The following is a 72089-nucleotide window of genomic DNA, read 5'->3' as shown; positions in this document are numbered from 1 at the left end:
TCAGCTCCTCTGAAATTCTTGGCTATGTTGCTTCAGAATCATGACATGTACAGGCAAGCTGACTTCTGGGCACCCGTCTTTCAGTTGCATGTATGTGTATATGTCAGAAACAAAATTGGAAGAGGAAGGCGCGCGCACACACACACAAACACACACACACACACACTGCAGTCCAGTCAGAAGCAAGATTCCATGACATCCAGAGTGGATAGAGTCTTGCACTTGAATTTTGCAAGATTGCTTTGGCCACAGACTCCATATCCTCCATGGACCAAAACTGGAACATTTTAAAAGGATCTTAAAAATGGTATGATAGATGATTGATCAGGACTGTCCTTTCCAAATTGGGACATTTGGAAGGTACCTATTTGGTAGGCTTCAACATCTCCTTAAAAACAATGGAGAACCACTGCATATCTAAACTGCAAAAATTGTCTTGGTTTAATCCTACTTTAACTATCATGGTGCCATCTCACTGAATCCTGGGATTTACAGTTTGATTAGATACACTGAATTTTCTGTTAGGGAGGCTTTAGACCAGACTCTGAACTACAAATCCCACAGAATTCTATGTTCCTCCCAAACTACAAATACCAGGTTTCATTGGATGGAGTCAGGGAATTTAATTTGGGATTGAAGTGCTATTATATAGTGCAGACATAATATGTGAACCCACTCCTCTTTTTCATTCTTTTTAGGAAACCCCTGGGTGGGCAGGGGATACAGAAACATGTTTTTTTTCAAATGTGGCACCTTTCTGTTTTACTTCAGTATAGTGCTGAAATGTCACACAGATTGCCGGCATCTAGACCCATGGTTGTCTCATTTCCTTTCATTGGATCTCTTCTTCTATGCCCCCATTGCCTTGAGCTGTAGCAAGTAGAAAGGTCCATATGAAAAGGTCCATATAAAAAGACCAGAACTTGAAAAAAGTCGATCTATTGTGACTTTTTAAGTAATGACAAAAACTGGGGACAGAGTTCAATGGTCTTGAGACTAGGCAAGTGGAAGGAAGAGCAGAAAAGAGCCTCGGCCAGGCCTGACTGCTTCTGCGCCGCCTCTGTTGTTGGAGAGCCGATGGTGAAGAAGGCAGCAATGGAGTCCCGCCTTGGCCTCCGCTTCAGTTGCGTCGCTCTGGCAACCAGGCAGGTGGAAGGAGGGGCGGAAGAGAGCCTCGCCCAGGCCATGTCAGCTAGGGAATTCTGGGCCCTGTAGTCTGGTTATGGCATATAATAATAAATTAATAATTTAATTTATTTCTATACCGCTATTCCAGGGATCACAGCGGTGTACAACAGCAAGTAAAACATACATCATATCATAAAAATACAACAATTAACAATTAAAAACAATAAAAACGCTACAAAACAACCCCATACAAATGGCTGGATAGATGGAATCTGCCAATTACATTGCCAGGGGAGAAAAGATGACAACAGGCTCATGGGGGAAAAGCCTGGTGAAATAAAAAGGTCTTCAGGTTCTTCTTAAAACCATCAAGGGTGGTGACTGTACGGAGCTCATGGGGGAGAGAGTTCCAGAGCTGAGGGGCCGAAACTGAAAATGCCCTCCGAGATGAACTAAATCGAGCATCTGGAACTCTCAAAAGATGTTTCCCACCCGACCTGAGAGTGCAGGGCGGACTGTATGGGGAGAGGCAGTCCTCCAAGTACCCTGGGCCCAAGCCATTTAGGGCTTTATAGGTAATAACCAACACCTTGTATTCAGCCCGGAAGCGAATAGGCAGCCAATGGAGATCTTTCAATACTGGTGTTATATGGCTGGAACATCCAGTAACCAGCCTAGCAGCCATATTCTGCACTAATTGAAGCTTCCGAGTTTGGTACAAGGGTTGCCCCATGTAAAGCGCATTACAGAAATCCAACCGAGAGGTTACCAGAGCATGTAGCATATAGCACGGATCAAAGGTGTAGCTATAATGTGGGCATCAGCTCAACCAGGGAAATTTTTACAGGAGGAACCAGGGAAAGATGTCAAATTCCCACATACTTAAGAAAGTCTACCTTTGGTTTCATTAGGACTAAAAATGTAGGCTGCATGAGGGCCTGGGCTAAATTTCAGTCTTGCATGGAAGCCAGGTACTGAGATTCTAGGAGTGGCTTTGACTGTAATACACACCAAAGCTGAGCCTGTGGATTGTTGCCAGTACACCTGGTGAGGTATAAGTAATGAATTAAAAAAAAAAAAGACTTGGCAAATGTTGCAAGCCGCAATTCAAGCTGAGATGTTTGCATTCCTTCCCTGATAGGCCAAGCGCTCAGTCAGAGAAGCAAGAGATGGCCTTATAAGGCCAAGAGCAAAGCTCCCTTTACCTACCATGCCCCAGCAAGCAACTGGATTTCTCTGGAAAGATGCTAATTGTTTCCCCAGTTGGGTAGAACTGCTTTCTCCACTTCTTCTGAAAGAATCTTCCTTCCTTCCTTCCTTCCTTCCTTCCTTCCTTCCTTCCTTCCTTCCTTCCTTCCTGTTAGTAGAGGAAAGCAATATCATGGGCAGTTAGGTAAAAGCAGCCAATGTCTCACTTACCAGAGAAATGTTAAATATGTGCCTGCCCCCAAGGCCTCATCTGCACTGCAGAATTAATGCACTTTGACACCACTTTAACTGCCATTGCTTAATGGTATGGAGTTCTGAGATTTTTTAATATTTTTTTTTTAGTTTTGGGAGGTATTTAACCTTCTCTGTCAGAGAACTCTAGTGCCTCACCAAACTACAAATCCTATGAGTCTATAGCACTGAGCAGTGACATTTAAAGTGGTGTCAAACTGCACTGGAGCAGGAAGACCTTGAAACAGTGGCACATGCACTGGTAATCTCTCGGCTCAACTTTTGTAATGCACTCTACATGGGGCTACCCTTGTGTCAAGTTTGGAAACTTCAACTGGTAAAGAATATGGCAGCCAGGTTGGTTACTGGCACACCTAGACCTGCCTACATCACACCAGTTTTAAAATCCCATTCACTGGCTGCCTATTAGCTTCCGGGCAAGATACAAGGTGTTGGTTTTAACCATTAAAGCCCTACATGGCTTGGGTCCTGATTTCTTGCGGGAGCACTTTCTCCCATATAGTCCACTGGGAAGAATCTGCTCCAACTTAAGAGGACTAGACTTACTGCAGTGACCCAGAGATCCTTTTCATCAGCCACTACTAGACTCTGGAATGACTTGCCAGACGAGATCCATCAGATTACCACCTTGGATACCTTCAAGAAGGCTATTAAGATTGATCTCTTCCAGCAGGACTTTCCAGACTAGAATACCCTTGCTGACCTGCCTCCCCTCTCTCTCCCTTCATCCTCCATCTTTTATCTTTTACTCTACCCGGACTCTGCCTGAAAACATTTATCTCATTTTAGTGTATTGTATACTAATGTTTTAACTCTTTTTTTAGTTTAATTCTCTTTTTAGGACTTGATTACGTTTTTATGTGAAGGTGGAGGGTGGGGGATTTTGGAATTTTTAATCTATCTCTTTTAATTGTACAGTATTTTACAGCTGTAATCTGCTTGGATTCCCTGAGATTAAGCGGAATAATAATAATAATAATAATAATAATTTCTCCAGTGCTGATGCCACCCAAAACATCCAGCTCCTTCATGCTCTCAGCACAAAATGTGTCCCTATGTCAAAAAAAACATTGGTTTCAAAGAGCAGCCAAGAGTGAAAACAGTCTGATAGCATCTTGGTGGCTTTAGAGCAAACGTAATCCAGTTCACGGTAGTACTTCATTAGTGTGCCCACACTGTAGAATTAAAACAGTTTAACATTCCTTTAATTGCCATGGCTCTATCCTACAGAATCCTGAGATTTGTGGTTTGGTGTGGCACCACAGATTTCTGACAGAGCAGGCTGAATACATCACCATATTACAAATCCTAGGATTCCATAGGATAGAATCATGGCACATAATAATAATAATAATAATAATAATAATAATAATAATAATAATAATAGTAGTAGTAGTAGTAGTAATAGATTTATTTCTAGCCCGCCCAATCACGAAGAATCCAGGCGGGTTACAACAATAACATACAACAAATTACAATAGAGTTAAAAAATCAAACCCTAGACCTACCCCCCTCCCCCCATTCCCAGTGCTAAAACAGAATTAAACAGTAATAATATTAAAACATTAAAAACATTAAAAATATTGAACAAACAAAAAATAGGCAGAAACATTGGAGGGGGAAACAGACAGATGAGGGGACAAATATCTCTATATCTGGGGAGGGTAACTAAGTTGGAAAGGCCTGCCGGAAGAGAGCTATCTTGAGTGCTTTCTTGAAAGCTGCCAGAGTGGAAATGTGACGGTTCTCCTCTGGCAGGTCGTTCCATAGTTTAGGAGCAGTAGTAGAGAAGGCCCTCTGGGAGACAGATGTTAGCCTAGATTTTTTTGGCTGTAGTAGATTTCTTCCAGAGGACCTTAGTGTGCGGGACGGACAATAGGGAAGAAGGCGTTCCCTCAAGTACTCTGGGCCCAAGCCATGTAGGGCTTTAAAGATAATCACCAACACCTTGTACTTTGCCAAGAAACTAATAGGCAGCCAGTGCAGGGACTTCAAGACTGGTGTTATATGGTCGTTCCTAGAAGTTCCCGTGATTAATCTGGCTGCCATATTTTGTACCAGCTGAAGTTTCCGAACTTGGCACAAGGGTAGCCCCAAGTAGAGCGCATTACAGAAGTCCAATCGAGAGGTTACCAGTGCATGTACTACTGTTTCCAGGTCCCTCGGCTCCAGGAAGGGGCGCAGTTGGAGTATCAGACAAAGGTGATAGCAGGCGCTCTTGACTGTCGCATCCACCTGAGCTGTCAGTTGGAGTGACGAGTCAAGAAGCACCCCCAAGCTGCGAACAGAATCCTTCAGGGGAAGTGTGATTCCATCCAGAACTGGCTGACACAACTCCATTCCTGGATTTGGGGTTCCTATAGCAAGTACCTCCGTCTTACCTGGATTCAGCCTGAGTCAAACTGTTTTAATTCTGCGGTATTGTTATATTCCAGGTCTCTCTTCTCCCCCTTTTAGTGCTATAAAAAGCAATACAAGACAAACCAAAACTCAGCATTACAGTACCATTTCCCCACAGCAAGCATGTAAAATGTAGAAGTGATATATGTGCATACACCTGTCAGTACAGATTTTCTAGATGTGTTTGAAAAGGGAACGAGTTGAAATGATAAATGCACAGGCCTGGATTTGTTCAAGGCTTTAGTTAGTAAAGTTTAGGATTGTTGCAGGGAAGGCCTGTGTGAACTTTCCCACTCATTGATACACAATCTCTACTTTTGAGCTGAATTACCTTTGTTCTCAAGCTGCACAGAAGCTGTCAAACTGTTTCTGACCAACTTGGAAATTATTATCCATTTTTTCTCTCCTTCCTTCTTTAAAGTTGAATAATATAATAACATTTAGTAATAATATGTATGTGTGTGTAGGTGGTGAAAACACAAACAAGCTGTAATCTGAATCCTATGGATAATCACAACTAGAGTAGATCCATTGACTCAATGGGGTTTATCTAGGTGTTTGCTCACCATTCAACAGTTGATTGTTTTATTCTAGTTGGGATTACCCATAGGAATCAGGCCATTATTTCACTCATTTATCCATCAATCCCACCAGGTTTGTCTGTGTTTTTTTCCCTGTTTTACAAATGGTTCTGAGGCTGGGAAAGGCTATCTTAAAGAGTTTACGGACTAAGGTTTGAAACCAAAGGCTTCCCCGTACACAAATTACCCATTTAGACACTAAAGTGCACTAACGACACTTTTCACTGAAGGGAAAAGGAAGGGACAAATCAACCCTTTAAATTGTTGTTGTGTGGATTCAAGTCATTTCCAGTTGCTGGTGACCATTAGGTCATATAATGGGCTTTTCTTGGTAAGTTTCTTCAGGTGGGGGGGGGGGGGGGAGGGATTGCCTTTGCCTTCTTTTGAGGCTGAGAGTGTGTCACTTGCCCAATGTCACTCACTTGGTTTCCATGGCCTAGCGTGGATTTGAACCCTGATCTCAGAGTCATAGTCCAGCACTCACACCACTACACCTTCAGATACACAGCAGTTTATTGCTAAGTCTAAAGAGTATTGCAAATCCACCTTTCAGACTGTGTTGTATCGTATGCCTTCAGGTAATTTCCAACCCTAAGGTGAAACTTTCATGAGGTTTTCTTAGCAAGATTTGTTCAGAGGTTTGCCTTTGCATTTCTCTGAGGCTGAGAGAGTGTGAATTGCCAAAGGTCACCCAGTGGGGTTCCATAGCTATAGAGAACCTCTATTGTAAAAGATTTCTGCAGCAGTTCAACCCCCAATTTTCCCAAGCCTTTTTATTTCAGCTCCACAGGTGTGACTGAAGTGGATTCCTCTAAAACTACACTGCTCTCCGCAAACATGTTTAGATCACTCACCGAGGGCTTTGCCAAACCCGAAGGAGAGGAAAAGCTCATTAACTGACTCATTCATGTTGCCAGTGGAATCCGATCAAATGCCAACAACAAAGCTCCCCTAGTCACCATGGGGCAGTTTATCCATCTAGCCTCAAAGCTTTTCATGGAATGTACTTCCCCTTCCAGCGTACATGTGTGCTGCACATTTGAATACACTCCCCCCTACAAACATATATATTAAAACATGTTCCAAACTCCTCATTTGGAACATTAGCATGCAAGGAAGAAGAGTAAGTTAGAACTTGTCTCCCTGGCATGCTGTTCATCTCAAAAATATGGATCTTTGCACACACCTAGAGTCTGAGGTGCAACACATGTGGCGTGGCTTCTGTCTTTCTGAATTTCATTTCTGAGCCCATTCATAAATTAAAGCAAGGAAGCAGGGATAGCAAACATGGCTGGCTTGGGCTTCCTTTTTCTGTCCTTCCCTCTTTCCAAAGGGCTTACAGTTGGTCCTCTGTATCCACAAAAATATTCAAAAAATATATAAATTCCAAAAAGTGAATTTTGATTTTGCCATTTTACACAAGGAACATCATTTTACTATCCATTGCACTTAATGGGACTTGAGCATCCAATGGATTTGGGGATTCACTGGGAGGAAGGGTCCTGAAACCAAACCCCCAGTGGATACAAATGCCCACTGTACTTCTTTTTGTACCTCCATTCTAAAACAGTGTATGCAGATCTCCCCACAGTAAACTGGTTTCATTTTTCTTCTGGCCTTTCGCTCAGGAACCCAAAGTGCTCTATAGCGGCAGTTTTCTCCCTCTTCCTAATATCCATCAGCAGGGTAAAACCTTTTTATTCAGACAGACTTTTAAAACAGAAGCGTTTTAAAGAATGGGCTTGGGTATTCTGTATTGTTTTAACTGCACTGTTTTAAAGAGCATTTACCCTTTTAAAATTGCATTTTATTCTTTTATCGCATGATTTGTTTTAATGCTGTAATATCTTGATTCTGTTTTAATGCCCACTTTTTGTATGTTTATAATTGTACTGATCTTTTAAATTGTGAGCTACTTTGAGTCTGTAAAAACTATTTTGGGGAGATATAAAGATAATTGTAGGAGAGCCAGTGTGGCACAATGGTTTGGCTGTTGACTCTGGAGACCAGGCTTCAAATCCACGCTTGGCCATGATCTTGGGCAAGTCACACTCTCTCAGCCTCAGGGGATGGTAATGACAAACCCTCCTCTGACCAAATATTCTCAAGTATTTATATTATTCCTGGAAGAAGACTGTTGAGAGAACACCTTCCTCTTATCTTATGTAGGGAAACCTGGTTGGCTGTGAGGCATATTTCTGTCTGCCTCTTTGCATTCTTCAGGTGATAGATAGACTTGAGATGAAGCTTGGAGACGCTTGTATCTCCTGTATGGTTGTTAAGTATGCAGGTACTGAACTTGTCTGCCTCTAGATGGCACTGAAAATACAGAAGACAACACTGAAAAAGAACAAGAAAACGGGAAGAGACACACATTGCCTGGGCCGTGGGAATTTAGGCACAGAGAGTTAAGCTGATGTGTCCTCTCTTCCAACAATATGGCTCAAATGAAAGTTATTTGATTCGGTTGTCTGTAGCAGTACACCTATGTACCCTCAACATTATTCTCAAAAAAGGTAATCCTATGCATCATGCCTTCCCATCCACCCTCCTTTCTTGCACAGCTTCCTCCCACTGAAATTAGTTCTTCCCAAACATGTGTCTCGCTAAGTCACAGAGCACACACTTTGGATGCTGAAACTTCCAGCTTTGGTCCTTGGTGTTTCTGGTGAAGAGGATCCCACACAACACTTGTTATGGACATCTCTCCCTGGAGTCTGCCAGTAAGAGGAGATAACCCCAGGTGAGATGGACTAGGAATTTGATCTGATATGATCACCTTCCTGTGCTTCATGGTCATTGGGAGACTTGAGAAAGGTCATGTGTAGGGAAGGCTCCATGAGCAAAAAGAGGAATTGGTTCCAACAATGCCTCCTGAGCTGGGTTTCTGGTTTTACCAACAAGCGGAAAAGGAAGGAAATGTGGAAGGGCATCAGTCAAGAGAGGAAAGGTTTAGCCAAGGGTGGGCAGTTTGAGGCTCTTTAGACACTACTGGATATCAAATCTCATGATTCCTCTCCACTGGCAATACTAACTAAGGGACTATTCATGCTACAAAATTATAGTACTACAATTCCACTTTAACTGGCATGGCTGCATCCTATGGAATCATATGTGTGGACCTGTAGTTTGGTCAGAGGCACCAGATGATGTCCCTGGCTGAGATTTTTCAAGTCCCCATGCTACACATTTCAGATCTTAGGATCCCATATGATAGAACCATGGCAATTCAAGTGGAATCATAGTGCCATAATTCTAGAGTATGGATGGGCCCTAGGGCTGATGGCAGTTTCAAACATTTGGAGGCCGGCAGGTTTCCCAGTCCTTGAGTCAATATTTATCCAGATGCAAGTTCTTACTTGCAACTGACTGTTCCACTCCTCACCATATTAATTAATTACCCAGGTGGAATCCATGTTTTGTGGTTGCTTTATAACATGTAGTCCCTCCCATAAAAACTGTCCTTCTTCAGCACACTACAGCACCCTTTGGATGCAATCCAACGTCCCCTGAGCATAAATATATGCAAGGTTTACATACATGATGCCATCACCATGAAACCCCCCATGAATAACAGCAATATTGCACAACACATGCCAGTGAATGGGAGCCTTATTGTATGAGAAAACAAAGTGGAAATGGAGTTGGAGAATACTGGCTTTCTCTGTGCCTTACCGCATAATGTCTTAGTGCTTAAGTTCTTTTTCCATGATAGATAATAATCAAAGCTGAGAAAAATCTGTTTGATAAAAGAGTCATTTTGACAACCATGTCCTGTGGGAAGAAAACTGAAGCATTACGACTTCATGCAGTAAGGCATGAAGAAAGCCACTACTCTCTGACTCTATTTCTGCTTTGTTTTCTTGCGCAATTCAGATCTGGCTTCCATCTTGCAATGCGCAATGTGGAACCACAATATGAAACATTGCTTTATGTGCAACACTAGTTCAAATATCTTAACTTGATTATCCAGTGCTGTTTTCTAGTGTACTCATTTATCTCACAGTTCCTTCCCTCCCTGCTTTCACTGCTTATTTGATTTGTTGAAGTGCAGCTTTACATTCCCCCTTTTTCTCTCTCTTTCACCAGTTCCTCAACTTAACCCACCTCCATCTCCACAGATGAAATTCAAAGCTTAGCCACTAATCCTTTGGTTCTCCCTCCCACCCCCACCTCTGTGATCTTTCATGTTAGAAAGCAGCTCTCCAATACAAGCTCTGCATTGTTCTCTGGTGAAAAGCAGGAACTTCTCTTTCACAGGGGTAGAGGGTGCTGTCTACACATGTGTGAATATTTCATTGCCAAAGACTGAGATGTGCAAGAGAGAGGGGTGTTGCAGTAGCCACACCTAACATACAGTGTGCTCCTCTAGTAAAGATTAAAGGAAATACAGAATTATAGGATTGAAAGAGACCACAAGGGCTATCCTATCCAACAGCAGCCGCAAAGCTCATGGAATCTTACTCTTCTTACTCCCCACCCTCCTCCTCTTTGCTGGGTATTTACTACAGGTGTCTTTGTATTGTCTGGAAATGATGGGAGTTGTAGTCTAGCATATCTGGCAGACATCAGGGTGAGGAAGGTGATCCACCTTTTCCAGATTATTGGCAAATTAGGCTACTGAATGCACTATGTACCTCTCCAAGGTAGCCAGAAGCAGGGGAGGGCTGGAGTCTTCTTTGCTGGTTCAGTTGTTTGTAGAGAAGAAGACTTTCAGTGGGTGGAAGATTTCATGCAGAGCTACTGCTTATGAAATGTCCACTTATCTGCTGTTCTTAAAGCTACTGGAGCCCACTTCTCCTTAGCTTCCAGTTACTTTCTGCACTACCTTCCACATTTGCTAGTGCTTCTGAATGCCATTATTTTTTAAATATAATCCTCCACCCCCGATTTCTTCCTTCATAGCCCTGGATAGTGCAATGCTTCTTTGTGCATTTCAAGGGGTATGTGCACACAGACAGGTGCACATGGAGCATACTGTGTGCAATGTATACAGACACACTCCAGATCTGATCTGTAGAAATGAGGCCATCCTGATGCAGAGGAGTACCTTTGCTTCTGCCCCAACAGTATCCCCAGGCATGGTGTTATAGTTTATTTTTCTCATCAAAGTAGATGTTAGTCATTCTACAAGAGGAGCTTGGGAGGAAGGGGATTATGGGAACTGTTGTACAAAACAGGTAGCCTTGTCCAAGTTCAAGCATGCTATGCTCTCTTGTGAAGCAAGCTTTAAAGGCTGTTGTCTGAGAGCTTCATGAGGAAGACTTGCTCACCTTCCCTGGAACAGAATGCAATCTATTTAGTACAGGCTCTTTGTTGGCTCAAAGCCTTCCCAGAAGCGGCCAAATACCTGGAAGGATTGAAAGTTGCATTGCCAGGGAAACCATTCTTGTTGTTTGGCCCCAACTGGAAATTCCCTTAAATAGAATCTCACATTGAGAAAACAACATAACAAACCTGAAGGTGGTTCTCTGGTGAGTCAGATCTGTAGAAGCTCTTCATCATATTTGCCCTTTTGACCGTCTTGCTGTTTGTCTCTCCCTGATCTCAACTGCATTTTTCCTTTTGCCTGGAAAGATGCCTCTTGCAATGTTCTTCTAGACTATTGTGCTTTAGTCAGGCCTCACCTGGAATACTGTGTCCAGTTCTGGGCACCAAAATTCAAGGAGGTTGACCAGCTGGAGCATGTTCAGAGGAGGGCAACCAAAAAGGGGAAAAGATCTCGAAAACATGCCCTGTTGTGAGTGACTTTGGGTGCTGGGTTTGTTTTGCCAGGAGAAGAGAGCATTAAGAGGTGACATGATAGTCATGTTTAAATATTGGAAGGGATGTCATACTGAAGATGGAGCAAGTTTGTTTTCTGCAGCTCCAGAGAATAAGCCTTGGGACAATGGATTCAAATTACAGGAAAGAGATCCAACCTCAACATTAGGAAGAACGTCCTGATAGTCAGAGCTGTTAGACAGTGAAACACACTCCCTTGGAGTATGGTGGAGTCTCATTTAGAGGTTTTGAAACAGAGGTTGGATGGCCATCTGTCAAAGGTTAATAATAATAATAATAAGGGTGCTTTGATTGTAAGTTCCTGCATGGCAGGGGCTGGACTGGATGGCCCTTGAGGTCTCTTGCAACTGTATGATTTTATGCTTCTATTTTAGTCTATGATTCTTTGGGTCATGTCACCAGTTGTCTGCCCTTGGGGATAGCCCACAACATATTGCTTCCTGAGGCAAAGTAGAAGATGGTACACTTCTCTTCCACCATTGGACGGAGTCTCTCTGAGTGGCCAGTTGAAACTTACTTCAATACTATCAATGGGATTGGGTCTTCCACTACACCGGAAGGCAGAGTACTAGTTAAGGGACTGTAGTCTAGGTTGTGTGGCACATACTGTTTTGCCCTGGGAGAGAGGGGAATGGCCAGGGGATCAAAGGAAACATGGAAAGGGAGGACTGCCACTGCTATTTCCAGGCTCTGTGGCCTGGCAGTTGCTTCTTGATGCCTAACGGTAGGGCTGGTCTTCTTTGTCCTGCAGAGGAATATTCTGCATTTTGTCTTGGTCTGATGGCCACGTAACTTTCCAGTAATTAAATACAAAACCATACATGACAATGCACACATTCTAAAAGCAGCTCCATGTCTCAGTTTACATAGAATGAGGTAGGAAACTAGATGTTAGGAGTATGACCAGACTGGGGGAATTATGGGATTGAATGCCCACCTTTCTGAGGGGTAATTTATCATATGAAGGGGGAGAATCTTCCCTATTACAGGGGCATCTTAGGGAATAAATGCATCTCCCCATCAGAGAGGCAATGAATATCTATGCAAGAGAACTGCTAGACTGGAAGAAAAAGATCCTCCAGTGTGTAGTATTTTCTTTTCTACTATGAAAATGACTATTAGCCAAACATGGAAAAAAATGACATTTTACTCTACCCATTTCTTTTCTATGCAAAGCTGTTGTTTTTGTGCAGAAAACACGGGAGTTTTTCACACAGCTAAAAAACCTGACTTACCTTAGAATCATAGAATCATAGAGTTGGAAGAGACCCCAAGGGCCATCCAGTCCCAGCCATGCAGGAAATCTCAATCAAAGCATCCCCGACAGATGGCCATTCAGATTTTGTTTAAAGACCTCCAGGGAAGGAGACTCCACTACACCCCAAGGGATTGTGTTCCACTGTCGAACAGCCCTTACTGTCAGGAAGTGCCTCCTAATGTTGAGGTGGAATCTCTCTTCCTGGAGCTTGCATCCATTGCTCCGGGTCCTAGTCTCTGGAGCAGCAGAAAACAAGCTTGCTCCCTCCTCAATATGACATTCCTTCAAGTATTTAAACAGAGCTATCATATCACCTCTTAACCTTCTCTTCTCCAGGTTAAACATCCCCAGCTCCCTCAGTCTTTCCTCATAGGGCATGGTTTCCAGACCCTTCACCATTTTAGCCACCCTCCTTTGGAGCTGCTCCAGTTTCTCAACATCCTTTTAAAATTGTGGTGCCCAGAACTGGACACAATATTCCAGGTGGGGCCTGACCAGCGCAAAATACAGTGGCACTATTACTTCCCTTGATTTAGACACTATACTTCTATTGATACAATCTAAATTCGCATTGGCCTTTTTAGCTGCTGCATCGCACTGTTGACTCATGTTCAACTTGTGTTCTACTTGGATTCCTAGATTCCTTTCATATGTAGTCTCATTCAGCCATGCGTCTCCCATCCTATATCTGTGCATTTAATTTTTCCTCCCTAAGTGCAGTGTCTTACATTTCTTTGTGTTGAAATTCATTTTGTTAGCTTTGGCCCAGCTTTCTAATCTATTAAGGTCAAACCTTACCTGTTTTGAATCCTCTTCCAGGATGCAGCTGAGTATTATTGCTTGCATTTTGCCGCCTATGCTACCTCCCTGCTGCAGCCCAGCTAACACCTGGCTAGAAGCTGCACTCAGCTGGCCAATTTGTGAAGTCAGGAGCTTCCTGTTTCTGAAATTAGTTAGGCTGCAGCCGGGTGGTGGCACTGGCGGCAAAATGCGAGTGATAATGCCCGGCTGCATCCTGGAAAAGGATTCAAACCGGGCAAGGTAAGTCAGGTTTTTTAGCTGTGTGAAAAATTCCAAGGTGTGTGGGTGTGCAATATAAGGTTTTGTGGGGCAGAGAGTTGCCACAAACAAACAAAAGAGAGAGAGAGAGAGAGAGAGAGAGAGAGAACTCTAAGTGTGGGGGGAAATCATCGAAAAATGAACAAAACCTCTCATCCTCTTGTCCTATGAGGACAATTATTCATTCTTGCAAGGCAAGGACAAAATAAGTGAAAATCTACCTTGCTAATTTTTCTGTACATATTCAGCTGATAATACAATTCTCTGAGCTAAGTGGGACTTTTTTTTGAGGAGACACAGGACTCTTTCACTATAAGCCCCATTCTCACAGCGGTATTACAAGTAATAATAAAATGAGAACATACCACTTTCTAGACAGCCATCATTGCACCTCTCTCAATCCCATGATGGGGCTGCTGCTCCCATTGCTCTCTCTTCCTCACCTCTCTCTTAACCCCACTTCCCTGCCTTTTGTCCTACCCATCCTGCATTTAGGGTTTGGGGTCCCCCCTCTCTTTTCTGTGCAATTTTGGAGCTCTCTTACCATGATTTAAGTCTTTAAAAGTAAAATGAAAGATCGATCTATCTATCTATCTATCTATCTATCTATCTATCTATCTATCTATCATCTATCTATCTATCTATCTATCGTTAATTGGGGGAGGAGGGGACAGTGATACCATGGATATTTTCACATAGGGATGGGGTAGGGATGGGATCGTTCCCCTGCACTTATCCCATCCTTAACCCATTTGTGACTACGATAGTGCAAAAGGCTTTCAAATCATAGTGCCACTCCCACCATCGACCTGTCATTGAAGCGGCATTGCATCAACATTTATGCAAAATGCTGGCCAGTGTCACTTTAATGACAGGTTAATAGCAAGATAATGATGGCATCTGAAAGCTTGTTGTGCAGTCGCCATCATTCGTGCTTCCCACATGGGATAAGAGTGAATCCTATCTGAAAGTCCTCCCCACAATCATGTGGGAAGCACAGGAACATGATGTCCCTCATCTGATAATCTCCCATGTGATTGTGCAACTGCCCCAGGAGTGACCTTTCACACCTTGGGACTTGCACAATTGCAAGGGGAAAACTGAATGAAAATGGGATGGTTCAGGAATAGGGCAACTATCAGAGGTGTCGTTGGGCAATATATATCGTTCAAGCTGCATCCTTCCCCTTGAAATCACGGTTTAAAAACCTCACATAGTGATGTCCACAGATAGGGCAGCATTATTGGGGAGGAAACAGTTTCCCAGGACTCAACCAGCAAATCCCCAGTGCTGCAGCAGGGCAAGGCTAAGTGACTTTTGATGCAGGAAATAATTCTTCCTCAGTTTGAAGTGCAGCAATGAGGTGTTGAACAGGAGAGATCTCAAGGGAAGCGTTAATTGGGCACATATTGATGCGTGCCACCTAAGTTCTTGTTTGAATGAACCCAGTAGGTGAAGAGGCCTACTTGGTCTGTAGTGGGTGTGGAGGCGGGAGAAGTTGAGTTGTGTAATTATTGATATGGTTTAATGGGTGGAGGCATTGCCTTGGTGTGGGAATTGATCTTAGTGAACTTTCCTCCTGCTAACCCTGTGAAATATAGATAGGAAAGAGAAATGTAAAAAATCTGAATGCCTTTGAAATAGTTACATAACATGCCAATAAAAAATGAACACATATAAAAGTGCTTTGTTGGTTTTTTTTTTTTAAAAATAAAATCCATGTTAAATGTGACAATATAAGATCACAGTAAAATTTTGTTAGTGAGATGAAGACTTTGAATCTGACTATCTGCAAGTACTAGAATAGCAGCTGTTTTACTGTGATCTTTAGCATCATCTTGTATGAAACCATTGTGTCTTGATGAGCATTCAGACAACCTATCAGTTGTTTGATATTTTGCCAAAACATTCCTTGAAATAAGAGACATCTGGCATACAAAGATATATATTTTAGTAGTCAATGCTGAATTACTCTGAACATAGAAATGGGTGAAATTTTAAATGACTATTTGCTCTAGATCAGGGTGGCAAACAGGGTGGCCCACTAGGTGACAGTAAGACCCAGCATTCATCATCACAGGCTATGCAAGCTAGGGCTGATGGAAGTCGTCATACAACAACATGTGGAGAACTATATAATTCCCACCCCTGGTTTAGATCAAAAGAGGGGGTTTTTTGCACCACTGTGCAGAGACAGATGTCATAATTTTCCTGGAGGAATATAAGGGGAATTGTTCACAACACAATTTTGAAGGGATGAATGACTTTTTTCCTTTTTAAATAGCCCAATACTTTATTAACACAGCCATATATCAATACATTGCAATGGAAAGACAGGGAAAAAAAGACAAGCAGGCAACCTTAACTGACAGGCTTCTTAGTAAACTTGATAACATGTAAGCTACATGAGAATAATAGGCAAAGTAACAGAGAACCGAGCCTTGTTCAAATTCATAATACAATTACTCATAGTCTTATGGGCATTCATCCATATTTACTGATACAATTAGGACAATCTCTTGAGCATCTCTAGTATTCTCATAAAATGACCAAAAGGTTGCCATAGTGGGAAAGACAGATCCCCAAAGCACAGAAGTGTTGTGCCAGTGTATGATATATATTTATTGGCCGAAAAAGGGAGAATTTAAGCAGTAAGTCTGAAGAATCAAAAGAACTTAACTTAAATATATGTGCAATATTTATTGTATTAAAACAGCAAATACAAACAAATAATCCAGGGGAATAGCATCTAGCCTCACCTTTCCTACTTCTTTTTTGACTGTCACATCTGTTTTTTATTTGCAATGTATACAGTGATGGCAAAATCTTCATCTAAGAAATGGACCAGCATAAACAACTAGTGTCCAAATCTGAAACACCTCCTACTTACTGTTTCTTTGAAGATCCTACCTATGATGGTTTCCCATTCCACAATCAGCCTCTTGCTTTCTCCCTCTTCTCACTTGAAATCTTTCACATAGCCTACTGATTTCACACGACCTCTTCAGCACCAGTAATCATTTTACCTAGATATTTTTCTCCTTGCTCTTATCTGTCGGGTGTATGTGGATCCTTCCTTCCACCTCCAGCTTTCTTCCAGAATGCAATCCTATCCATATTTGTTAATTCAGGGGCATGTACAGCTGATGTCAGTGTGACATCCTTCCAGTTTAATTTGTAGCCTTAGCTATCTTGAATTTCCAACATTATGTGGAGTTCCGTTTGTAAGCAGGAGGAAGAGCATATACGTCTATTCCTCCTCTACTCATGAAAAATACAGGGAGCTATGTGAACCTTATTGGCTTCATGGCAACCTAAACAAAGCCAAGAGATCAGGTGGAGGTGGGATGCAGGGTGACAAGATGATTGTAGTAAAGGCTTCTCTGGCTTATCTGCTTTGCAAAGTTCATATCTTACCAATGGAATACAAAGGGACTAAACAGAACTAAGTTTTTGGGTTATTAATCATATATACAGAACTACCAAGAACATAGAGGCCCTAGTCCAAGGAAGGTTTACATGCGCCTAGGGTTGAGCCAAGACTACTCACATTTTAAAGGAAAACTGTCAACATTTGAAAAATTCTTCCAATTTTCAGTGATTTTTGGCACTGCTTTTGAGAATGTTTACCCATTACATTTGGATTTCCACACTTGCTATCAGCATATTATTGCAGTGACATTACCAGATAGTTAAATCTGACTGTCTGCAATGTATATTCTACGTATATATGGGTTTTGCATAATCCTATTCACTGATTGGATAAGGTCACCCTATCAAAGCACCATGGTCCTAACATCTTCACCCTCACCTTTTACTGACATAATCTGACTGTCTATATAGTGCTGTGATAACTGCTTATTCACTATGTGAATTCTGACTTGGTGCACCCCTTCCCTTAATTAACTGATGAGGGTGAAAGGAGAACGAAAAATGCAACCAGTGATGCCAAAACAGCAGAAGCAGCAGAGCTGAAATCAATGGCACTTATCACTAATATGCCTTTTTGATTTCAATAGGGATTAAATATAAATAACATATTTAGATTAAATAAATATAAATGCACATTATTGTGCATTCCTCATTTAGTTTCACAGCAACCCCAAGTCCCTAACATTTCTGTTTCACACATAGAAACTGAAGAGGTCAGATTCTTGTAGCCTGCCTGGCCAATAGGTCCAAAGCTAGACTGGAACTGTTGTTGTTATGTGTCTTCAAGTTCATTTATGACTTATGGCAACCCTAAGATGAATTTATCATGAGGTTTTCTTGGTGAGATTTGTTCAGAGTAGGTTGACCATTGCCATCCTCTGAGGCTGAGAGCATGGGACTTGCCCAAGGTCATCCAGTGGGTTTCATGATAGAGCCTTGTGTCTCCACATTCATAGTCCAATGCTCAAACCACATCACCTAACCCAAGTCCCTAATGTTGGACTCCATAGCTCTTGGCAGCAAGAACACCTTTTCATCTATGGATATAATTTTCTAGGGTAAAAAGGACATGCAACACCAACACCTTTCTCTGCTTATGTAGAGACAAAACGATACACCTACTAACTCATCCCACAAAAGGAATCCCTTGCAGAGCATCACACCTCTTGTTTTTCCTAAAATGGAAAGCCCAGAATTATCTGCATATTAGGAGATTGGGTAAAAGATAGAAGATGAGAACAAAAAGGCACTGTTTATAATACTGGACTATTGCTGTTAGCTTATGTTTCCTTGCAATTTCTTGCAATTAATTATTATAACAACAGCTGAGCTATTAGTTTCCCCACCACAGAGTATACTACTAGAAGGACTCAAGTTATCCTCTGTGTTTGAACCCACAAATCATAACAAAGAATGTTGCACGGCCATGTTCAAGCCTGCAAAAAATCCTGTTTCCAACTGTTAACCTTGGTAATAGAAGGTTGATGTGGATTCCCATCTGTGGTCTATGAGCCAATGGATGGACTGGGACTTCTATAAGAAGGTATCTGGATCCCATTTGTGTGCACGGGACACCTACTCCATGGAGCTGGACTCAACATAGTAGGATATTTCGCCAGATGGAGGATGGTGATGCTCATCAGAGGAAAGCTCATAAATCATGCAGACAGGACTTGGGTCACCACTCTGGCTTCCCTCCACTAAACCTCCAGTTTCACTACTCTGCCAAACACCTTTATTTGTAGTTCTGTGTGAACATGAGGCAGTTATGGGTTCACACTGACTACTTTCTGGAAAGCCTTCTTGTCTACCAGTGGGGCTTGCATATGGGTTGTCTATGGAGGCCTCTTCACCTCCGCTGCTGTAGCTTCTAGAGAAACTAGTTTCTGACATATTTCCCTTTTCACCACTGTGGCTTCTATACATTCTGGGTCCTGATGCCCTTCCACTTCCTGAGCTGTGGGTTCTACAAAGGCCATCTTCTGGAACTGCTTCTGACTCACCACTTTCAGTTCTAGAAATACAAGGGTGTGACTCAACTGCACATCTATAGCTGTAGTTTCTAGAATATATGCCCTCTGAGGAACTTTCATTATCTTTGCTGCTGCTTCTAGAAAGACTAGCCTCTGAAGCACCTCTGCTTACTTCACTGGAGCTTCTGGAGAGATCGGCTGCTTTAAAGCTCCCACTGTTTCCGCTGTGGCTTCTGGAAAGGCTATGTCCCATAGCACCTTCATTTCTTCTGAGGAGGCAGATAGGAGTAGATGTCTCTACAGGACCTGCACTCTCATCACTATGACTTCTAGAAAAGTTATCCACTGATGTACCTCTACTTTTGGAAAGACCAGACTCTAGAACAACTTCATCTGCTTCCCTGTGACTTTTATCAGCTGCACACTTGCCACTGACACTGCTATCACTTCCTTTGCTTTCCTTGTTCTTGCCTCTTGCATGGTGACCACCTGCAAATCCTTCACTTCTGCTGCTTTGGCTTCTGGAAAGACTGTCTTCTGGGATGCCTTTATTTCCAGCACTGTGGCTTCTAGACACTTCCACTTTCATCACTGGGACACTTCCACTTTCATCACTAGGGGTTGTGGAAACAGATGATTCTGCAGATCCTCCACTCCCACGACTGTGACCTCTAGATGCTTTAGCTTCTATGAAGCCTTTATTTTCATCATTCTGGCTTCTAGAAAGGCCACCTTCGCTTGTACCACTGTGAGTTCTAGCAAAAACACTATCTGTAAGGTTTCTACTTCTGTTGCTTTGGCTTCTGGAAAAGCTAGTGTCACTACTATCTCTTGCCCCACTATGAATTCTTGACTTTAGTTCCTCTTGAACCTCTTGATCAGCACTGCTTGGAGTTCTCATAAAGACACTGTCTGTTAAGCCTGTACTTCTGATGCTAGGGGTTCGAGAACTGCTCCCATCTGAGGCATCCTTGCCTCCACTTTTTGGACCTCTAGAAATGTCACCCTCTGAAGGGGATGCATTTGTATCACTGGGGTTTCTTGAAAGGCTTCCCTCTTGGCTCCCTTCAGTCCGGGCTCTAGTGAAGACAGTGTCTGCAAAGACACCACTTTGGCCTCTTTGGTTTCTAGAAAAGCCACTCTGGGAGCTATTTCTGCTGGCCCTACTGCTATTTCTAGAAAGACCACTCACTGGGACCTCACTGCTTTCAGTACTGCTAGTTCTGGAAACAACAGGCTCAGCATATCCTCCAGTTCCATGAAATTCATTTTCATCACTTTGGCTTCTAGAAAGATTGCTTTCTACTGACTTGTCCCTGCTTATTCCACTTTGACTTCTAGAAATGCCACCTACTGGAACCCCACCATCTTCAGCACTTCTGGTTCGGGAAACAACAGGGTCAGCATATTCTTTACTGCCATGCTTGCCATGAAACTCATTTTTATCACTCTGACTTCTAGAAGGGTGTCCATCTCTTGACATGCCCCTGTTTATCCCACTCTGACTTCTAGAAATTCCACTCACTGGAACTCCACCATCTTCAGCACTTCTGGATCTGGAAACAACAGATTCAGCATGTCCTTCGCTGCCATGAAATTCATTTTCATCACTCTGGCTTCTAGAAAGGCTGCCCCCTGAGCTGTCCCTGCTTGCCCCACTCTGACTTCTAAAACTGCCACCCACTGGTACCCCACCATCTTCAGCACTTCTGGTTCTGGAAATAGCAGGCTCAGCATAACCTTCACTGTCATGCTTGCTGTGAATTTCATTTTCATCACTCTGGCTTCTAGAAAGAGAAGCTACTACATAGGATGCACTGCTACCACTGCTGCTTTCATAAAAACTACTCTCTGAGGCACCTTCACTTCCACCACTGTGAATTCTAGCAAAACTGCTGTCTGTTAAATCTCCACTTCTGCTGCTTTGGCTTCTAGAATGGCTGCCCTCTGGAACATTTCTGCTTCCAGAGCTGAGTTCTCTAGTATGGGTAGTTCCGGGGATAATATTACTTTCTCCACTTGGAGTTCTGGAAAAACTGGATGGTGAAAATCCCACACTTCTATGGCTTTGGCTTCTAGAATAGTTGCCCTCTTGTGCACCCTCACTTGCACCACTCTGGGTTCTGGCAAATACACTGTCAGTCATACCACCACTTCTGTTGCTTTGGCTTCTTGATAGATAACTATCTGAGATGCCACTGACTCCACTACTTGGACTTCTAGAAAGGCTATTTTCTAAGTTATCCCCACTCTTGCTGTTGTAGGTTCTATGACTGCCACGGCTATGGCTTCTAGAAACACTGGTCTCTGTGATGTCTTCAATATCTGCAAAATTTCCACTTTTATTACTAGTGCTTCTAGAAGGGCCACTCTCCAAGATACCACTGTGGCTGGTGCTGTGACTTCTAAATGCCTCTGAGACACTTCCACTCATACCACTGTGACTTCTAGAAAGACTACCATCTGGAGTAACTGCACTTCTATTGCTATAGCTTCTAGATAAATCACCATCCGAGACCAGCCCACTTCCACCACTCTGACTTCTGGAAAGTCCACTTTCCAAACTGCTTCTACTGTGGCTCATTTTTTCTGTCGAATCTTCTTTTCCTCTGGTTGCCAAATGCGAAGTGGTTGTGATTCTGGAGTTTGATGAAGCTAAAAAGGGAAAACACAAGGAAATTTGGTTTCAGAATCCATGTTTTTCATCTTAGTGTTCCCCATTTAAAGGCCATTCCATCTGAGTATTTGATTGAAAATGATCTCCCCCAGTCTCCCCATTAGAACTACTATTTGCTTCTACAATTGGGTTAATTCACCTTTTCAGTGGGATCTAGTCTAGTGCAGGGCATTCTTTAATATGAAGAGCTTTTTAGATAATCTAATGAACAGAAAACCAAATTAAACTTACATAGCTTTGGAGTGGGGTAGATTCTGCTAATGACAGCGGGTGGTGGAGATTCCATGCTGCGAGGATAGGAAAAACAACTTAAATGAGCTGAGCTGTGGAACAAGATGTGATTCTTAAGAAAAAAAAATAATAGTTCAGCAGTTAGGGTAATAACCTGAAATCTGGAGTTTGCCTTGAGATTGCTGGTAGTATCCTGAGGACTCCCATTCTGAACCAGAAGGCCTGACTTATCATATTCTCTTTGGGAGAAATAAAAGGAGCCAACTCCTTCTTTCTCTCTCCTCCCCACCCTCCCTACCTATCTAGTTGTATCTGTTAATTATAAATAAGCCACTTTTCATCAGGCCTTCTTCTTTTTTCCTCCCCCAAAGAATATGCCACCAGGGTTCAAATTCCTGCTCAGCCATGGAAACCCACTGGGTGACTTTGGGCATGTTACACTCTCTCAGCCTCAGAGGGAGGCAAAAGCAAACACCATCTAAACAAATCTTGCCAACAGCAATAACCACCACCACAACAGAGAACAGGTAGCGACAATAAACCAGCAAGACTCTTTTGCCCTGCTGAATATTCAGAGTAGCAATAGCAATAGCAAGTACATTTCTATACCGCTTATCAGTGCACTTAAGCACTCCCTAAGCGGTTTACAAAGTGTAAGCTAATTGCCCCCAACAATCTGAGTACTCATTTTAGTGACCTCGAAAGGATGCAAGCCTGAGTTGAGCTTGAGCCCTTTTGTTGGGATTGAACTCGCAACCTTGTGGTTTGTGAGTGAGTGGCTGCAGTATAAGCATTTAACCACTGTGCCACCAGGGCTCTTTACTGACAGAATGCTGAGATTCCAAACTAGAAAAACTTTCCCAATGTTAATTATGTGAAGGGGCTCCATGTGAACAAAAGGGTCACCCATGAAGGCCCCATGGTTCCTTGGCTCATCTCCCCCACATCCATCCCCATGTCTATTTGTTCAGTCTGGATGCCTGTAATAGGAGAAGGGCAGGCCTCGGCATATGTAGGCTTCACTTATGCACATACAGTAGCTGTCTATGCATCAATGCTTCACGTATGTGCAGTCACCTCTGTACATCTAAAACCTTGCATATGCACTGAAATCTCCACTTATCTAGTTTTTTGTTAGGCTAAGGGTTTCAGCTCTGGCATCTGTTTAGTTCACACATGCAGAGGCTCCAAAACAGTTTTCTCACCTGATTTCTTCACCTTCCATCAGCTTCCTATAGGTGAGAATCTCAATGTCCAAGGCCAGTTTGATATTCATAAGCTCTTGATACTCCTTAACCAGCTGAGCCAAGTCTTGCTTAGCACTGTGAAGGGCTTCCTCCAGTTTTGCCAATTTAGCTTTGGCATCATTGAGGGCAGTTTCACCTTGTACACCAACATCTTTGATGTTGTCCTCCAGGCGCAGACACTACAGAGGAGAGAAGGCAACATGGAAATTGAGTGACAGCATGGTTTGGTACTCTTCTTTCCTCTTTTCCTCACTGCTTCACATTCGACTCGGGTAAAAGTCTGGATGAAGAAATCAGAGAGGGACTCACTTTGGAAATATGAGTACGTAGTTTTGCAGAAGCAAGATGTAGACTTGTGACATGTTTCCCGAGAGAGAGAGAGAGAGAGAGAGAGAGAGAGAGAGAGAGCAGAGATGGTCAGAGGAAGAGAAATGCCTATTTCTGTGTCTGTTGAGCTTTCTTTTCTCCATCAACTCAGTCATTTTATAAGATCCTAGAGTGAGTGGTGACAATTCCAGGCCTTGTTTGGTTGAAATAGATTATCTGGACCCATTCCAATCTGGGTTCAGATTTGGTTATGAGATAGAAACAGCCTTGGTTACCTTCGTGGACAGAAGGAGTGAGTCCCTATTTGTTCTCCCCAAGGTTTCAATGGTATTTGATACCACTGACCATAGTATCCTTCTGGGTTTTTTGGCTGATATGGAACTTAGGGACATTGCTTGCAATGCTTCCATTTTTTCCTGGCTGAATGTTTTCAGAGGGTGGTGTTGGGAAACTGTTGTTCACCCCTTTTAGCCATTAGCTTGTGGGGTTCCACAGAGATCAATATTATTCCCTGTGCTGCTCAACATCTACATGAAGCCATTGGAAGAGATTATCTGGATCTTTGGGGATGGGTGCCATCTGTATTCTGTTGATTTCTGATGATATTTCTCCTTTACAACAGATGCAAAGAGGCTATGATAGCACTGAATCATTGTCTCAATGCAGTAAAGGACTGGATGTAAGCAAATAGACTGAGGCTTAATCCAGGCAAGACAGAAGTCCTGCTTGTCAGTAGGAAAACCAAGCTGGGATTGGGATCACAGCCTGCTCTAGATGGGATTGCTCTCCCTCTGAAATATCAGGTTTGTATCTTGGGGTGTTCTTGGACCCAGCACTGCACCTAGAAAGCCATGTTGGCGGCTGGATAGATTGGCAGAAAGGGGCAACGAGATGCCCCGGATGGAAATTCTGCCCCGGACGGAAACCAAACACTGCAGCCTCCGGGAGGCCTGAAAAGAACCTGCTCCCTGGTGGGTTCTTTTTAGGCTGAGCATGTGGTGCCACTAGTGTGCTCGCATGACATGATGACATCCGTGCCATGTGGCACTGTTTGGGTGCTGTGTTGCACGGACATCATAATTGCGTGGCCCGTATGGATGGGTGTGCACCATGATGGTGGCTAGGGTGCATGGTAGGGTTGTTGAGCATGTAAATACTCACCCCCGTGCAATCCTAGTTTGGGCATAGGCTGGCGCAAAGCGCCCATTTGTACAGGCCCTTGCTGCGGTGGCCAGGAGCAACTTTGCCCAGCAGTGGTTCATGCCTTAGTTACTTTTCGATTAGACTACTGGTAATGCAATTGATGTGGGACTGCCCTCAAAAAATGTTCATAAGCTGCAGCAAGTGCAAAATGCAGCCTCCGGACTGGTGTCAGGTGTGCATTTTAGAGACTGTATATCACTGGTTTTGCAAGAACTGCACTGGTTTCCAATTTGCTTCTGAGCTCCATTCAAGGTGCTGATGTTGACTTACAATGCCCTAAAGGACTTCAGACCAAGATATCTGAAATACCTTCTCTTCCTCCCATATGTGCCTGCCAGAAATCTGAGATTTTCATAGGAGACCCTATTGCATGTGTCAACATCTCATGAACTTAGATTGATGGGTACATATAACAGGGCTTTCTCTGTAGCAGTACCTCAATCGTGGAAATCCCCACTCTGAGAATTTAGGCTGGCCCCATCTCTTTTATGCTTTCAGTTGGCAGCCAAAACAGTGCTGTTCTGCAAGGTATTCCATATTTGAAATCACTGATTTAAATGTTTCAAAATTGGATTCTAGGATTGTTTTAGATTTTTTAAAGGAGTTTTTAAAGAATATTTAATTTATTTTTAATATATTTTTATCTTTGTATTGCTTTAATTGTTTTTTGTTTGTTTGTTTGTTTATCACTTCAGGAACCCTTGTGGGCTGGGAGGTGATACAGAAATACTTTAAATAAATGAATAAAAAACTGGATTATTTCCAGAAATAATCTTTAAAACATACATTGTGAAATCTGTTAACTTGGAGAAGCAAGGGCTATAAAACCCACAAGCTGCATTGCTGTGTTCATAATAAAAAGAGAACTGTAAAACTTCTGCATGAAATCAGCAACCATGCCATGCCAGGCAGTTTACCAAAATTAACCTGACAAATGCTACTTTCTGACTCTTGGGTAGGACTGTTTTCTGGGTAACTATGGTGGGTCTGGGGCCATTTTTTTTTCCTGTGGCACTTCATGAGAAAAGCAGAGACTGTACAAAATTCAAAATAAAATAAAATGAATCTGGAGTGGGGGAACACTGATGGAAATCCATGCTGGGGTTGAAAAAAACCACCTAGTTTTTAAAAGTTAAATATTGCCCCTGTTATCAATTGAAATGATGAAGGGCAACTCCAAGAGGCTTCCTAGAAAGGCAATTCATCTTTCCTTTTTTGCCAGAAAAAAATGTAGCAAAGTGGGTCAGGGGGATCAGGAGCCACAAAAACAGACTTAGAGGCCACATGTAGCCCTGAGCTTTATCAATCCTTGCTCTAGTGTAACTATTAATTCCTATGAGGAATCCTTTGATTTTCTTTGCTTAGCAGATTGTTTTTTCCCCCTGAGAATGCATTTATGCAAGACCTTTTAGAATAGCTGGGATGTTCTGAGTGCAACGCATGAGCTCTGAGCTGTAAACCCTCTCATATGACTATTGTCAACAGCAACACATCCCTGTTTGGTACACCATCTTCACTATGGTAGACATGCTACTGTAACATCCAGCTAGCCATGCACAGAATAATTGCATGATTAATTTTGACAGGTCAAGGCATGGCAGCCCCTGTATCTAATTTTTTTGTCCAAGTCAATTCTGATTACTACCAAGAAACCAAAGCCACTGTTGTAAAGTGGCTTGAACACTGGATTACAACTCTGGAGATAAGGGTTAAATTCCCTGCTCTGCCACTGTGTGATCTTGGGCAAATCACACATTCTCAGCCTCCCGAAACCCTGTGATAGGGTCACCTTAGGATCAAAATAAGTTGGAAATGACTTGAAGGCACATGGCAGCAAGTGCTAGTGAAGTGCTAGGACAAGTCACGAAAAATTCCCAGTGACATTTTGAAAATAGTAAAGAGTTTGCAGTTTCATCTTTGAAGAAGGTTAACACAACTTCTATTTGAAATCTTGGTCTGGCATATTTTTTTCTGAACCCTCCAGCTACTCTTTGAGTCTGCCACCAGCCATGCCTTACCTGACTTTTCAAGGACACAATGCAGGACCTCATTTTCTGGATCTGTATGTTTAACTCAGCAATCACCCTCCGGTCATGAAGGAGATGGTCTCCATACTTAACTGAAAGCACTTCTCTTTCATTCAGCTGCAGAAAGGATTAAGAGGACATTACATTCTTCCCAGCAAAATTAAAAAAAAAAAAAAATGGAATCAAGGGATACAGAGCCCCCAAATAGTCACGTTTTTGAAAAAACAACAACACCCTGCAACCATGATTGTAATAATTAATAAATAGAGAAATAGATTTTAATGTAAAGTTTTCTCTGTCTCTAACCAGTCTTAGGCAACAGGATTTAATATACACAGATCATACAGAGTTAAATTTGTGAATAAGATGGGACCACTGCTCCTTCCCTGCAGAATGTTAATCTGTCTTCTATTGGTTCATAATAATTCACCCCTAACCATACTTACTTACTTCCCTTGTTCCCCAACTTTGTGCTTCTTCAGCCTGTTTGATATACATCTTCCTTTTCATGTAAAATTACAGATGCCAGTTACTTCCTTGAGATGAAATTCCACCTTTATGAGCCATTTGGCAAATGAATAAGGAACTTCATGTGGCCTGTCCCTGACTTTACATTTCTCTTTTTGCCATTATTTCCCTTGTATACTTTTATCTGAATATCAGTGGTAGCTGGTGGATTCCATGTTAGTAAGATGATGTCTCCAGGTTTTAATTTGAATGTCAGTGGAGTTATCTAAAGTGCTGAGGGGTTATTCACATGTTTTGTTTTGCAATGTGACTATGGGCCAAAACAGACTGCAGAAATAATCCATTTTGAGACCACTTTAACTGCCTCAGTGCTAGGGAATTTTGGGAACTGTAGTTTGTTGTGGCAACAGAGCTCTCTAACAGAGAAGGTGCAATGTCTCACAAAACTACAATTCCCAGAATTCCCTGGCATTGAGCCAGGGCCATTAAAATGATCTCAAAATGGATTATTTCTGCAGTCTGTTTTGGCCCTATGTGGATAATCCCACTCACACATTCCTGATTTGTTGTCCACACTATTTAAAAAAAAATCAGAACCAGATCTATGCACATCTCTGTGAGTTCAGTTGCTCACATGTGTCAACACTGCAAATAAAGATGGAGTTGATGATGCGAATGTATTTGAAACACATTCAGGACATGCAGAGTTTTATACTGTTTTATCCCAGGTATATCCGTATCAATTATTGACCTAGCAGATGATGCAAATCTTTCAGGAAATCTACTCCCCCTCTCCAGATTGATTATCCTGGGTTTTGTGGAAGGTGGATTGCGACCCCCTCCAAATGTTATGCATGTGAACAACACAGACACAACCCACATTCTAGCAGGATTATTTACACCATCTAAATAACTCCTGAATCTATTTAGGAAGATGGGGGTCAATACCTTGGATAGTACCTTTAAAGCTTGGTCTATAGCACTGATAAACAAAACATTTTGACCCTTTGGACCTCCCCCTTTACATCTATATGTGAAGGTCACCCCCCCCCCCAACTTGGAGTAGAATGTAAATAACAATATTTTATTTATCGATTGTGCATATTTTCATTTGCACTTTCATGTTTATTCGTATTTTAACATTTATAAGGAAATAACATCATTCAAATTAGAATACAGTTGGCCCTCCTTATAAATGGATTTTTTATACATGGATTCAAGCATCCAAAAAAGTATAAATTTCAAGTATTAAACCTTAATTTTCCCATTTATATAAGGGACACAATTTTGCTATGCCATTGTATTTAATGGGACTTGAGCATACACGGATTTTGTTATTCACGGAAGTTCCTGGAACCAAACCCCAGCAGATACAAGGGTCCACTGTTGTTTTATTTGAGTAAATTCAATATTTAACTCAATGTATGTGTAAATTTTAAACATAAAAAAATTTGGGAAGAGGAAGAAAAGGAGGATGGACCAGAGATTCCCGAAAAACTCTCTCACACACATCCTGGGTCCTGCCCCAATGTTTGAGAACTGCTGGTCTACGATGGTATGATAGGACCATGTGGCTGCAATTTCTCAAAGTTGGAAAGTAACAAGTTACAAGTAATGTTGCAACATATTATGTTTCTTGGTAAGAAACACAACCTTTCAAAATCCATGAAAATGGGACAAAGTTAATTTGCTGATGTAGCAAGTAACAGTTTCTAGTTATTTTTAAAAGGCACCCTTTAAAGGCAATTTCTGGCTGTTTGGGTTTTTTAAGGCAGTGTTTGAGCTGGAAGATAACTTTGTGCAGATCCACACATTAGTTGGGGAGATCATTAGTCAGTCCCTATGGGAATTCACAAAAATCAAATGCCCCACACATTATTCATGTGTATCACCCTTACTCCACTCTCTTTATGCAACTGTGATATCCTATGCAGCCTTCCATCATGATTAACATTCACCTTGCAAGGGGGTTGTTGGTACATTCCTTGGTGCCAAGTAGGTGCATACCTTGCTTCTGGTGAGTGTCTCTAATTCTTCCCAGCTCCTGATAGCCAAGGTTTCATACTGAGCTCTCACATCTTCCACAATCCTCTGTGGATCAGGGTTGTATCTGTTGTTGTCGATCCCCAGCACAACTGAGACATCCTTAACTTGTGACATCACTTCCTCAAGTTCCTAGATAAACAGGAAAAATACAGTAGTTGAGTTACAGCTTGCAGCTTAGCACCAGTACCTTGGTGTAATAACAATTAGCCCTTTAATATCCATTGCCTCAATAATTTCTACAGCAGTCAAGTTCTGAATTAAGGGGTGGGCTAGTGAGTTTGTAGCTGAAGAAGTAAGATCTGAAACAAGAAATGCCCTACTTCATATTTCTTTTACTAGCTGGGTGAGACATTCTAGTCATAGCCAGGTAAAGCCAAGAGTAACCTAGATGGATAATCAATTAACCACAGAGCTGGAGGTACCTCAAGGGCCATCTAGTCTAGTGCAGGAATTCTGATATTCAAGCATTTCTAAGATGTAGGCATCCAACCTCTGTTTAAAGACCCCCCCCCCCCCCAAAGGAAGGAGAAACCATCCCCCTCAATGCAGTCTATGTTTTTCTCTTTTGTCAAAGGATGCTGAGATTCATTTCCATTGTGGAAAAGATTATATCCCTGTATATTCCTCTACACATTCGCAACCTAGTTCTCATAGCTGTGTTCTTTAAAAATTAATTACCATTTAAAAATCCCACATATACACAAGTTTATCAAACAGATTTCTCCAATAACATCTAAACCACAAGGTTGCGAGTTCAAGACCAGCAAAAGGGCCCAAGCTCGACTCAGGCTTGCATCCTTCCGAGGTCGCTAAAATGAGTACCCAGATTGTTGGGGGCAAATTAGCTTACTTGCTAATTAGCTTACTTGCTGTTCACCGCTATGATCTTTGGAATAGCGGTATATAAATAAAACAAATTATTATTATTATTAAACAACATTTAAGAGGGAGTCATAGCACCCTCTAAAATTAATTTGCAGTAATGTCTGTGGACCCATGAAAACAAAAACAATTGGTGGGAATAGATATTTGCTGTCCTTTATGAATTATTAAAGGAGACATGCAGTTACTTGTTCAGTCCAATAAAAGATCTAAGTACTAGAAAAACTACAAGCAGTGAGCAACAAATTTAGCAGAAAGCCACAAATCTTAAAATGGGGTTACTATAACAAAGACTTTAGCTTGAACTTTATAATAATTAATTAATAATTTGTTTTATTTATATACCGCTATTCCAAAGATCATAGCGGTGAACAGCAAGTAAGCTAATTAGCAAGTAAGCTAATTTGCCCCCAACAGTCTGGGTACTCATTTTAGCGACCTCGGAAGGATGCAAGCCTGAGTCAAGCTTGGGCCCTTTTGCTGGTCTTGAACTCGCAACCTTGTGGTTTTGAGTGAATGGCTGCAGTACAGGCATTTAACCACTGCGCCACCAGGGCTCCATCGTACCACGGGCTCTAGGCAGGGATGAGACTGGAACAGAAGGGGCCAGGAATGAGTGTAGAATGAGTGGGGGGCGCATTTTACTGCATGCAGAGTCCCTCACTCGTTCTGTTCCATTCTCAAAACAGTTCTCAAAAATCTCCTCCTCTGGGGACAGATTGGGAACGGAAGGGCAGGCTCCTTTTGTCCTGTTCTCATCCCTGCCTAGAGCCCAGTGTGATAAAGTTTCTTGTTTCTCCAAGTCTTTGCTCCCTTATCAGCATCTCTGACTGCTCCATGCACTCTCTGTCAGTCACACACCTTCTCCCCTCATTCATCAAACTCAAGACATTTAATTCTGAACAGGAGACTAATTAATCCATCTGAATCCTTCCTCAACCCTGTCTCTATTCTGCTGTTTACTGCAAAAGTGAAGGTGAATCACTGGCCTTCCCATCTACCTCTTCCCATATTTCTAGTACCGCTTCCAAACTGTAACCAGAGCTTGAGTTTGGACAGCAGTTTGATCTGCCTTTTCCTGTCCCCACCACTTGTGTTTTCTATCTTCATTCTCCTTTTCCTTTTCGTTTGTAACAAGCAGCAGCTTCATGACCTTTGGCACATACCCATGTGGTGATTGATGTCAGGATGCAGAGGAAGGGCTCCCTGATCGCTTCTAACAAAGGTGGATTCAACTCAATGACTTTCAAAAGAATCACGAGTGAAAAAACCCCAAAAAACAAAGTGCGCGCACACACAAACACAATGTGGAACAGGTAAGATATAACTGGACAGATTCCAAAGCCTAATCACCTTTTGGGTGTTTGACTAACTCTGTACTTCTTCACTCAGTGCCTTTTTCCATCCATGCCTGATTTAAGTGGTGTTACTCCTCAGCATTAAAACAGAAAAATCAGTCCATTGTCTTATTTTTCTACCTTTCATCAACTGATGTCTTTGTGAATTGTGTTTTTGTTTCTTTCCCTTTTCACCCTCTCCTCAGTCTGCCCCATGCTCCACCTTCATGAAACAATTTAAAACTGTTTCCACAGGAAGTATTAACAGCTTCTTTCGACTCACTCTTGCCTGACTGCCAAGGGACAAAGGCTGGAGCTACAATGCACAGTTTATCCATCAGCAGTAAAAAGCTGTTTGCCACCAAATCAAGTGTGCGACTTATTATCTCCTCCATTGGCACTTCAACACTGGGTAAACAGGCAGAGCCCTTGCATTTAAACAAGTTAAAAAACCTTCAGGGATCACTACACAGAGGTGCATGTGGATACATGTGCATAATTTTGAGGCATTCACAGAGACTGGCAAGTGGGATATGTTAACCCTGCAGCAATTAAGGTATCCATTTTTATAGGGAGCAGGACAAGCCAAATTTCAGTTGACCAATACTTTAGAGGGACAAACCGAGGCAGATTTGCAGAGACTTGGGAATGGCCAGGAAGTGTTGGGTTCACGAAGCTGATGTCTCAGTGTACCCATTTTTGAGCCTCGTGATCATAATTCCAATGTGAGGAAAAGATAATGCTGAAAAGAGGCAGCAAATTATTACTTCTGTGCTGAAAGAGTGGGTGAAAAAAATGCAGAATGGTGCCAAAGTCAATAATGCTAAGCTCATCGCAAACTAGCTCAAAGTGGAGGGGTGTGGATGTGTGTGGTAGGGATGGAGGGGGCAGGGGATCTGTAGATAAGGAGGCAAACCATGAAAGACAAGTACTGTCAATTTATAAGCTGGCACAACCTTACACCAAGAGAAGATATACCAGTTAAAGCACTCCCACACTCCTAAAGCACATTTTGATAGCCAAGGCGCTTTTTTCCAAAGCAGAACTGAAGGTGTGCTTCATTGTTACAACAGAAGGGCTTTATTTGGATTGTAAAAATGACCCACCCCCCAAAAGCTCCAACATTTGAGTTTTGGATAGTTCATTGTTCTTAGTGTGCCTTCTCCTAAAGGGTAGAAGGTAGGCAGGGAGCAGTAAATTACATAAAGGAATAACAGGCAGCCTCCTCTGAGGACAGGTAAGCTGTGTGTTTTATGTTGGAAGTAATTCAGTGATCAATTGAAGAAACAAGACAAAAAAAATATTCACCAGCAGCAGAGATAGACTACTAGAAGAAGGCATGGGCAGAGCAGTAAATCAAGGACAGATGAGTGGATAGTCTCCTTACAAGGAGAGAGTTCTGGCCTCACAAGAACATTCATTAGTTAACTGGTTTCCTTCTTGTGACACAATGCTTCCTTGCCCCTTAGGAAGGGACGGCACATTACACATTTCAGACAAATATGTGCATGGGGGTTTGTGCTGTTTGTTTTCACACTTATACTTATATACATATAAATAAAAAAACTGCCAACAATGGTATTTTTTTTAAAAAAAGAAATCTTAGTAGATTTTCATAAAAGATACAAGGATAATTGCCCCCTTTTAGAAGATCAAGCCTAACAAGTTTCATAATGCCAGCTGCATGCATCTTTGTACAAGAGCAGCTATTTCCATTTGGAGCTTAAGTCCTTAGGTTCTTTGTGGGCAACTGTCAGGAGTCTTAACCAGAGTGATGCTAGATAAGAAATTTGCAAAACTTTCAGAAGAATCAAACATTTTACAGATGAAAACTGGTACAGCATGACCAAACAACATAAGAGTGTGGTCAAGATGCCAAATGTTATTAGTGAGTTTAAACAGATAAAAGGCTGCAGCACTTTGCTTTGCCTGGGACAACTGGGAAATGCAAGATTCCACTCCCTCCTCTCCCTTCCCACTGCTGAGTTGAGTGCAAATTAGTTTTGCACCTTGAACTTAGTTTTCAGCAATTCAAGTAATCTGAGAAGAGAGAAAAACTGGGGCATTTTAAAAGCAGTTGACAGAGTGGGATGACAAAGGATTACGGAGATTATTCTTGCCAAGTTGGGATAGATACAGCATTTTTAGTGGAAGGGAACTATTGAAATTGGAGGCAGCGGAGTGACCCATTTTCTCTTGCCTATTCCCCCTCCCCATGCTTGTTGTGATTTTCAGCAATTTGCATGAGAAAATGACATACGCTATAGGGGTTTCTCTATTCAAGGAACATTTCTATACAAGAAAGAGCATTAATCTATGTGCACTGAAGTACTAGGAACCCTGCTCACTGTCCATGTTGCAATATTTTAGAAGGATTACTGAAGGGGCTAGGAATTACAATGAATAAAAAAACTGATTCAAAACTTAAATTTGTTTTCAACCTAGTCATCAAAATTACAGAAACCAGGAAAGGATGAGGTAGATGATGGCTATGGACTGCACAGGGGCATTTGCAGAAAATATTGAGAGCCCGTGGTTTTGCAAGCAAGCACTCAGTGCTACATTCTCACAGGTTCCACAAACCTCCTGCTCCTGAGGACTGAATACTATAGTTGGCCTATGATACATTAACTCAAAACATCTATACAAAAGCTTTGTGATTGGGGAACACTGCTAAAAACATTCATTGTGATTAGAAGATTGACCTGTCAGTCACAGAACTGTAAGACCTCTCCTGTGCTCTCCCCTGCCTTTCCATATTTGCCTTTTATGGAGAGCTAGGGAGGTGGGCAGGCGAGCATATCAACTTTTGGACAGATCCTGTCTGTGTTTCTATGTCCCTCCTAATTCAAATTGCTAAACTGTAAAGATTTGCATTCATTTTGCTTCAGATGCTTGCCTCACTTCAGTTTCAACATCTCCTGAATCTGTCCTCAAATTTGTCCTCAATTCCTTTTTGAATTTGGGATTGCCTTGAACCCAAAGAAACCATACTCTTCATTACACAATCAATGCTTTCCATTATCACACCACTGTTTATTTTGCTACTAGTTACTTTTTGGACTCCAGCTCCCCAAATCTCCCATACAGACACCTGCTGTGAAAGCCTTTGACTTCATAGAAAAAAAGACAGACAGACAGACAGAAGACAGACAGCATTCAGACTTGGGTAAGGGAAACCATTACTAGACTTATCCCCTTATCACCAGTGTATATGGTTATGTATATCCAAATTTTGAGTATATACAGGAATGTTTACCACAGACACATGAATCATTTGGCCTTCCAGATATTCTGGAGTGCAGGTTCTACCATCTCTTGCCATTGGCTATGGTGGGTGTGGCTGATGGGAGTTATTGGCCCCAGTATCTGCAGGGCTGAAGGTGTCTCACCCCCTTCCCTGGCTTAGTCATTGCATTGGATAGTTTCTTTATGCTTAAGCTTTAACCTTCACTGGACGTCTGCATACAGCTAGAGGCAAAAAGGGCATTATTATTATGCTTTGCAAACTGGAAGATGGCCTAAATGAAAAAAGTAGAATCACAGGGAAATACAAGATACCCTGAGGCATGGGGAAGGAGAAGAGGCTATAAAAAATAATGGGTGTTCCATGGGCAACCAGGCGCCATCTATTACCTAAAGGAGCATTATAGCCTCTTCCACGTGGCCCAAGCCTTTCAAACAAGAAGGAGAGATGGCAACAGACTCATTCTGTCAGCAACTATCATAATTAATCGGCACTTCCATTTGTGTAATAATAAGAGTGAAGTCCCCAAGGAACACTATCCATGCAATGGGAGCAATGAGAGTGAGAAACCCTAAAGCAGGGGTAGGCAACCCTTTTGAGCCGGGGGCCAGGTTGCTGTCCCTCAGACAACTGGGGGGCCGAAGTCAAAAAATAAATAATTAAATAATTTTTAAAAAATTAATTAAATAAATAAACCGGGACAAATGTATGACAAAATTTCCAAATGGAGGGCACTTTTTAAATAAAAAATGAGGGACACGCAAAAAAAATTGCTGATTTTTAAAAAAATGTTAAGCTAAATACATGTTTCTGAGGCTTCTATAGACAATTGCCCCACCATGCCCCTCGCGCGAGATGCCAAAGGCCCCGGCGGCAATCGGCAGCAGGACCGGGCTGGGGCCGGTCCCAAGGCCTTGCCGGGCCGCATCCGGCCCGCGGGCCACAGGTTACCTACTGCTGCCCTAAAGGAAGGCCAGACAAGCACTCCAAAGACCAGTGGTTGTCCAGTCTTCCAGGAGCCTCTCTCTGCCTTGATTTGACTCCAGGGATCTGGTCTCCTGATGGGTCAGGGAAACTCAAATAGTTTAACGTCATCTTATATTCCAAGATGGGGCTGGACTCATGAACCTATTCTGGACATGGGGAAGGAGTTGGGCAAGGGCTTTCATTTCAGAAAGCACTGGTTTAAGGGGCAAATTTTCAGAGGGGGCAGAAAGCAGAAGGCAGAAATAGCTTGGCAGAAAGTCTGTCCTTGGATTCCTAGAACACCAACCAGAGAGTGTTTCTTGCTGCTGGCATTTTAAAGACAAGGGAATTTCAAGAGAATTGGCCAAGGCTGGGTTTATCTCTCTATAAAACCGACAGGAAGGGCAGTGCTGAAGCACTCCAGTTGCCAACATTTTGAATTCTGCAAAGGTCACAGTCTGACTATGCATGTGGAGCAAGTATGATGAGGATGATAAGGGCAGAGTGGGGGCTGGAAAATTCCTTCCTGGAGATAATTGTGACTTGAAGCTGAAACTGCACGCTGGCTGATGATAAGAGGGCCCACAACTGGGAAAGATTAGTGGCCTTGCTTCTCAGCAAGAAGGTTATCACATGGGGGCAAAACCGTCCCCCGATGTGTTCTAACGAGCACGAGCGCGGGCGCGCACGGAGCGTGATGGGAAGCGTTCCCAGAAATGGCGCCTCCTGGAACACATCGGGAACCCGATGGGAACGCCGGCGGCAGCGGCGGCATTCCACCGTGCGGTAAACTAGCGTTCTGGTTCCCATCAGGTTCCCATCATGCTCCGTGCGCGCCCGCGCTCGTGCTCGTTAGAACACATCGGGGGACGGTTTTGCCCCCATGCGATAACCTTCATAGTTTCACAGGTTAATTCTAAGTTTCACCAGAGTACAGGAAGCGTAGCCATTTTTAATAGGCATTTTGTCAATCTAGAAAGTTGCTTTGAAAGCACATCTATTACTATAACATTGTATGGATTACATATTATACTGTATGTGCACTATTGATTGTTGATAGATCTACGGGAAACTTTTAAACATCGGTTTGTTTCCTGGCTCTGTTTGTTTGCTATTTACAAAACTGAATCCTAGAAATTTCCTGTAGCTTGATCCTTATCCAAGCCACTTTATGGTTTACTTATTTTTTAAAATTTACCTGCTCCTGGATGTTTTTCATTAACTCCACCCAAGCCTGAAGTCCACTCAGTTTCGCTTCTAGTTCAGTTTTGTGCAAGAAGCCATTGTCCAGATCCTGCATAGTATGAAAAGAGACAGTGGTTTTCACTTAACAACAACAAAAGCAATGACAACAACAATGCAGGTTGAATATTTCTTATTCAGAATCCCTAAATCCAAATTAATCCAAAATCTAAAACTTTTTGAGCTATAACACAAGTACTGTATTTGCAAGGCTGGAGAGAGATGTGGGAAGAGAAAGGTGTGAAGATCTGTGAAATGATGGGAATCCATGCTCCTTCCATTTCACAGATCTCCGGTTTCTCTCCAACCTTGTGTCATTAATTATATGTAAACACAGGTATTCCAAAATCTGAAATAAATAAATAAATAAATAAATAAATAAATAAATAAATAAATCCAACATTTGGAACACTTCTGGTCCCAAGTATTTCAGGGGATACCCAACCAATAACAGTAACAATAGCAACAACAACAATAGCACTTACTTATAATGTCCTTCCCACCAAAGGGTGGAACATCAAACATATACAGTCAGAGACATAGACAATAAAACATAGCAGTATAAATACACATAAAATCTCTGAAATCCCAGCAATCACTACCCATCTCAGCAACCTCAGGCCTGACTCAGCAGGTTAATCTGGCAAATAAAGAGGAAGGTTTTCAAACCTTTACAAAAACAGGTAAGATCTTCCTCCATATGAAAGACCATATCACAGATACGGAGCCCAATCTTAAAAGGCTTGCAGCCTTCTCTGTCTAAATGTTTATTTAATTTATAGTACAAAAAAATTACAACATTCAGAAAAGGGCTCACAGTTCTTACAGAACTGTGAATATCAGTTAGGGTTGCCAAATCCCGCCAGGGGGCCGGACAATCCCGGTTTGGGCGGTGCCATCCCGGTCCCGGTCCGGTTTGGTGCCCAAACCAGGACGGCCCCGCCCGCCGCGGCCACCTCAGCCGTGGCGGCGGCTCCAAGGCCTTGCTGAGGCCTGGGAGGGCTCTCCGCGGTTGGAGCTCCAGCCGCGGAGACGCTCCCTCCCGGGCCCCAGCGAGGCCAGGGAGGAGGAGGAGGAGGTGGCCGCTTCCCACCGCGGCGATCACCGCGATGAGGGGCGGCCTCCGCCTCCTTCCCGGCCTGGGAGCCGGCCGAGGCTTGCTCCCAGACCGAGAGGAGGAAGCGGCCGCTTCCCACCGCGGCAATCACTGCGATGAGGGGCGGCCTCCGCCTCCTTCCCAGCCTGGGAGCAGGCCGAGGCTTCCTCCCAGGCCAGGAAGGAGGGGGAGGCCGTTTGCCACTGCGGCGATCGCCGCGATGACAGGCGGCCCTGGCCCTCCTTCCCGGGAAAGGAGGCCGGGAAAGGGAGTGGGGGCCGCCCGCGATCGCGGGCGCTCTCCTCCCTCCTTCCCGGCCCCTATGGAGGCCCAAGCCTTCACAGAGGCCAGGAAAGGGAGTGGGGGCCGCCCGCGATCACGGCGATTGCGGCGATCGCAGGCGCTCTTCTCCCTCCTTCCCGGCCCCTATGGAGGCCCAAGCCTTCACAGAGGCCGGGAAAGGGAGTGGGGGCCGCCCACGATCGCGGCGATCGCGGGCGCTCTTCTCCCTCCTTCCCGGCCCCTATGGAGGCCCAAGCCTTCACAGAGGCCGGGAAAGGGAGTGGGGGCCGCCCGCGATCGCGGCGATCACGGCGATCGCGGGCGCTCTCCTCCCTCCTTCCCGGCCTCTATGGAGGCCCAAGCCTCCACAGAGGCCGGGAAAGGGAGTGGGGGCTGGGAGGAGGCTGCTTCCCACCGCGGTGATCGCCGCGATGAGGAGCAGCCCTTGCATCCTTCCCAGCCTGAGAGGAGGCTGAGGCTTCCTCCCAAGCCAGGAAGGAGGAGGACGACAAGGTTTTAAAATGTAGGACCTTTTAAAAAAAAATGGTCCTACATTTTTAAGGCTTGTCCTACATTTGTCCCGGTTCGGAGCTCCTCATTTATGGCAACCCTAATATCAGTGGAACAGACAATATTCCTTTGTTGTAGCTTAAATTTCTAGATGATGCATACCATGCTAACTGAACTGCCAGGTTGTTGTTGTTGTGTGCCTTCAAGTCATTTCTGTCTTATGGTGACCCTAAGGAAAGTGTATCATGGGGTTTTCTTGACAAGATTTGTTCGGGGGGGGGGTTGCCTTTGCCTCCTTCTGAGGTTGAGAGTGTGTGACTTGCCTAAGGTCACCTAGTGGGTTTTCATGGTCCACAGAGTTATAGTCCAACACACAAACTGCTACTCCACGCTAGCTCTCAAGCTGCTAGGTCCTGGGAGAGAGTAGAGTGCAGTGCCCTAAACATAAAAACCCAAAGTCTGACAACCAAAAGCCCTGGATCAAATGTAACCAGTGAAAGGATCCATGGTGGGATGAAACGTGAATATTTAGGGAGATTTAAAACAACCCGGATGGTACTGTTCTGAATTAAGGCCAGAGGGAAAAGAGAACTACAGTAGGAGGGTACTACACTTTTCAGTCACAAAATAAGGGGGAAGTTGTGTACCATGTGGGAACACTTGTGTTAATGTTGTGCTGTTCCCATTTTGGTATAGGTGGCATTATTGCTCAATATAGCTAGAGAGCTTGTAGAGCAAGGGTAGGAAAAGTGAGAAATGTTAGGGAGTCTTCATTCTGAGTTTGGGTTTACTTCTCAGTTTCCCTCCATTTTGCACAACATAGTCATTATTTTATTGATACTTTATTTCTGTTTGGAATTAGGTGGAGTGCAAAAGGAAGGACGTTTGGCCAATCCTACACAGTCATCCTTTAATTATAGATATATAAAAATTAGACTGTTGAACAGGAGCAGCAAAGTAAACAGAAAGGCTCTTGCAAGCAAGTTTCACCAGGGGATGAGCACATTTAAAAGGAATGTACAATTCATAACAACCGCTCATCCCAGGGAACATTTCTGATGCCCAACCTGTTTCATCCCCAAAGTCCCCATAGCAAAAGCCTTCAACTACGTTTTCAAGGCTATCCCTCCAAAGGTGGAGTGAAGCAACTCTGTAGAGGCACAAGAGTGGCATTATACTTTTAAGAACAGGAAATGCTGGAAAATTCTCTTTGCGTATAAAACACTATGACAGTCTTGACAATCTTAAACAGTTTGGTTATAATTACACAGTTTTGGCCCAGACACTGTTGCCTGAGTGCCAGGTGATACTCAACAATTACAGGGTGTCTGGGGTATTGTTTTGTTTTAAGAAATCGCATTTTCCAATGAATAATAACAACAAAGTCTAAATTCAGGACTCCCCCTCTAAAACTGTATTACTGTGGCTATTGTCTCAGAATCAGCTGCCCTGTAATTTATTTGCCCCCTTTCCCTAGAAACATCAAGAAATAAAAAATGCTCTGATGATTAAACATCATATTCCAAATTTTACTTGTTTTTCAAGAAGGCCCAAAGATGCAAAGAGCAAGTAAATCAATGGATTAAGGTTTTCAGGAGAAAAGATGAGTCCTTGATATCTCTGGTTCCAAGAACCCCATGGATACCAAAATTGATGGATGCTCAAGTACCATTAATTACAGTGGCATATTAAAATGGTGTCCCTTACATAAAATGCCAAAATCAAGGTTTGCTTATTGGAATTTATATATGTTAAAAATATTTTCAAGCCATGGATGGTTGAATTCGTGGTTGACTGTAGCAATGCTATGCTTTAAAAAAAACTAAACCCCCAAATATCAGAGTTTCAAAATTCAGTTGAATTTACCTTTCTCATCATAAGTTTCAGGAAAGCTTTTCAGTGTTTCTAAAAATTTATCTCTTCTCAGTCTCTCTTTTCCCCATTTCTCTCCTCTCCTGTCCCTGTTTATGGCTGAATCCAGGTTTAGAAGCAAATAATTACATATTTATTTAACTTATTACAAATAAGGCAGAATGGGATGCCAGCTCACTTCTTTTCCAAGAAAACACTGTAACAGGCCAAGTGTAACTGAAGCTTCATGTAACTCCCCCAAGCCTGTATTTGGAGGGATCAGGAAACACAAGGTTTCCTCTGACTACCTTTTTCTGGTTAAAAAAGAAGAGAAAAATGTTTTTTTTCATTGTTTACATTATATCAACAAACTGAGGCAAGCTAGTAATTAATTATGGGGTTTTCTTGGCACAATTTGTTCAGTGGAGGTTTGCCATTGCCTTCCCCTGAGGCTGAGAGCATGTGACTTGCCCAGTACATTAAAAAAGTGATTTAGGCCAAACATTCAAAGGGCCTTTCTATTCCATATAAGATTTTAACTTAAATCTACATGTGATGTGTCCTTCCTGGTGATCTGGTAATCCTGTGCATAAATATAAACTTAAAATGTTCACCGACCTTTTTCAGAACTGTGAAGGTGAATTCCATTCCAGTGCGTTTGTTTATTTCTTCCTCATATCTAAGGAAAAGGGGGAGATTATTGGTATGAATGAAGTGACAGAAGGTATCACTTAAACAGTATATATATTTTAGGTTCTCTATTTGCTTCCTTAATCTGGGAAAGAAAACCAGTGATCCTACATATCAACACACACAAAAGCCACACCTGTGCCATCTGCTCATTAATCTGTGAATTATCATAATTCTTAATGGGCCCATAATGGACCCATTTTCCTGGATGCTGTACAGGCATGCAATAATGAGAGACATATCCCTATCCAGAAGAATTCCCAAAATGAGTGGGAGGGAAAATAATGTCAGACATAATAATGTGGGAAATAAGAGCAGAAGAATGATGGCATTGGGTGAGTCTAGAAGAGCTGAGTCCAAACTCAATTGCTGTGGTGGGCGTCTAATCGCATCATTACACTGCCTCAACAATGCAAGCAATTTCCTTCCAGTGCTCCACCCCATTTTCTTTCTCCAAAGCCCAGTTTGTGGCATGGAAATCCGGCAGTTCCACTGTGCTTCCTCATGTGTCCCATTGGTCGCACCTAAAATTTCATGTTCCATCAGACACTCCTTCTCTTTACCCATTTTAGCATTTATGTTTGATTTTGGTGCCTGCACTTGTGGTTGGATTTCAGGACTTTCTCTCCCAGCACCAGTCTAATTTTATTGTCAAGGTTGCCTCCATCCAGTCTCAGCATGGACCCTTTAACAGCCAGACCTGTTCTTCAGCCTCCTCCAAATTTAGAAATCATATCTGAGTTTAATAAGAAATATTTAGTGTTGTTTTATACATAGTATGTGCTGACTTATGCAGGCACTGTTCTTGTGCATAAAGAATATTTGTTGTGAAGTACATAGTAAGTATTGTGCATAGATATGATACTGTGACTGTTTCAGGTTAAATTTCCTATATAGTTGAATTAGAAATATTCTATACTCCATTTTATACAGAATGCCCTGAATGCTATTGGGAGTCCCAACAGAAGTAGATCCATTGAATCAATGGGATTTGTCTACCAGTCGCCTCGCCATTTAAAATTCATTCTGTGGGTTGGTTCTAGTTGTGACTATTGCTGACTGTGGTATGTAATGACCAAGTTACTACAATAATCCCTCCATATTTGCGGATTTGATTATTCACAGATTTGATTAACATGGTCTCTCTAGGACTCTCTAGGTCCTCCAGTGTAACTCTGTGGTCAACTTTAAACAAAAATTGCACTGAAAGACCTAGAGATTCCTAGAAAGGTGTCCTCTCAGGTAAAAACATGGCGTTTTTGTTATTTGCAGTTTTTCCATATTTACGGGGGTCTTGTGCCCTGAACCCTAGTGAATATGGAGGAACAAGTGTAGTTTATACACTCTGCATAAATAAAACAACCCTTGCTTACCAATAAGTAAATGTATTTGAAGCCATATTTACTGAATTAATTTTCAAAGATTTACCAACTGTAGATTTTGGTGAATAAAACTGATATTTGGTGACTGGTTTGGCAAATGAAATCAAAATGCCTGAATGTACTCTGACCATAGGATATCTAGAATGCCACCTACTCTGTCAGCATCCTCACTGACTGGGGTTGCTGATGCAGCTCATATGAGATCCACCAATGTGATCTGAGCTATTTGTTAGAGAGCTGTACTTGAAACATTTCTGTTGCATCATGGTGAGCTGCAAATTGGTGAATACATCGTCTTGTTAACATGATCAGTGCCTGAATGAAAAACCAGGCCAAAACTATCAAACTGGAATATTTGTTATATTGGGAAGTTGTGAGCATTCTCTGTACAGCATTTCCAATGCAAGCATCCAGATCTTGGTTACTAATCACTAAATTATTACCACATCAGGTAGGAGATGAAGGTCAAGAAAAGTCAATAAACTTGGTCTGGAATAAATCACCTGTCCCCAGCATAGTGCTAGGTAGTTTTTTTTCTAGATTATGTAATCCAACAGTTCTTATTTAGTAAGTAAAGTAATATAGCCCATTTTCCCCCTTACGTGTAATTTATAGCAGACCAAAAATCTACAGAAGCAATTATTAGAGCAAATCTTAAACATATCAGAGATGTATTTTCTTTTGTATTGGTTAGTGTTTAAGAATAACCCTGCTAAGGCATGGTAAACTATATTTAACAATGCCAACAATTCCAAGTTTAAAAGATCTGGATGGATAGGGTGGTGTCCCATTCATTTTAAGATCTCAGAAAAGGTTTCATTAGTGTAGGTGTTGGAAACAGGTTTGTTAAGGTGCTGAAAATGGGATGGGGCTAAGACAGCTCAGGTTTTGTGACACTGGAAGCCTGCAGCCATGAAGATGCTTATGGCCCATTTTTTTTTCTCTATAGGAAGTCATGGGGTGTAGCCTTGGGTGGCATGTAGGCCCCACATCGGCCCCTGAGGCAAGCTTTGAACATAGTGGATGGCACTAATAGCAGTGCCAAACACCTTTTGTATCATCTAAATAACAAAGAAAAAGCATGCCTCTGCACAATTCGAATGAGAGGGATGCTGTATCATGCTGGATGGGTACAGATGCTGTATATTACAACACAACATGAATGTTATTTTTGTGGGCACTTAAAAAGGAATTGGATATATTTTACTCTCCTCTTTCCCACTCATTTTTCTGGGCAGAACCATGAAATGCTGTTTGTTCCTTTCTAGACTGCCAGCTGTAAAGGTCTTTAATAGCCCTACTCATGTCTATGTAGAAGTAAGTCTCAGTAAATCCTACTGGCTTATTCCCAGGTGACTGGGTTCAGCATCTTGCTTCCCTCAAAGGTCAAGCAAATGCTCTGGGAAGCCCTCATGAGCTACAAGCTTCTCCCATAGTTCTGTAGCAACTGGTATTCAGACATATAGCCTCCACTTCTGGAGTTCTAGTGTGATTGTCATCACTCTTAGTAACCATTGCTATCATCATCTGCCACAAATGTCTTGAATCAGAGATGCGTATAACTTTGACAAAGCCTAACACACATATATAGAGGAAGCCAAGATGGAAACAGAGGAAAGTGCCTTACATCACATCAGTTCATGTAGTTCACTATTATCTACAATACTGACTAGCAGCATCTCTTCAGGGTTTCTTCCCCTAAAGTATCTGGAGATGCCAGGGACTAAACCAAGAACCTTCTGTTCACAATGATGTGCTGTATCACTCAGCAACTGCCCTTCCTCCTTCCATACCAGTCATTTATTGTGGAAGACCCAGCCTTTGTTCACTCATTTTTTACGGGGCATCTAAATAATGTCACTATCAAACTATTACCTCCCCCCCATGTTTTCCTTGAGCCTCTCCCCTCTTTATTTCAGACCCCAGGAAATTGAACATTTAAAATAGAACAGTATTGTTATTTCCACAAGTGTGCATTGACTTTATTAGAATTACTACTGCTTTTCTTTTCTTTTTAGTGGGTAGATGTTATGACTCTTATCCAGAAAGCCAGTATTAATATGCAGGCTGGCCAACCCAAAGATTTCACACTGGTTGACAGTGCCATGGTATGTCATATTCCTTTTTTTAAAAGGACACTGATACCTCAACATGTGACAAGCAGTGGCAAAGTCACAGCCTTAGATCACAGGGCAATCATTTCAAGCCCCCGATCTCAGAACCAGTAACACAACCAACCAACAGAAACAGACTGTGGTTTAGGGAAGACACAGCTCTTCCAAACATAGAATGGGTATTGACAGAACCTCCTCCCCATCCTGGGAGCTACCTATTTCATAAGTCCCATTGCACAGATGATGGTAGAAATGTTGGTTCATCTGGTTTCTCCTGCCCTTTGGGTTGGGATATTTGACATGAAGCCAGGGCGCACATGCTATGCTTAATTACAGCCTGTCTCAGTCACTGATCTTGAATCCTCTTTTGCACCTCATCCTGATACCTGCTGGTTTCAACTAACCTAAGAAAGAGGACTTTATGTACTGACATAATTTGACAGAGGAGCAAACATGAGGCCTGTCAGTCCTGATGGGATCTGATGAAAGCCCATTAACCCAGCCATGTGTTTTTGACCAGGGGGATGTTTGCAAAGGAGTTTTTGGAAGCAAGGATTTGCATTTAAGAGGTGATTCATGTGGAAGCAGACTCTTGCTTCCAAGCTACAACAGCTGGAATTCTTTACTGAGAACGATGTGTGCATGGCATCCACCAGAAACATGGGATAGAGAAATGTGCCAGCTTGTTTATAAATAATTTTACACTTTCACACATAATTTACACCAGGGACTTGCCCAATGATTTAAGCTTCTTGTGCTCTTTCTTTGCTGACATTTGCTGACATTGTCTATGTGGATCCATGTCCAATGTCATAAAAGATTCCGAGGGCAGCCTGTATTGTGTTTTAAAAGAAAGAGAGGTAGCAGATTTGACACACACATAAGACAGGAGATGCACATTTGGGATAATTGTTCATAATGACAAATATGTATTTCTAACACTGGGAGTGGAAAATTACAAATGTTTCTAGCATCCCTAAATGAAGAGTGTTTGTCCAAAACTGGGAGAAATTTTAGCCACTCAGAAAAATGAACAAGGTAAAATCACATTAAGAACTATCTCTAGACATAGATCATATTGTATCCATTAGATTGAACCACAGTACACCCATGGAATCAACTGTTCCAGGGTGAATCAATATATAGGTAAATCCCATTCATTCAGTGGGTCTACTCCAGCTGGGAAGAGAATCTAGAGGATTCAGATATTTAATCACCTGCACTTTGCCGTTTTTGTGGTAAAAAGAACATTGAAACAAAGAAATTTCACACATTTTGAAATCTCAATTAAATTTATTGCCAACATATGCAGGATACAGACCGTCAGAAAGAAGCAGCCGGGAGCCGCTTTTCGTTTCTGTGTAACCGTGCTGCAGCTACCAAATTGCGTGGTGCGGCTACACAGAAAGAAAAGAAGCAATGAAAAGTCGCTTCTTTTAGTGCCACTGCAAACTGCCTGTAGCGGCGCGAGCACGTCGCTGCCACGTGTGCCCATCTGGACGGCACACACAGCTGTGACGTCCTGGTGATGCCCTAGGGTTGTGGGGCATCTGGAAATGGCGCCCCGAGGCAACCCTATCACGTCGCCAGGACGTGCTAAAGGGCCCGTTTGTACAGGGCCATAGTCTGCTTCTGCTTCTAAGGTTGCTTTTCTCCACCTTGGGAAAAGTCATCATTATGTAAGAATGAAAGACCTTTTACTTGATGACTGTTGTTTTCTGTGAACATTATTCAGAGGTTGCATCAACACTGCAGAATTAATGCAGTTTAACACTTTAACTGCTGTGGTGCAATGCTATGCAATTTTGGGATTTGTAATTTTGTGAGATATTTAGCCTTCTCTGTCAGAGAGCTATGGTGCTACAACAAAGTACAAATCCCAAGATTCCATAGGATGTAACCATAACAATTAAAGCAGTGTCAAGCTGTATTAATTCTGCTGTGTGGCAGCAGCCTGAGAGTTTCAAATTTGTCTTAGCTAGTGTGTATCTCTGCTAAGACAGGGTTTAGTAGAGAACAACAATAAAAGAATAACAGAGATTGGCTAGGAATGAGTGACTGAGGAGGTGTGTCTCATAGCCTGAATCTTGTGGGTAGTCTCAGCCAGACTAAGCTCCCTGAATCAATGGGATTTGTATTAAGTGTTAATTCACCATTCAACAACTGATTCAGTGGTACTCTACTTGAGATCATCTAGGCCTAGTAGTCAGTTACTGAAGTAATGAAAAAAGAGAAAAAACTGTTATGGCTGGTGAAAGAGAATTCTAGTGCCAGGAAGTTTGCAAAAAAAAAAAAAAAATGTATGTAGGTGGAGAACAGAGATGGTAATTTTTGGCTTAACTGGAGATTGGTATTAGTCTAGTGTACAATCCAGGAAAGTGCTTAGAGAAAGAAGAGGGATGAAAAGAAACATACTGAAGAATGAGATGGAAGGGGTAGGTACATTAACTTTTACACATAATAACACATTATGTTCCTTTTGCTTCTCATTTTTCTTTCCTGTTTGGCTAATTTTTGTCCGTTGGCTTTTGAGTTGATAGACCTCATCCACAAATCCAGCCAACAAACTGACAGGATGTTAAAATGTGTAATTTTCTAGCCCAAGTATACAATTAGAGGGTTTGTTTGGTCCTTTAGAATGGAACTGAGTTCTTCAAACAGTTGCCATAATATCAAGAATGCATTTACTTGCAAACTGATATTGTGCATTGTTATCCCTAGGAGTAGTTCACAGGAGCTAGTGAAATATGACACTCAGCACCAGTACAAGGGGACAGCTTTCGGGTCATTGCTTTGCTTGTGGTACCCCACATCCACACCACACAGCTATGGGGAGAAGGTTGTTTGGTTTGCATTTTAAAACAAGGGGATCTAATTTTCACTTCCCAGAATAATATGGAGATTGAAATACTGCAATCCCTCAGACTGTGGCATGGAATTTTCTCTGAATTTTGCAATGCAGTTCTCAGCCCAAAAACTGGAAACAAAACTACAAACTTTCACAAAGTTTTGTTTTAAACCAATGCATAAATGGGATACAACAGACTTATGAATGAATACAGACATAATGGACACTAAATGAAAACCAAACAGTTCAATCATGCCTGCAAATCCTTTTGCTATTCAACAATGCATTTTATGCAGAGGGAGGCTGGTTTGGATGCTGGAGAAAGACATTTCTGGCCTGTTCTTTGTATGGAAACCAGATATCTATCCCATCTTCTCCAGCACATGATAATATGTTTTATGTTTTATTTTATTTTAAAAACGCTTAGAAAGTCTACATCTAGAAAAAAAAATCTCCTCCTCACAACAGAAGGCAGTTTTGATAGATAAAGGTATGTAAAGTATAGATTTAAGCCTTAAATCTGTGATAGGAAAAATGCAGCCCACAGCCTGCATGTAACCCCCAATGTTTGTTTTGTGTCTCCCAGGATAGAAGGGATTTATAATTCTGCCCAACAACCCTGCAAAAGACCCAGAAGAAGAGGAAGAAGGAGAAGGAGAAGAAAAAGGGACCTACTTGTTCCTAACAGTGTCCATGGCATCCAACACTTCGTCAAGTTCTGCATCAAGCTGTTCCTTCTCATTATCTATAGAGCGGGTCTCAAGCCTCAGTCTGTTCATGTACTGGTCATAGAGGAGTTTGATGTCCAAGTCGGAAAGGGAGTTGTCCTGTTCTTTTAGAAAGTTCCACCTGGTGATCAAGACTTGGTTGTGCTGCTCCAGACTCTGGACCTGGGGGTTGTTAACAAGCAAAGAAAATTGGAGATGATTGCAATGATGCTTTTGTCAGTCTATCTACCTCTCCATGATTCAGAAAATATGCAGGGGTCACTGTGTTGGCTATTTAGTAAATTAAAAAAAATCCACCGAACAGTGATACTTTTATTGGCCAACCAAAATGCTCAGTATACTTGTTATAAGCTTTCAAAGCTCCACTGGCTTCTTCATTAGGTAAGATGTTACACACCAAACTCCTCTTTTGCAATCCAATATGTCTCCATTCCTGCTGATATACAAATGGACATTAAATTTCCTAGACTTTGCCAAATTGCCACATGCCCAGAGGAGGAGGGGCCAGCCTGCTAAAGATATCCTCCCCATACGTATAAAATGGTTCTTTGATTCTGAATAGAAATTTAATTGACATTCCTAACTGAAAGTGTTGTTCCCTATATCAAGTTTCACCTGCATAAGCATCAGTCTTAGAAGCAGATCACTATAATTAATTGTAAAATGTGGGGATGAAATACAGGGACTAATCCAAAGCCACTAGCTCAAAGCACCTCTTGTGCCAAAACTGATTATTCATACTAGTGTATTCTGATGGTCTTTGTGCCTAATGATGTTTGTTAAGGAAGATGCAATATGGTGTGATGGTCTGATTGTTGGACTAGGACTCTGGAGACCAGGGCCTGAACCCACACTCAGCCATAGATACCCATTGGGTCACCTTTGGCAAGTTACACGGTCTCAGCCGAAGAGGGAGGCAATAGAAACCCTCCTCTGAACATTCTTGCCAAGAAAATCCTATGATAAGTTTGCCTTAAGGTTGCCATAAGGTGGAAATGAGCTGAAGGTGCTCAACAGCAACATGGGAGATACATGACTCATCAGCCAACCAAAGCACATTCCTGTGTATGTCAGCTCAGAAGTTCACTGAGTTCATAGTTCAGACATGAAGTTAAACCTATGCATCCTGATTTGCAAGGAATCCCACTATGGACCATTAAGTTTATTTTAGGTTGAGGGTTGAAGGTGAATCAGCCAATTTATGGACCATTTTACTTTCAAATGTGTTTACTTCTAATGCTGATCCATCCCATTGCTGCATTAATTGACTCAAAAAACAACAACAATGCTCATCTGTAAAAAGATTTGCCTATAAATTTTCATTTTTTAAAAATACACATTTCCTCAAAATATAAACTTGTAAATATATTTTTGCTCCACCAAACATGCATTTCAAAATGTACTTTAGGCCTTTCCTTGAGCTGAGAACTACATCAAAATGTCTGGCAAGCCTGCAACATAGTGTATAAATATATATGTTCTGATCTAAATATGAGTGGAAGTCACAGATCAGATCAGTCCAAACTGGAATTGGTTCTCAAATTTTTCTCTCTGTGTGATGCTTATGTCTGGAAGTGATTTTGTGATTTTGTGGACACCGTCATCATGCTTTCCCTCTAAGTTCCTTCACATTCCTTCTTAAAACACCACCACCATCACCTTCTCTGTGGAACATTTGGTGTAGCCACTCAGTCTTCCTTATTCTCTATCAAAACAAAGCCTCCCTTAGATATAACTAAACAGGAAAGTTGTCCCCCCTCTTTGTTTCCTGTCCTTTGTTTCCACACCTATTTTGTTAAATTTCAGACTGTATGTTCCACAGGAGTGGCCTATGCTCTTCTGCCACATGAGACGAGAAGCATAATGCTGTCTGCTCACATCCGAGTTAGCAGTAGCACACCTCCTGGGGGAGGTAGCACTCCTTCTATCCAAAGTGACAGGGGGCAAGATGTCAGCAGCAGCGCCCACATTTTCCACCTGTCCATTAACTAAGAAGGATGCCATGGCAGTAATTCTCCCTCTAAAAAGGATGTAGCATTACCCAGTTGATATGCCTGAGCCAGGCATGTTGTTAGCACTACATAGGTAAGCAACTATATGTTATATCAGGCTAACTGCTACATGTTGAGTCTCCCTTATCCAGAATTTTGAAATCTGAAATATTCCAAAAACCAACACTTTTTTTCATGGGTGGCTGAGATAGTGACACCTTTGCTTTCTGATGGTTCAGTGTGCATAAATTTTGTTTTATACATCTAATTATTAAAATATTGTATAAAATTACATTCTGGCTATGTGCATAATGTATACATGAAACATAAATGAATTTTGTGTTTAGACTTGGGTCCCATTTCCAAAATATTGCATTATCTCTCTATATATAAAAATACAGATCTTCCAAAATAAAAAAAATCTAAAATCCCAAACACTTCTGGTCCCAAGCATTTTAGATGAGGAATACTCAACCAGTACCACGATATACAAGTGTGCTGCTCAAAGTGGGGGTCTGTTGACTGGTGTCATTGGTTGCCAGTCCATGGTGAGCTCCCAGGAAATTACATCAACACAGTACTAATATGACACAAATATAACACTTGTCCTTGGCATATTGATTTAAATGATTGCTTGACCACTACATCAGATAGCATGCAAGCACTAAATACATATTTTCACAGAAAGGAAAAAACAACAAGCCATAACCCATCCCTAATGGAGGAGGAATGGAATGGTGTTTTCACTGCTTCATGGAAGCCCCACAGAGATCAATGAAACCATACACCCAAAAGAACAGTAAAATAAACCACAGATGCTGAGAAGGAGGACTTGAAGTGGATTTGTTCTGCCATGTCCATTGTACTAAGAAAACAAATAATAAGCTATTATCTGTGCCAATCAAGAAATTCCAGGTTTGAAACCAAGGTAGAAAATGGAAGGGAGAGGCCAAAAAGAGGCAATAGTTCTAATTTTTATCAGGAGTTTTGATATACTATGCTTTTCTCAAGCACAGAATAATTAGGTTTGATTTCTATAAAACAAATATTTACAGCCTGAGATCAATAACTAGCAGTACTAGTGTTGTTGAGTCATATCTGTTGATAAAGGGACAACCTATGGTAATCCCTAGCAGAAAAATCTTCAGAAGCTAAAATGGTACATGGAGTCCTCACAAAAAAGCAGCTGTGTGTGTGAGCAAATGAGTCAGAGTCAGCGCTCATCAACAGCAGTGGAGGTAAACCTTTTTCCTTTTGAGGTTACTGCAGCTGCAATCCAATAACAGGCCAATGTGACAAGATGTGACTGCAGCAACGAGAACAACAACATTGCCATATAGGTACTCTCCTTCCCCAAGTTTCTCTCTATCAGCTTCATAGCTGAGAGAGAGAGAGAGAGAGAGAGCAGAATGGAGAAAATAGTATTAATACTCCAGAACAGGGGCAGAAAAGGGTATGTGGCCTGGAGAAAAGTCATGGGCTGGAGATTCCTCTGCCTGATCAGACACTGACTCTTTTTGGACATCCCATTGTTAACATGGAGCCCTGGTGGCGCAGTGGTTAAATGCCTGTACTGCAGCCATTCACTCGAAACCACAAGGTTGCGAGTTCAAGACCAGCAAAAGGGCCCAAGCTTGACTCAGGCTTGCATCCTTCCGAGGTCGCTAAAATGAGTACCCAGATTGTTGGGGGCAAATTAGCTTACTTGCTAATTAGCTTACTTGCTGTTCACCGCTATGATCTTTGGAATAGCGGTATATAAATAAAACAAATTATTATTATTATTAATTATTTCCTTCCGTTTTCATTCACCTCGTTCAGTGCACTATTGCTAACCTCAGACTGATCTTAAAGGCAATAGCACAGGTTAAAAACCTTTATGCATTTATGCAGTTTTTTGGAACTATAAATTATACCTCCAAAAGTACAACAGGTTTCTCCATGAGAACCACGTGATTAAATGCTTCCTAACACATATGGTTTGAAGATAAGTGAGAAGCATCTTCCCCAAGGGGACAGTGCAAAAAAACCTCTGAATCTAGGGCCTGTTACAGACTGCCAAAATAAAGCTGCTTCGGGTCTCTTTGGAGCTATGCTATTTAAATGATGCATGGGTCCTAAGAGTCCGGAGGTCGCGCCAAAGCCACACTCCATTCCTAAGCACCAGAGTGCAGCTTTGGTGCAGCTTCCGGAGTCTTTGGATGCATGCATCATTTAAACAGCATGCCTCCAAAGAGACCCGAAGCAGCTTTATTTTGGCAGTCTGTAACAGGCCTAGGTGAACATGCATACTTTCCCCAACAGACATAGGAACTGTGCTAAGGAATGAAACACTCTCTCTTTTAAGAGTTGTTTTGGAGCCATCTCATTATAGGATTAAAGAAGGAAAAAGAAAGGAGGAGAGACTAAAGCTTGATTCAGACAGTCCTTTGTGGGTGAGAACCCATCATCTGTGGCCTCTGGCCACACAAGGATTGTGAGCATGAGTGCAACCTGTGCTGCAACTGGAAAGTATGGTAATTGTGGTGAAAGCATGTCTAACTGTGCAGCTGAATATTACTGATGACTGTAGTCAATCTGCAGTGAGTTTATAAATGGCTGCTATTCCACAAATAGCAGCCCTAAATCTATCTTGGCATGTCATGGCTAATTTGAAATTGCTTCCAATATGGTGGTTGGCTTAACACAGAACATTGCTGGGAGGGAAGGAATGGACTCACTTCTTGAATATTCCCTGAATTTTACTTTTTCAAACAAGAGAAATAAAACATAAAATAAAATAAAAAAGAAATTATTTGAGTCATGAATGATCCATAGCCATGGATTCTCAAACATAGGTATAATAGTTGCTGAAGTGGGGAATAAAACGTGTGGACCAATATTACTTTATGGACATCATGTGGGGGGGGGGGGGGGGAAGAAGGGATAGGCACCCACAATTCTACTTTCCGACTCACTGAAGAGGACCACCCTCATGCCAGCTCTCTGGACAAGCAGTTGTGGTGGGAGCTTTAAAGTTATTGTCCAAGGTCCTGAACATTATCCCAAAAGTAGGTTCAGCACCTTGGATAGTTTCTTTAAAGTTCAAAGAAAAGCCAGAAATGGATCTACGTTTCCCTACTGACATCAGCACCACCAACTGCCACTGCTGTGAAGGAAGAGACTCAGTTGCCTCTGACAGACTTTTTTTTTTTTTTTTTGCACTGTAGTTTGGAGAAGGGAAGAACCTGGAGTTTCTCCTGTTTTTGATTTCCATCTCCAAACTGCACTGAAACTGAAAAGAGACCTCAAGTCTTCCCCTCAGTGTTTGCTCAAGGGCTTGAGAGAGAGAAAAGAGATCTTTGTCTCACCTGCACACCAGTTTGGATAAAGATCAGAAGCAGTGGGAGAAACTCTGCTGTCCCTCCCCCCCACATCTCAAGATCTCTCTGGAAAGGGCTTGGTAGAGAGAGATTGGTATTCTTTTTCACTTGCACAACATAAGAAATAGCTGGATTTTCTCTTTCTGTATTAGTCAAAGCTCCCTTTACGTGAGACAAAACTTTGCCTCTCCCTTCCTCATTCTTTGAGAGAGAGGCAGAATGTCGGTCCTCTCAGTTATTCTTCTTACTCATTTGCCATTTAATAGGCCACCTTAAAACATAAAGGTAAAAGCCTTCCCCTTCAAGGTGCGTTACAAGAAAACATCAACAACACTAAACCAAAGCCAGGGATAATCACTAATGAGTGTCAACCATATAAGATCAGCCCCCACCCATAAGAGCAGTAATAAATTAAACGTATTTCCATCAAGTAGCCCAGGGAAATGGGACTGGATGCATTCCAGTCAGTAAAACACTGCATAGGCATTGGACCACTGCTAGCAATCCCTCTCTCCAGTCCAAACCAATCTAATGGTTCTCAAGGATTACAATAGAAGCGAAGCCTGCATGTTGTCCAAGGTCCTGAAGGATATGAAGGGGATATGAAGAAGCAGTGTGAGAAATGCCACTTGTCACTGGATTTTTCCATATCACAGTGTTAATAGGAGAAACCCCGTTTCTCTTGGAAGGCCTCTCCCTATGATGGAGGAATGAGAATATAGTAAAGCATACACAGACACACAGGTTGAGTCTCCATATTCAAAATGCTTGGGATCAGAAGTGGTTTGGATTTTTTTTTTTAATTTTGGAATATTTGGATACACATAATGAGATATCTTGGAGAAATCTAAACCATGAAATTCATTTATAGCTCTGATAGCCAATAATAATAATAATAATAATAATAATAATAATAATAATTTATGCTTTCTATATACATTATACACATAGCCTGAAGTTAATTGTATACACAATTTCTTGATGATTATGTGCATGAAACAAAGTTTGTGTACACTGAACCATCAGAAAGCAGAGGTCAAAATAGTTTTGCACTTTTGGAATATTTCTGATTTTAGAATTCCAGATAAGAGAAACTCAATCTGCATGTGTGAGTGAGAGAGAGAAAGAGAGAGAGTGGGGGGGGGGGGGGATCCCATTCCATTGCCAGAATTTCACAGCCATGGTTTTAAATAACCTCCTATTAACTTCTTACAGCTGTATCACCACATGTTGAGATGCTCATGGGAAAGGATTGTAATGGTTACATGGAATTCATCTTGTATTTGCGTCTTGAAGCCCATTGCAAAACTTTCTGAATATGGGTTATCTGTGGCATAAAATGAGCAAACTTCAGGCTGAATTCAACATGTTAACAGTGGCTTTTCACCACAACTGAAGGTGCTTCCAGCGCAGAGATATAAATCTTTACTTATCTTGTTCTCACAGGCAAGAATGAAGAATTTCAAGCTTTCTCTTCACTGGGCAAGATTACAAGAGATTACAAGAGATTAAGGGAGATTTTGCTTGTGATTATTTGCATGTCATTTTATTTGCACAAAAACCTTATTATTATTATTATTATTATTATTATTATTATTATTATTATTTTGCACAAAAAGGGTGCTAGATAGAACTGTGCAAATATAGACCTGGTCACTGCTATAACCTGAACTTCCTGGTTCAGATTGAATCCAGGAACACATCCAAGGTTCAGACCTGTGTCTTCGGCAGGCATATAATCCCATTCAGCACAGCCTGAATTTCTATTCCCTGAGCTGCTTTTTAATTGACCAGAAGCACCTGTGTCTTATCTGAAATGAGCTTCAGTTTGTTCACTTTCATCCTGTCCATTAGTGATTACAGGCCCTGGTTTAGGACTGAAACAATTTCAATGGGTTGCGGTGGAAAGCAGTCATAGTGTTGGGTATCATCTGCATAATGATGGCACAAAACCTCCCCAAATATGAATGCTGGATTTCAGTCCTCCCCTGAAAATTGTAGGCCTTGGGTAGGCTTGCATTGAAAGATGCCTATCCAACCAATGTTTAAACACCTCCAATCCACCACCCTTGAAGTAATCTATTCCGCCATGGAACAGTTCTTACAGTAAAGAAGCCCTTCCTAATGTTTCACTGGAACCTCTTCTTATAATTTGAATCAACTCTTTTGTCTGAACAACAAAAAGATATCATATTATGTAATCAGATTCATTGGCAATACTCCTATTGATTCCAATTGAAAAACTGTGGTACATGCTTAACAAAATTCTAGAGAAAAGAAACCAGCATTCCCATAAATCTCAATGCAAACTTCATAGGTAAGTTTTCATTAAAATTCTCTCCATTCCTCAAACAAAGTCTGACAACTTTGATTATTGGCTTCAGCCCACATTGTTGTGATAACATGCCTGCTAACCTATGTTTAGTCATTATCTTTCTAAAGATCATCTGCTGCTCTTTATTCAAAGATTGCAAATGATAGACGATTCACCCCCTCTTTTGGCAACCTCTTCCTAAATTTAATTACTACCATCAGCTCTTGCTTCCAATGTTTGTTTGGAATTACCTATGAATAACCAAGGAAAGATTTTTGATAAGTTCCTTCCTGTTAATCCTATTATATGGCACCTAGAGCAAGATTATTATCCTATTGGGCAAGGCCTTGTACAAGCATGGAAAGAACACAAACTGAAAAACATCTCCCGTTAAAGAGACACGCGCAGACTTGGAGGGACTGGAGCCAACTCCAAAGCAAAACACATACAACAAAAGAAAGAAACCTCCTTGAGCCTACACCTCCATCTTAAACCACTACCTCATCCTGTATTATTCCTAACTCCATCTATAATAAAAATGCTCCTAGAACATAGACCTATCTATTTATCCCATACTTTTCTTCCCTCATTCCTCCCTTCCTACTATTCTACCCATCTTCACCCTAATCTCTCCTCCTATCTGTTCTCGTTTTGATCTCTTACCACTTTCCTTCTTCCCCTCCTTATACATCTCTCTCTCCTATCCACTCTGTACCCTTTTCTCTTTTCCTTACCTCTGTGATCTAATCCTTGCTCCAATTTCATGTATAACTGACACATTTAGTTTTATGACTGAAGTTTAAAAACTTAACATATACCAAATTGGAGCATGCACAATTTTTCCTAAATGTTATTGTTGCCGTGGCAACCGCATGGCCCTGGCAATGATCCGCAGTAAAAAGGAGCTCCAAAATGAAGCTCTTTGCTGTGACGCTGCCAAGGCACCAATTCTGCCTTGTGGCATCATGGTTATGTGATGCACACGCCACCCTGTTTGGACGTGGCATGCGTGTGACATAATCTATATGTGTGCTGTGTGGACGGTGCTGCGTAATGATGGCACCATCCACACAAACAATCCGGAGATTGTACTGAGCCTATATTAAGCATATATGTGAGAAAGGGAGTGCATAAGTCCTCTTCTCATATGGAATGTCAAAAACCCTGTAAAATTAGGGTTTCCAATTGTGTAGAAATCCTCCAGGCACAAACAGGTTTCTCTTCTTCAGAATCCTATTCTGCTTATGGAGTGATGACAAGATCTGCATCTGCACTGCAGAAATAATGCATCTTGATGTTGCTTTATATGGCTAAATGGCTCCATCCCATGGAATCCTGGGATTTGTAGTTTGTTGTGGTACCATAGCCCTCTGAAAGAGAAGGCTAAATATCTCATAAAACTGGAAATCCCATACAGAATTGCACCGCATTGTGCCATGGCACTTAAAGCCATGTCTAGCTGCGTTATTTCTGCAGTGCAGATTATACCCAAGGGGATTCCTCTCTGTGCATGTTTAGTTGATCTATTACTAGATAATACAGTGTGTGAATAGGATTAATGTGATGTCCTAATCCTTAAAATGGTCAAAATCCATAGCTGGTGCTGCATGTGGTTCTCAACACTGTTTTGTTCCTCACAGCTCCTAATCCAAAGAGGGTGAATAACCTTGCCAGGGTTTTCTTGGTAAAATGTATTTAAAAATTATTCATTGCCTTCCTCTGAGGTTGAAAGAGTGGGACTTGCCCTACGTCACCCACTTCAGTCGTGGAAATTCACCTTCTCACAAATCAAGAGGATCTCTCAACACTGCATGTGTGTTGTGTGCCTTCAAGTTGTTTCCTGCTTATGGCGACCCCAAGGCAAAATTATCATGGGGTTTTCTTGGCAAGATTTGTTCAAAGGAGGTTTGCCATTGCCTTCCCCTGAGGCTGAGGCAGTGTAACTTGCCCAAGGTTACCCAGTGGGTTTCATCCCTGAGTGGGGAATCTATCATTGGTCTTCAGCGCAACACTCATACTACTACACCATGCTGGCTCTCCTCTCTACACTGCTTAACATGAAAAACAAAAAACAAACAAACAGATTTTATCAAAATGAGGAGTGAACGTTTGGCCATTTACCATTGGGGAAGGGAAAGTTGACATTTCTGACAATCATGCATGACCTCAAGAACACCAAAGGGAGAAAAGTGGGCCCCGGACTCACCAAAAGTGGTTAACTCTGTGATCTAATTCTTGCTCAAATTTCATATATAACTGACACATTTAGTTTTATGCTTGGAGTTTAAAAACTTAACATACAGTATAGCAAATTGGAGCATGCAAAATTCTTCCTAAATACTATTGGGAGCCATCAAATCTGCCTTGTGTGCAGTCATTGTTCTATTGTAGGCCAAAATTCAGTTTTGGCTAGTAGAGGGCTTTTTTGAGCTATGGAGAAGGACCCATTTTGAGCTTGGCTACTGGAGATCTGGAGGAAACTGAAGTGAATTAGAACTGGAAAGATGCTGGGGATCAAATGCTGGAAGTCATGTATGCAAGACATGTGCTTCTAATTATTTTCATCCTGTAAAGTTGAAATACTGTGTAAAATGGCTAGTACAACATTAAGGCTGCAGAAATCATGTTACCGGTTCATCCTGGAGATGGAAGAAAATTTTTCAACATATATATGGATACAATGAATTTAAGCGGCACCCCCAGTTTGGTATGGTAACACTGTTGTATTGCACTGTAGCTGAAGCATACCATGCCATTTGTTAATATAGCAAGCAATGTTTAGCATTGGATCATAAAGTGATTAGAGGAAATAATGTCTTTTTTCCCTCCAACAACTTTATTAAATGTTTGGAGTTAGAATGCTCAGTTTACATACTGAGAACTGTACAGTCAGCTTTTCATTTGATAGAAAGATAAGATGCAAAGATAATAATCAGGTGTTGTTGTTTGCCATCAAGTTTGGGCCAGAATAGACAGGCCAAACAAAGTGGCTTCTGGCCACACTAAAGGCATGCTGATGAAATGATACATGCCTCCAAAGTGGCTGGAAGCCATGCTGAAGTCTTTAGGACTGGAGCAAAAAGGAGCCGGGGATAGTCTGATTTCAGGTGGTGCCAGTTGGCCCCTGGATCCATGGCCCACCTTGGGAGTAGACTGTATGGACAGCAGGGTTCTGACCCACTTCTGGCTGGAGCAGACTCAGGCCACTCTTTCGTACTCATCTGTTCCGCCTCTTTAGCTTATGGGGACCCTATGAATGAAATATCTCCAAGATCCCTGGTCATTGATTGCCCTACTCTGGTCTTACAAACTGAAGGTTATGGCTTCCTTATAACAATCAGATAAACAGCTTAGCAAATAGAATGAATTCAGAGATATTGCCATGTTCACCTGGAATATCATGCAAAGGAATCTTGCAGCACTTTTGAGACTGTGTGAAGGAAGCTGTAGCATGAGCTTTTGTTGCCTTGGTCTACTTCACTCCATGCATCTGAGAAAGTAGACCAAGTGTACAAAAGCTCAGTTAGTCTCAAAAGTGCTGCAAGATCCCTTTGCATACAAATAGAATTAAGGTTGACTTGCCACAAGTCATCAAGGCTCATTTGGACAAGATCTCCCTCCAAACCCAATACTTAAAATAGTTCCAGAGACACCCAGCCAAATAGGTACAAATACATTGTGTGAACTGGTCACAACTGGAAGATGGAGTGGTTCTACAATCATGGAAATGGATATCCACTGTATCAGTGATTGTCTTCTTCAGCTAATGTGTTTCCTTGTTCCACAAGAAATTATTGTGCAAACTGGCCTTCAGGCAACAGGATGATGAATTTTCTACCTAGGTTCACCAAATGACAGGTTATAAGGAATGATAAACACAAAATTAGCCACATTGATTACTGAGAGCAAAACAAGACGGAAACCTACAGGCAGTTAATGTCTTAATTTGATAAAGATCATGAGGATCAACTGAAGTTGTACAAAAGTGTGCTTTTAATACTCCCAAACTATTTATCTAGGCTTAATTGTAGACATCACAGTCACAACATTACCTGGCTGGTGTTTTTGGATTTCTATTCTCCTCCTGTAAAATATTTTTAGATACACACACACACCGGACTTTCACAAGGTCACTAGAGGGTTTCCAAAGACAAAGACATTGTCGACTGCTGGATAATTATTTTATTATGATGGATGTACATCTTTTGCAATTGCTACAGCAGCAGCTGGGTGCATCATTTGCTCATCTCATCAGTGAGGGTTTTTTTTTAATGCCTAAATTGATGTCATTTTGTGAGAGTCCCTGAGCACAGTTTAAAAACTACCCTGAAGAGGACCATTATGGTTCCTAGTGTTCCAGGAAATTTTAAACAAGTACAGCCTTAGCTCCAAAATAAACTTTTAAAGCATGCATGATTACATTGTCAAGACTGGCATTTGAAAAGACTAGATCAAAATTTCTTTGCCTTGTATCTATCTTGCATTTTAATACACAGAGCAGAACATGTCTGCACAATCATCTATTTGCATATCATAAACATTGGGTGTAGTATTCACGTAACTGGGATATAGAAACTGTCTCCTAAAATTATGAGACAGTGATACCAATGTGTGCGTGTAACACTTCACTTTAAAATTTAGGATTGGCACTTGCTGCCCACACTAGACATCTCTGTGAAGCAATCCTGCAGGAAATTATCATCTGTTTACAGAACATGAGGGCTTTGCAGCAACCTGTCTTGTGCAGTCAAACTGTTGTGCTTTGAAAACAATCTTTTGTCTTCCTTGTGGGTTTGCTCTACACCTCATCACAGGAGAGACTGTGTATTATCACAGTGACATCTCCACTTCGAATGTCTAAAGGCTTTCACTCCAGTAAAATCTAAAGGTGTGTGTGTCTCTCTGACCAGTCTATGCTAGTCATTCATTTCTTTTTCTCTGTTTAAAGCATCAAACACAATAAGAATGTAACTAGATCTTTGCTTCACTTCATAAGGTGACACATGCTATCTGCCAAAGACCTCACTGGCCACAATGAACAAATCGTTATGCAGAACATGAAGGAACAATGGTGATATTTGAAAAATTCTGGTGGCTGTCAGTCCATGTTCATCCTAAATCCAGCCTTGATTTGGCCTTTCAAATCCATTACTGGCCCAGGACTTTCATATATGAAAGACCACATCTCTAAACACAAAACAGCCCATCAGCAATGATCTTCACTGGAAGTCATTCTGTAGGCATAGACCCCTTCTGGTTTTAAACAGGTTGTGTCTAAGAGAGAGACAAGGGATAGAGAGAGAGCAAGATTGTAGGGTAGAGGGACTTTTCAATGGTAGCAACCAAATTATAGAAAGCCCATTTTGCTCAGTACTTTCATTGCATCTCTTGGCATCAAATTCTTACTTGTTGCATTGGTTTGGTCACAACTCCCTTTTAACTGGATTAATGTTTCAATGGCTGGTCTGTTTTATTGACATTGTTCTTTATCTGATGTTTCTGTTTGGGTGATCATAATGATGATGACGCCAATGCCGATATTGTTTTATTCCTAGCTGCCCTGGGGTTTTTGGAAAAATACAGAATGCAATTATCAGGATAGACAATAGACGAAAGAAAATTCTGGATTGTACCACAGGCTACAGGTGTGATGTGCATGCCATGTTTATAAACAGCAAACATAAACAGTTTCCTTTATGTAGTAATACAAGAGCCAATATGGTGTAATGATTTGAATGTGGGAAGAGAACACTGGGAGACCAGGATTCAAATCCCTGCATGGCCATTAAAATCCACTGGGTGACCTAAGCAAGTCACACTCTCTTGACCTCAGAAGAAGCCAAGGGCAAACTCACTCCAAACAAATCTTGGCAATAAATCCCCGTGATAAGCTCACTTTAGGGTCATACATCACTTGAAGGCACACAACAACAACATGTAGTAACCTAGACCATATGAAATGTGTCTATACTACAACTTTATTTGTGATGTGCTAGAGTTTTGCTTCTGTACACAACAGTGATGAAACTATTTTCTTGGGCACACACTGGAGCATACGACACTCCACCACAATACGGAATGGCACAGCCTAGAATTCTATTCTCTCAGTGGGTCACCTTAACTGTTGTGTTTATTTTAAGCATTTATATAAACTCTGCAACTGGAAAGGCTGACAGAGCAACTGAGTGATCAATAAGCACAAGGCAGTTCCTGCCCCTAGGCTCACAATCTAGAAATGCACGACACAAAGGGAAGGAGGGATGGGGAAGGAAAAGAAAAACAGGAAAAATCATGCACCAGCCCCACTGCAAAACTGGAATCTTGCTCTGCATAGTGGTTTGTTGGTTTGTTTTTAATCTTGTTGCAACACTGGCAGATGAAAAGGTATGGGAAGAGGGAAGGGTAACTTATATTCAACCAATGCTAGATTCTTGCACCTTTCTGGCATAGAAAAATTACAGGTGGCAGTAATAATAATAATTTAAAATAGGAAAGACAGACACAACACTCATTCAGGGATGTGGCATATTAGCTTACAAGAGCATTCAGATTTGAATTGAATAAGTGCTCTATAGCATCTTCAGAATGATTAAAAATCCAGCAACGTTTGGTAGGGCAAAACAAAAACCATTCAAGGGACTGCTATGGTGTAAGGGAAAGGTTGGTTCTCACCAGCAAAATCATATTTATTTCTTAATAAATTCTTAGGATGTATGTTCAACTGACATTAAACTTGTTTAGCTATTATTACCTCCTCCCAAGGACTCCTGAGATCCTGTTTGCATGGTTAGAAGAGGCATTAGTTGTTCTGAAGGAATCACCTGAATCCTCTACAAACTATAGGCCAAAAAGGACATGACAGCTGAATTGATATGATAAACATCATGTAAATGTGTAGCATAGGCTATATTCTTGAGGATGGGTATCCAGTGGACAGCCTTGGAGAAGAATTTCATCACTATTCTAACTGATTTTCCCCCATCCAGATATGATGCAATTTCCCCTCCAGTTGGCATGCCAATTGCTTTTTCACTTCTATGTGGGATGGGCCTCTGTGAATAACATAGTCACATTGTCAACAGTGCCTGTAACGTTATTTGTGAATCACATGTGACACAATTCTCTTCCTTATAACTACAATTTTTCATCCCCTGCCCCCAATGGTGTTTTTCTTCTGTACCATGTCAGTGTAGAAGTTTTTAGGTAGCCCTTGTAAGACTGCGCCTGTCTGTCTTCCTGTTTGCAGAACTTGTTTTGCCATTGAGGCTACATTCTTTCCTGAACTGAAGAGCCTACAACTGTTTTTATCTTATTTAAAGGCCAGGCATTGTAGTGAATGAATACAACAGATTCCCTACATCACACAGAGCAAGGATACCACCCCCCATACATACATTACCTGAAGACGGGATATTTTCCAATTGTCTGAGTCTGCCATCACACTGAAGACATAAAGCATTCTATCGTCACTTTGACTGCCATGCTTCAATGCTATGGAATTCTGGGATCTGTAGTTTTGTGAGATATTTAGTTTTCCCTCTCAGAGAGCTCTGGTGTCTTAATAAACTACAGATCCCTGAATTCAATAACATTGAGCCATAAAAGTATAAGTTGTGTCAAACTGCTCTATTTCTGCAGTGTAGCAGAATTAGACTCCTAACCAATATGGATTTAGCACTAGAAATAAAATCCAATTTTTTAAAAAAATACACTAAAAGGCTAGCATCAAGGCTGGCCATGTCTGGAGCAGAACATCTAAAAAGTGAAACAGCAAGAGCAATTCTGATGATGTGAAAATTATCATCCCTAAATCTTCCAGCTGAGATTCTGGATCTATGGCCGCCTCCCACATCCACAGGTCAGGCTAGGCCCAAGCCTGCTTGCACTTTGGTTAACATAAAGAGCAGCTTGATCTTACCTTCCCAATCAAGGCAGCAAATTGGTTATTGAGTGTCTTGATCTCCTCTTTCTCCTTGTTCCTGATCTCCTGGAAGGAGGGATCAATGTCCAGGTGTAGCGGAGTCAAGAGCCGTTGGTTGACCGAAATTTTGGGATAAGCGTGGCGGCTGTATCCGGTGAGGCTCGAAGAGCTGAAATTTCTCCTGCTGCTGGTATCACCACTGTTGGGGCTGTGACAGGCCCCATATCTTGAAGAAGGGGAATAGGATCGCTCTCTTCTCCTGTGACAGAAGGCTCCTGGAGAAGTCAGGGAGCTGCCACTGAGGCTGCTGAAGTCCCGGGACCGGCTAGTCATGGTGGCTATGGAGGATCTCCAGGGAGCTTTCGGCCAGCTAGCAGCGAGTGAAACAGACAACACGACACACGTTGGGAAGCAGCGTCCTTGATGCAACTCCTGTCTGTGCTGAGCTCAGTTTGGCTAATGAATTACAAACACCTGTTCTGCTATGCTCATAAAGTGAGGAGGGTGTGACGGTTGAGGTAATCCAGATCAACCTGTTGGCGTTCTCTCTCTCTCTCTCTCTCTCTCTCTCTCTCTCTCTTCCTCCTTCCCTCCTGTCTTTTGTAGTTTGTTTGTGAGGTAAGCACACATGCACGGGCACAGGCACTTGTAGGAAAAAAAGAGAAGGAAAAAAAAGAAGCAGCCCAAACCCAAAATTACTCACTAGCATCTTTTTACAGGCAACCTGAGGAGTAATTCCTTGTCCTTAAACGGCAAAAGAAAAAATCAGAAGGGGAAATGAAGTAACATATTGGTTGAATAAAGGATCCACACTGGAACATTAGACCCTAGATAAGAATATTTAGGCACATTTAGGCCTTGCTTTTTCAGTAGTGGTAAGACCAAGGTGGATCAGAAGGTTTGTATAGTAAAATCATAGGGAAGGAGTGGGTAAAGTGAGGTTTGTGATCCACATGCAACTCTTGGGGCCCTTAAATGTGGCTTCTGAAGACCCCTCCACACACACACACCATTGACTCAAAAATATTTTTTCAAAACTTTTTGGGTAACTTTTTTTCTAATCCCAAATGACCCAAAATGTATACCAAAAGATAACAATTTACTTCCCCTGACCTTCCAAAGCCCACTCCCTCCCAAAACAATAAAGACATTTTTTAAATTGGCCAAAAATCAGCTAAAATGGTAACCAGAAGAGACATTGCATCACTTTGGGCACACCGAAATGTGCCAGTGTAGCCCGGTGGGTGGGAGCGAGGACCCTAGGTCCTGCACAGTTGCCCATCCCTGACATATAGCAATGAAGGAGGGAGTCTGCCTTTTCTGTTCATTCAGTTTCATACAGTTTGAACAGTAAAAGACACAGAACTGCCTTGTGTCTATTTTTGGCTAATAGTTGATCAAGGTGGTTGTAAATTCTTGTTTCAAAGAGTGAATAAAAAATACCAGGAGGGAACCCCCCCCTCCCCGCATGTTTACGAGTAAAGTGAAGCCAGGAATACATTTTAGGGCAGAGGTAGTCAACCTGCAATAACAGATGCTGTAATAACTTGATATTTGCACGTTCTAGTATAAACTCAGTTGAGTCACTTGCCTCCTGGATGTACAGAACATAATTGCCTCCTCACATTTTTCCAAATGTTGTGATGTATTTTTCAGCTTAAAAAAATGTCAGCACACATTTAAGCATGGGTATTTGAAAAGGTAATGTCAGTTTAGAAATGTGCAGGGGTAGTTGTGTTGGCCATTTAGCAAATTCAAACAACAATCCACCAAACAGTGATACCTTTATTGGCTAGCCGATACACCATCGTACTAACATCTCCATTTCCCCCCCTCCTGTTTGGTTTGTAACACTTTGCCTGATGAAGAAGCCAGTGGAGTTTCGAAAGCTTGCAACAAGTATACTGTGCATTTCGGTTGGCCAATAAAGGTATCACCGTTTGGTGGATTTTTGTTTGTGTTTAGAAATGTGTTTGTTGAGTGAACATTCAGATATCTGCCTCTGGAGAAATGTAGAAATTCATATTTTGAGGGGGAAAATATACCCTCAAATGTATATTTTAAATGTTAATTTCCTTTTGGATTTTTTTGTTTATAAAATGGATTAATGTATAAATATAATGGAAATGATATGACTAAGTACATATAAAAAAGTCACAGACCAGAAATAAGTTCATTGGTCCATGACTGGACCCATTCATGCTACTGAATTATATAATAATAATAATAATAATAATAATAATAATAATAATAATAATAATAATAATTTTTATCCTGCCTCTCCAACAGATCATGTTAACTGCCATAGTTCCACCCCATGAAATCTTGGGATTGGTAGTTGAGGAAGGGGGATTTAGGATCCTTGGCAAGGGAACTCCTTTGGTGCTTCCAACCAAACTACAAACCCCAGGGCTCCATAGGACAGAATCATGGCAGTTAGTGGAATAAAAGTGCTATAATTGTCTAGTGTGAATGGAGCCACTATCTATGACACAGTAAGATAATAATAATAATAATAATAATAATAATAATAATAATGCAGATTTATTTATACCCCACCCAATCACATGGAATCCAGGTGGGTTACAACAATAGAGGAGTACAATATAATACAACACAATTCAAACAATACCAAAATAATACATTACAAATAAATAAAGGTCATAATCCCTTCCCTCCCCAGCACAACTCCACTCAACTAATATTAAATAAATTAAAACAAAATACAAACATATCATAATACTAAAATAAAAATGAAGAAAGTATGAAAGAAATGCAAAAAAAAAATACAAATTATAAAATATAATACATAACATAATAATAGTAAAAGTATAACATAGCATATAATCAACTAACAATAATTGACTCTGGCTAGAGAGGGGAAAATACACACACACACACACACACACACTAAATATCAAGCAACAACAATACAGTTATAACAAGGACTATAGTCCATCATCCTGCAGAAGATCTTTGTGACACTTCTGCCTATGGATAAGAGAGCTCACCATCCTGTCTTCCTCTTTCATGGCAGTGAGCAACAGGAGCAAGTCTTTGGACCAGTTTTCTGTTTCTAGGACTCTCCGATGGCTGCATAAATTGCCAAAACTACAGTGTCCACTTCATTTTTTTGACAGGTATTTTTTGATGTCAAACAGTGCAGAGGAGCCTTGCAACTTATTTAAATGGCAAACTGCCACTCTTGGAAGTTTTCAGGACCCCTCTAGGGAGTTTGAAAGAGCTGAGCCCTGCAAAAACATGCAGCGCCTAAGACCATACTTTGCCTACCCCTACTCTGATATATTGTTGTTTTATGGCTCAGTAAATCAAATGGACTGTATTATGTTCCCTCAAACTTACTTTCCTTTGCTTGGGAGTACATTTTTCGCACAGAGCATTCAGCACTGTTTTTAGTGAGGAATAAGGAAACAAAGAGGGATTGTTTTCTTGGATGTAAATATGCTACTTAATCGTATGCAAAGGAAAGCAGTGGGATACTCTCCAACAGATTTGACAGGACCAGTCCAGATTGATCATTTGTCAGTCCACTTTTTCATCTGTTTTTAAAATGTTGTAGGGTGCATCTACAATGTAGAAATAATGCAGTTTGATACCACTTAAAGTGCTGTAGCTCCATCCTATGGAGTCATGTGATTTATAGTTTTACAAGGTCTTTAGCCTTTTCTGCCAAAGAGTGCTGGTGCCTCAAAAAACTACAGATCCCAGGACTGCGTAGCATGTATCTGTGGCAGTTAAAGTGGTGTCGAACTCATTATTTCTAAAGTGCAGATGCACTCGTAGGCGGGTTACAGACCGCCGAAAAGCGGTGGTCTGCTGCCGCCGTCGGTTGCAGCATCCGGGAACCACAGCAGCCAAACGGCACGGTTCCCAGACACTGCAAAGAAGGAGCGTGAAAATCGTGCTCCTTCCTGGGCCCCGGATGTGATGCCGCAAGGCGCTAGTCGCGCACTCGCGGCGTCATATCCGGGGCGCGACATGCGGATGCAGAGCGTCCGCTACGTAAAGATGGAGGCGGCTGTGTGGAACGGCTGTCGCCATTTCGTACGGGCTCAGTCCATGCTAGGGTTAGGGGTGTCTGGAAGGGATGCCCCTTTCTAACCCTAGCACGGACTGAGTCCGTCGTAGGGTGCCCGTCTCTAACGGGCCGTAGTTTCTCTGTCTCCAATTTCCCCCTTTTTGCTCAGCCTTTCCCCATTGTGCAAACCCAGTTTAAAGTACAAAAGTAGTCTGTACTCATTAAATTCAGAGAGGGAGAGGAGAGGTGAGGAGCAGAATTTTGCTCCTTAATGTACATTCAGGCAAAATCAAACTGCTGTAGACTCTCCTAGCTTGTATCTTCTTCCTTGTTAATCACTTTAGACATCTTGACCACACTCTAATGCAGCGTCACTGCATATCTCCCCACTGTTATCTGTGAAATGTTGGAGGGTTTGAAGTGGCCTGTGTCTGGGACAGGGTTATATACATAACCTATCGATATCAAAGGAGCATTCATAGGCATAACTCTGGCTAGATTGTAAAATCTATATTTTACAACAACAACAACAACAACAAAAGATGGACAAGAAATGGGGCCACTGTGGAAAGTAAAGTGATTGAAGATTATTGAGGAGGACAGTTGATACAGGATAGTTTTGAGATGTGAGAGAAGTTAATCTCATGTCTGTCTGGCCCTTTGTAGTAAAAGAATAATTATGTGTTTACATTGACTTCACTGCTGTGGTATTTAGGGGAGAATGTCTGCTGAGCCTTATGAAGTGGCAAGGAAATATTTGAGAGAAAAACAGCTACTAAGCATCTTGCTGATAAGTAATGAGAACCAACCACCTCCTCTACCCACTGATGGGCCCACATATACTCCCTGGCTTGTGTTTATGTGTTTCTAAGGGGAGAGGGAATCAAGTACCTTAGTTTGATAGGTTGTTAATTCAACCATTACTTTGGCACAATCTTGTAACATTGAAAGTTTCTTCACACTACTATTTATTTTATTTTTTTATTTCCCAACAGCAACATTAGGGATGGTGCTTTCTATCCTGCCAGTTTGAACTTGCAGAGAAAACATGGAAAGGGATTATCTTTCTTTCTTTTTTCAAAAAGTATGTCCCAAAGGTGATCTGATTATAATTAATAAATGATAATCATTGCGAAGATCTGAATTAAGTTTGACTTTGTCAGACTAATGGTTCTTCAGAAGCAAAAAATGCGTGATCTTTGTTAGCTGAACTTGATTGCTTTGTGGCTTGGCATCAACAGGAGCATTACACATGGTGACACTTAAGGAAGCAAGTCCAAGAGTACACAAGTTAGATCTCTTTCTTTATCATGGCTCCTTCAAACTGATAACTTCAAAGATAGAGGTTAGTGACTGTCAGTGGGGTGGAGAGCCTGCTCTGGCATCCACTATACGTTTTAGAGGATATACTCAAGGTGCTGTACATTTGTAGAGAATAGGAGTGCATCAACACTGTAGAAATAATGCACTTTGGCACTACTTTAAGTGCTGTAGCTCCAGCTTATGGAATCCTGGTATTTGTAGTTTTACAAGGCCTTTAGACTTCTCTGCCAAAGAGTGCTGGTGCCTCCTAACACTACAATTACTGTAGGATGGTGCCATGGAAGTTAAAGTGGTGACAAACTGCATTATTTCTATAGTGTAGATGCAATCTTTGATTCATCATGTTGGGTTTCTCTTTTAAAATTAAGACTAAAACCCAGAGTAGATTCACTGCCCCACTGACAGGGAGGCCATCATGCATCTTTGGTTAAAGAACAGGGCTAAGTTCTGTATCCAGTGCTGGACTTCTGCTTACACAAAAGTGGGATCCAGAGTTTGCAGGTTACAATTGCTCTTCTACACTGCCGCTCCCTGAATGCTATGAAAGCTTTCTATAGAGTACTGGAAAACAGTGGTGCCACTAGGGTTGGTGTCACCCCAATGCACTATGTCATGTTGTCACATCTAAGCTCGGAGCTGCCAGGCCAATGGTCTTTCAGAAGTAGATTGGGTCTACTTGCTGCTGACAGCTGGTGTATTGAGGCACCCAAAGTGACCTAGATTGTCCCAGTCTACTCACATTGTTTGCTAGTTCCCAAGGGGTCCAGGTGCCAGGAATTCACCAAGGCATGCCAACAGCATCCCAGCTGGCCTATTTGCCACTTCTGAGTGGAGGGACCAGGTTTTTCCTACGACCTTCTGTCTCCAAGAGATTGAGTCTACCCGCGGAGAGTCATGACAGTACACTCCACACCAGAGAGTAGAAGCCTGCCTCTCAGGTGTCACTCGGTTTGAACCACCCCCCCCCCCCCATGCCAGAGGGCTGAAATTGGCAGGAATGGGAAAGGCAGGCTGATAGCCCTGATGCTACTGCCAGCTTCACACTGGATTTGGGTTGGAATTTTATGAGACATGGCAGGTACAACAGGCCAATGGCCAGCAGTGTCATTTCTTTCTAGATCCTGCACTGGTTTCATTACTCAAAGGAGATTACGTTGATCTCTTCCATGGCAACTCTGGAAACAGCTTGCAGGAGGATTTGTTAAGGCCTCACCTTGCAATCTTCAGAAAACATCTAAAGGCATACTTGTCTTCACTGGCTTTCCTTTAGCTTTCAGCAATGCTGGTTTTATTAGTTATTCCTCATTTTTTTTAACTTTGAATAGTCTTTGTTATATATTGTTTTAACCTTGGGAGGATAGTCCTTAAAGAGGCCTAGTTTTAAAAACCAGGGTTTGGGCTGTGCATCCTTTACACAGGACTTCACCAGGAGTGTGGTGCAGACAGGGCCTTTGATATGAGGACACTAAGGAATCTAAGGTTGTAGATGAGGCTGGATAAGTGCAGAATAAAATGCCAAAAGAAGGTTCTAAATATAGCACACACAGTGCCTCAAGATGACCACCACTACCTTTCATGCCTCCTAAATTAAATTAGTAATAAGCAGAGAGTATGTAGCACAGTGCAGCCCCTTCAAATCAGAGGCCTTACTTTTCAAATTTTTTTCACATAAATGCCAGATTAAAGGGAGAAGAGTGGAAAATGAGGAACCTATGTATGTATTTAAAGAACAAACTAATTACCAGATTACACTCAAGAAGCTATACTTTTGGCACTGCAGAGCTTGTCTGAAACAGCCAAGGTGGTAATCTTTTCCCTGCTATTGGCAACAGGCTGGCAATTAGGCTGCTGAGTCTTTCTGAGAACTGGATTTGACTTCAAGGTTGGCTCCAAGATCGCTTTCAGTTTTCAGTCACATCCAGGGCTTGACATTATGTGGCTGCATAGGTGAGATTAAGAATGAGGAGGTCACTGTTGTCTCCTTAACAGTCCTGTCATTAGGCAGGGGTTGGGGGTGCAAACTGCACCAAGTGACATCCTAGAGGAGGAGTGACACCCAGTGGGGCTCTCCTTCCACTGTGGAAGAGGAGTGAGCTCCCTCCTCATGACTTTGCAGCTGATACAGTTCTCTCCCCTGTGAGGGGGGCAAAGCAGTGGTGAGGCCAGTGGTGGTGTGTGCGCAAGTATGCCTCTTGTGGCTCTTTCTCCAGACAGGGAGACAAGGTGGCGGCAAGGGTGGCAAGTGAGCAAGGCAGCAGGAGGGGAGAGCAAGCAGGCTGCCACTGTCACCACCTCCACACGGGTGTCATCAAGCCTGATGACTTCATTGCTTTTTCATTGTTCTTTCTTGTAGGTTTGACTGGATTATTTTCCTTTTCCTCGAGGTCACTTTTCACCCTCCAAAAATCTTCTCACCCTCTCTGTTATCCAGCCTCCTTTAGCTTCTCCTATCAGTCAAAAGGTATTTTCCTGAACTTAATGAACAGACAAACAGGGGCTGTACTTGCTCTTTTTCACCTTCTGTGACATTTCTAGTCTCTTGTTGTTTGTTGTTGGGTGCCTTCAAGTCATTTCTGACTTATGGTGACCCTAAGATGAACCTATCATGGGGGTTTTCTTGGCAAGTTTCTTCAGAGGACATTTACCATTGCCTTCCCCTGAA

At 41.9% G+C, this 72089-nt stretch overlaps 1 protein-coding gene across 4 annotated transcripts; it reads right to left on the bottom strand.

Annotated features, from left to right (window-relative positions):
• Positions 1-15979: 15979 nt before the first annotated feature.
• Positions 15980-64398, bottom strand: LOC149322622 (uncharacterized). 4 transcript variants are annotated; one of them, XM_089508763.1, is made up of 12 exons: positions 64063-64398; positions 48425-48639; positions 41334-41394; positions 36933-37028; positions 29264-29431; positions 26780-26905; positions 23190-23410; positions 21985-22040; positions 21618-21731; positions 21378-21381; positions 20608-21238; positions 15980-20274 (listed from the first exon to the last, which is right to left on the bottom strand). In XM_089508763.1, exons 1-12 carry the CDS (start codon positions 64396-64398, stop codon positions 18679-18681), a joined length of 3624 nt encoding a protein of 1207 aa, XP_089364889.1. In that variant the 3' UTR covers positions 15980-18678. The 4 variants fall into 4 exon arrangements, with proteins under 4 accessions (XP_089364889.1, XP_089364871.1, XP_089364881.1 ...); XM_089508745.1 differs by having other exon boundaries at positions 15980-19002; positions 19093-20084; positions 20280-21731; XM_089508755.1 differs by adding an exon at positions 20437-20600 and having other exon boundaries at positions 20751-21731.
• Positions 64399-72089: the final 7691 nt, after the last annotated feature.

Source organism: Sceloporus occidentalis, unplaced genomic scaffold (assembly GCF_023333645.1).
Source record: "Sceloporus occidentalis isolate IW3139 unplaced genomic scaffold, rSceOcc1.0.p SCAF_1, whole genome shotgun sequence".
Classification (NCBI taxonomy): Eukaryota; Metazoa; Chordata; class Lepidosauria; order Squamata; family Phrynosomatidae; genus Sceloporus; species Sceloporus occidentalis.
Note: the sequence above shows the minus strand (reverse complement) of the source record. Positions and strands in the feature narration are given on the sequence as shown.

Coding starts and splice junctions, on each gene's coding strand:
- LOC149322622 (XM_089508736.1), bottom strand. CDS start 64,398: ATGACTAGCCGGTCCCGGGACTTCAGCAGCCTCAGTGGCAGCTCCCTG. Junction 41,395..48,424: donor ATGGACACTGTTAGGAACAA/GTAGGTCCCTTT, acceptor CCTTTTCCTTAG/ATATGAGGAAGAAATAAACA. Junction 23,411..26,779: donor TTGTGTCCTTGAAAAGTCAG/GTAAGGCATGGC, acceptor TCTCCTCTGTAG/TGTCTGCGCCTGGAGGACAA.